General features: G+C 41.8%; 2 protein-coding genes across 2 annotated transcripts; one reads left to right on the top strand and one right to left on the bottom strand.

Moving 5' to 3' along the window:
* Positions 1–247: 247 nt before the first annotated feature.
* LOC115009189 (voltage-dependent T-type calcium channel subunit alpha-1I-like) lies at positions 248–48,284 on the top strand. Its single transcript, XM_029433021.1, has 35 exons — positions 248–406; positions 2,567–2,838; positions 10,219–10,312; positions 10,620–10,753; positions 11,142–11,239; positions 13,415–13,574; positions 16,332–16,644; positions 16,747–16,839; positions 17,672–18,251; positions 24,073–24,449; positions 25,863–26,014; positions 26,514–26,699; positions 26,973–27,090; positions 27,624–27,779; positions 28,637–28,724; positions 29,512–29,708; positions 30,955–31,242; positions 31,781–31,881; positions 32,218–32,341; positions 33,206–33,274; positions 33,470–33,654; positions 33,765–33,891; positions 35,917–36,042; positions 36,134–36,223; positions 36,640–36,832; positions 38,050–38,201; positions 38,331–38,440; positions 39,042–39,175; positions 39,510–39,580; positions 41,933–42,011; positions 42,347–42,468; positions 43,225–43,530; positions 43,634–43,784; positions 44,394–44,953; positions 45,778–48,284. Exons 1-35 carry the CDS (start codon positions 377–379, stop codon positions 46,444–46,446), a joined length of 6,705 nt encoding a protein of 2,234 aa, XP_029288881.1. The 5' UTR covers positions 248–376; the 3' UTR covers positions 46,447–48,284.
* A 1,290-nt stretch (positions 48,285–49,574) lies between these two features.
* Positions 49,575–55,375, bottom strand: LOC115010223 (synaptogyrin-3-like). Its single transcript, XM_029434758.1, is given in 5 exon segments — positions 49,575–50,632; positions 52,683–52,828; positions 53,593–53,827; positions 55,154–55,171; positions 55,173–55,375. Coding segments are annotated over 5 exon segments (660 nt in total). The 5' UTR covers positions 55,260–55,375; the 3' UTR covers positions 49,575–50,458.
* Between the last annotated feature and the right edge of the window lie 744 nt (positions 55,376–56,119).

The following is a 56,119-nucleotide window of genomic DNA, read 5'->3' as shown; positions in this document are numbered from 1 at the left end:
GCTTCCGGGACTAGACTGTCTTATTTTGAAGGTTAAATCCGAGTATCTCCGTTCTGCCTTTCTCCGGCTGGCTTGACGCGGCTCTCCCTCTCCCGGTGCGCCTGAACTCCGGTACCTGAACACCGCAGAGCGCGTCCAGCGGCTGAGGGGACGTAGACGCACGGGGAGTCGCCTGGTTAAATGTAACTTTACTTTTCCCGGTTATTAAAACTTCTGCGCCACATTCCTCTCTATTGTTCCCCTCTTTTTCACCCTCCCTACTGACGGACTGAGTTTGGATATCGGCAGGGGGGGAGGAGGCTGAGGACCAGCGGGCTGCTCTCTGATGGAGCACCAGGGCTCCGGGAGCTCAGGGCGCACGGCGGACCCGGAGTGAATGACGCTGGTGGATGGACGCTGCTCCCCGGTAAGGACTGCAGACAAAGTTTTTGGTTTTTGTGCTATAATATACTTTTCTTCTTTGCTCTCCTGTCCCGGGCACTGAGCTTGGTAATGTCCGTGGCACAATAGAAAATGTCCAGACCCTATGATGTCGCTCTTTGTCAATGGCGGTGTCTTCCACAAAAAGGGAAGACATTAAAATAATATTCTTATAGGCAGTTATAAAGTGTGACACTATATAAGTTAGTGACCTTATCATACTTTATAGCAGGCCTATATATTTACATCATGCAATATCACATAAAATGATGAGACTCATTTTGAGATGTTTGGTTTTATATCCTTCTACAGTGTAATACAGGATTAATTACACTCCTTTGAGTGCTCCGATCCAGAGTGAGGCTGGGAAACGCTTTATCCTCATAAATATTGTTGATATGATACTGGTTGGCCTTCAGGAGGATTATATCACTGTATAAAGCTAAGAGTAAAAGGAAAATGTTTGAAGTTCTGAATATTTGTTTTTTTGCTTTTTGTTTTATTTAGCATGACACTGTTCTGTGATGATTACACAGTAGGGATTTAACACTTAATGTGTTTCAGAGGTCTTATAAAGGTGTGAATATATTGTGTTATGGTGACTGAGATTCAGTAGGATGATTAAATTTCCACATGCATGGCCTGGCTGTTAGCAAGGGAGGCTCATAATGAGTTTTTAAAGTGTTTTGAAAGGACTCATCAGCAGGTTTTACAGAAGAATGCATTTTTCCATGATTGATTGATGTCTTCCCATCAGCTACTATTGAATCACAACAAAAAGCCTGAGCTGTGCAGCCCTGGACTCCTCATACAATCTAGGCGACCTGCCCATAATGAAAATACACAAGAAAGAAAGATGATAACTGATTCAATCTCATTATTTTCATCAAATGCACACACACAGAAACACTCCTCTCTATGCTGTGAACTTGCACGCCAGCTCTCCTCTTGTCCTGTCACACTGTAGGCAGAATATTTATATGCCTGCACAGACTCATGGTTGGCTCACACTTCTATTACCCTGATTCTTCTTTATGTTTGTTTTCCAAATAATCTAGCTCTTCCTTCAATTTAATAACAAATTGGTAGCTTTGGAATACATTTGCCAGCATCTCTGTGGATCAATAAGCAATGCAATGAGCACATGGTGGAGCGGTGGGGAGTGTTTGCTGTTCACCCGAGACAAAGTGGACTGTGTCATATGCTCCACCTCCCCTCCTGCCAAACTCCACTGCATACTGCCCAATACAGCAGAAGATGTGAAGAAATTAAAGAAAAAATAAATGCAAAGCCAAGGAATTAATTTGCTGTTTTGATCACGCTCTTAATTTCAGATTATCATTCAATTTGACATTTCTTACATGATAGTCCAATGCTCCGAGAAATTCCAGTCAGTGCTTGTAAAAATTAACCACAGGCTGCTTTAGCTCGGCAATGTCATGAGATTTTATGTGAAATCATTGCTCAGGGAAAAAAATGATAACTCAGAGAGCCATAAGTAACACTAATCATCATGAGTGGGAATTGATTGCAACAAAAAAAAAAAATACCCGACTCTTTAATTTCTTCAGAGCAATATGAAGCTACTTTCTGTATGTCCAGATTGCTTAAAGCCAGTCTGGATTAAAAGCATCAGCAGTAATGGCCTGTTGTCATCACTGAATTGTACAGCTGTAGGATTATAATGAAGGGGTCTAAGTGCTTCCTGTCGTCTGCACGGACTCTGTGTTTGCACCTTTGCCCACTCATTCATTCATTCTGTTTAGGTTTTTGTAGATTTATGTTTTCTGCGCAGGACTGCTTGCTGGCTGTGAGTCTTTTCCTGAAGGTCGCCTATTGTTTTAGAAAAAAAACAGAAAAGGACCTTTTTTTTCTATGCTGCTGCTTCGCTAGAGGGTAAAGGGTCTCATGGACAGGATGGCAGGCTTGACAGTGAGTGCAGTTTGGGATTATTTTGAGGAGCTGCATTGTCAGCCACAAGGCAAAACAGCAGAAACACACACACACACACACACACACACACACACACACACACACACACACACACGCACACACACACACACTCACACTCACACAGATACACATGATGCATTCATATGTTGCAGTGTCCTGAACAGTTTGCCGTTGCCCCTGCGCACTCTTTTAGGTTCAGGCTGTTCACAGCACGGCCATGACGGGCACCCAGGACCCAGACCTGCATGAGCAGCACAGAGGACCAACGCAGGAGGAAGGGGATGAGGAGGAGGAGGGGGAGAAGGTGCATGTGTCAGTTGAGGGAGAGGAGAGGGAGCAGGAAGAGGAGGAGGAGGAGGAGGAAAAAGAGGAGCTGCCGTACCCCACTCTAGCACCAGTGGTTCTTTTGGCTCTGACACAAACCAGCCCACCCCGCTCCTGGTGCCTTCGAGCTGTCTGCCACCCATATCCTTCACCTAAAGCGATGCGAACATGTGTGTGTTTCTGTCTGCTTATAACGTGAGAGAGACATTTTCTGTTTGTGTTTCGGCTCTGTACTTTCTCAAATCCCTTGTACCTACAAGGCACCTAGCGCTGAGATGTTTACTTTACGTTTAAACACAAGAGACACAGGAAGAAGGTCAGTATCGTGTATGTCCTCCGTGTGTGTGTGTGTGTGTGTGTGTGTGTGTGTGTGTGTGTGTGTGTGTGTTTGAAAGACCTCAGGTATTTCCTTGGAACCATTAGCTGTAGGAAAAGATGGGTAACATTTTTCTCCTGATTGGAGGTTTCCATAGTGACAAGCCCTAATGAATCTCCAGGGATACAGTCGCCTGTCAGTAGCATTGTTACCGGCCTCCATTTATACAGCAGGAGTCGCACAATAGTAAGAAGTCTCATCACCTCCAGAACCTCGCTTCCGTCTTCACCGTCTCACCTCCCATACCCCTCCCTGTCTCTCACTCTCACTCTCCGTTTTAACCTCTATCCACTTCTGCTGATGACGTGAAGGTGTGAGTGTGTGTAAGTGTGTTATCAGCTCTGTATTGGTGTGTGTGTGTGTGTGTGTGTGTGCGTGTGTGTGTGTGTGTGTGTGTGTGTGTGTGTGTGTGTGTGTCTGTTTGTGTGAGCAGCTATGAATACTCTGAAGCATGCTTAAACGTCAGCAACACCTCAGGGATTTGTCAAGGCTTTCCAAATTGAACATTTTCCACTGCTTATGACTCTATGTGTGTGTGTGTGTGTGTGTTCCTCTGCTTGTGCGTGCGTGTGTCGCTGTGCACTTGTTTAGTGTGCACGTCTGCGGGTATTTGCCAACGTCAGCACTCTGTGTACTCTATAAAATATAAATACATAATTGCTGAATAAATAAAATGTACTCCAAGAGAAAAAGAAAAAGAAAGAAAAACTACAAATGCCATAAACAAAACTCCTCTGTAGCCTGCTGGGCTGTCACCATGGACGCAACGTACGCTCACTGTGTCAGCACTAACTTACTGGACACACTTACAAACACACACATACATTATAGCACACACACACGGACACACACACACGGACAGACACACACAGACGCACACACACACGGACAGACACACACACACAAACACACAGGCGTGTAAATGCCCTCACACAAACGAGGGAATCTCCCATGGAGAGGCTCTTTAGAGGAATCACCTGGTTGCTTGGCAACAGCGTAGCTCTGCCCTGACGGCCCGGTTACTTCTGATTGTTTGTTTGTTTGTGTGTGTTTGCGTGTCTGTCAATCTGTCCGTGTCCATGCATGGCTACTGGCATGTGTCCCATATTATCTTTAATCGTATATGTTTCTATACTTTATACTTTGTGTGCGTGTGTGTGTGTGTTTGTGTGTTACTGTGAGTGATCTGCGGGGGAAGTAATGTGGGTGGACGTTGTTCGACAGGGACATTAATGTGAGCGCACTGGGAGGGGGGCAGTCCCCAAGAGCTGTAAGTCCCATTTTTCCTGAGGTGACCACTCCTTCCTCTCTGCCTTTTTTTTTTTTTGCACTCAGTACATATTACAAATTCATTTCCTATCTCCTGTCCTTCCATTTCCTCCTTTTTAGAAACATAATCATCCTCCTTTGTGCCATGTTTACAACATACTGTACATCTATCCACCCTACAGCACATCCAACAAATATATTTGGAACAAAAAAACAAGATTGGATTTTGCTATTATGTAACATTCTCTTGTATTCCTTCAAAGCTACATTGATTTGTGTAATTTCCTGTTTCTTCGGGAGGAGAATCAGAGAATCACTGTACGTGTGGAACAAGGTGCCTACTTTGTGAAGTGCTGAGCTTTTCCATGTAACATATGACACACATGGAAACATGTACACACATGTGGGGAGGTGCGTGGGCAAGTGCACACACACACACACACACGCACACACACAGGACATAACTTATTCAGCAGTGTATGAAACATTCAGAGAGTTTCCTTTTGTTTAAAGATGAGAAAAGCTGTATCTGTCTCTCCTACAAGTACCTTTCTCTGTCTGCCTTTCTTCTTCTGTGCTCCCTCTCTTTTCTTCTTTCTCTCATCCCTCTTTTCTCAATATCAATCCCCTGCCCTCCTATTTATCTCTCTCTTCTCCTTTTTCTAAACTTAATTGGGTTGAGGTGTGAGTGTGTGTGTGTGTGTGTGTGTGTGTGTGTGTGTGTGTGTGTGTGTGTGTGTGTGTGTGTAAAGGGGGGGCGGGGTGGGTGATAGGGAGACGATGGATAGGAGGAGGTCTTACTCAAAGTAGGGTGAGCTGTCAGAAGCATTTCATCCAATTAACATGATTCCTGCAAGTGTTTCCATGGTTACAAGATGTCACACTCTAAGGGGGTGGAGCCAGAGGACTTGACAACTTGACAGTAACTTGACTTGGACCACGTTCATATCACACACACACACACGCACACACACACACACACACACACACACACACACACTCACACACACACACACACACACACACACACACACACACACACACACACACACACTCACACACACACACACACACACACACACACACACACACACACACACACACCGCACATGACAGACTTTGAGCTTAACTAGGTTACGTTTAATCAAGTCTGTGTGTGTGGATATCAGAGTGCAAGCGGGGGTCCAGGCTGCAAAGGGCATGAGGAAACTAGTGAGCAGGTTGCTTATTCATACGCAGTAGTTCACATGTGAGTATTTCCATCCAAACCAAATGTTTTCTTAGAGCAATACCACTTTATAGTATGGCCACCCTTTACAGGGTTTATAAGTTGTCACTTTATTAATAGATGATAAATCATTTTAGAAGCGTTATAGGTTGTGAAAAATCCTTTGGCTGGTGTTGAGCTTCCTCAGCCATTTCGAATGTAGCTCAGAATACCATCCATCGTCTTATCCGGGGTCGGGTCGCGGGGGCAGCAGCTGGACCTGCTTAAAGGAATACTTCACCCACAAAACGATGATTTGTTTATCAATTACTCGCCCCAATGTTACTTTGTTTTTCTCACATGCCTCCACGGTGAATGAATATTAAAAAACAGAGAGAAAGTCATAATGAATTTAAGTGTTTAACAACAGCAACGCTATATCAAAACATCTTTTCATAAACTATCCAGTCGTACACTCACTGCTTCCCAAACACATGCATTTTTGCTAAAACCGTACAAATACTACTACACTTCTATTGTAACTGCACTTCAGTGTTGTATCGCTTTCTCAAGTCATGTCTGCAAATAAGACATACTAAGCACAATCAGAAAGAAATAATACGATTAATGATATGAAACAAGCAACAAGATACATTCAGAGCAAAGTTCTATCAAGTCTATGAATGAAACCCTCATATTTTATGAATCCTTTTTATTAGCTGAGAGTTGTTTCTTTTATACGCTTTTCAAAAACGCAGCGATACACAGTGATATATTTGCTATTAAATCAAAGTATTGGACAAATTAAAGTTTTGACCTGATGATGATGATGATGAGGAAATGTCAGGGGATTACGACAATGATAACATTTCATCCTGTGGGCGACATGTCTGTGTTTCTTGAAAGGTTGGTGGCCATGTTGCATGCGCCTCGACCATTTATCCAATAGTTTGTTGATAGTTTTCTCTCAAAACCACAGATGTGAACCTCGTGATGGCGGACGATCACCCAAATCTTTAGGATTCCTCCTCTGGGTGCCATGAATAAAATTGCGTGGTAATCCGTCCAATAGTTGTTGCACTATTTCAGTCCGGACCAAAGTTGTGAACCAATCAGCTGACCAACTGACTTAGCCATCCATAGAGCCATGCCACGTTGATAAATTAGCTGGTCTGCAATTATAAACATTAGTACGCAATTAGTGAATGGATTTTTACAACAATCCATCACGTTTGCAGTAAGTTAATGTTAATAAGCTGCTAATAAATTGGGCTTTGTCCTAATTCTCTGAAGAGCTTTTGCAAAAGGCGGCTGGAGAGGTCTTCCTAATTGATTTAGGGGTTGGTAAAAAAAGACAAAGCAAGTGTCATGCAGGAGTTCTTCTTAATGGTTTATACTTGATCCATGAAGCTGTAGAACGTACACTGTCTAACCTTTTGTAAAGGGTGCCTTGTGATGCAATAGTACACCATTAGAATATCCAAAACCTCGTCAAGCTTAAAGATATGGCCAAACATTCTGTATCCAAATGGCCCCCGTGTCCCTATGGACGATCCTTTTAAGTTAATGAACATTGCAGATGAAAATGTTCCCACACGCTGGCCTTAGCATGTTTATCCCCAGCCTAGGGTGGAGGATGATGCCAGGAAGATCAGGGTGATATGATCTGATTTGATTTATAATGTCTGCCTGACCTTTATTACCTGTGTTGGCACTCGAGCAGAGTACAAGAGGGGGGAGAGCACGAGAGACACGGAGGAGGTGGATGTTTCTTGGAGAGAGAGAAAGAACAAGAAGATGAGACAATTAGGGAGACAGGACAAAGCATTGAGGCCAAGTAACATTTTCAGTTGTTTACACTTTAAGCTCTAATATCCAGGGTCTTAACCTCTCTCATCACACTGTTCAACTGTGCTTTTTCTTTTTTTTACTTAGGCATGAAGCCATTTTTCTTCGCCTCATCTCTAATTTCCCTTGTCTCTTGCCCTCTGTTTCTTTCTCTCCCCCCTCTCGCCTGTCTCTCTGCCTCTCCATCTCTGATGATGTTAATTATTAAGTGCAGTTGTAGTTTATCTGTTGGCTGAGACTCAGGTTTCTAACAGAGAGACTATAAGCTTTACCCAAGGGCGGGCATATGTGGAGATGTGTAGAAACGGACGGGGAGGGCCGGCGATTTGCAGAGAAAGGGGAGTGTATGTGCACGGGAGAGGAGAGGGGCAAAAAAATAAATGATACAGAATGAAGATGGGAAATTATACCGCAATATATGAAGGAAGAGGGATGGACAGAAAGCAGGAGGAGCGGAGCAGAAAAAAGGGAAAATAATTGGGCCAAAGAGAGGGGGAAAAGGGCTGTAGAGGAAAATGAAAGATGATAGAGAGAAAGGTTGAGTGTGAGAGTAGATAAAGGAAGAGGAATGAAGAGAGTGAAACAGAGGGACAGCGGTGAGGACGTTTCTTCCGCGTTTCATCACTGATGTTGAATGATGGGCCAACTGTGGAAATACTCCCATCTCATCTATCACCCACACCTTGACCCTGCCCCTTGTTTTACTATGCATGTGTGTGTGAGTGTGTGCTTTGTGGACACTCAGGGTAACTTATACAGATGGAACAGGATTAAACGAGCCTCCTCCTGAAACTCAGAAGTCAGTTCCGGTGAGATGGGGGTTCCCATGGCAACACACAGCGAAGGGAGGACACTGGATTACCCTCTCTCTCTCTCTCTCTCTCTCTCCCTAGTCTCTCCGAGTAGAGCGAGCGCTCGTCGCTCGCTTCGAGAGATCGTCGCGCGAGACGTAGAGAGAGAGAGACTCGAGAAGAGAGAGCGAGAGAGAGAAAGAGAGGATACGAGAGAGAGAAGAGATAGAAGAGCGAGAAGACGAGAGGAGCAGAGCCTATAGACGCGAGCAGATTACTCTATCTACAGCGAGCTCCTCTAGTCACTATCTATAAGAGATCTCTCTCTAGAATAAATATCGCTATAAAACCTATCTCTCTCTATCTCTCTCTCTCTCTCTCTCTCTCTCTATCATCCATCTTGTTTGTCTCTGTCTCTCTCTCTCAAACTCTATCTTTCTTGTTCTCTTACTCTATCTGTGTATCTTCTGTTTCTCCTCACTCACTCTCTCTCTCTCATCTCTTCTTCTCTCTCTCACTCCCTTCACTCTCTCTCTCACTCTCTTTCTCCCTATTTGTCGGTCTCTCTCTCGCTCCTTCTCTCTCTATGGTCTCTCTCTCTCTCTCTATCTCTCTCTCTCTCTCTCTCTCTCTCTCTCTCTCTGTCTCTCTCTCTCTCTCTCTCTCTCTCTCTCTCTCTCTCTCTCTCTCTCTCTCTCTCTCTCTCTCTCTCTCTCTCTCTGTCTCAAGGGTGATAAAGGATTGTATTCTCATTAATTTTTTCGCCCTCTCGAGAGCAAAGTGTCCGGGAAAGGGACTCTATGTGCGAGCGCGTGTGTATTCTATGTGTATGTGTCCATGTGCATGCTCCAGGCTTTGTTATGAACGCGTCCTTGGCTCTTGAATACGTTGCTGTCATCCATTCAGCAATTTACACATATGTGAGTGTGTATGTGTGCGTCTCGAAAACACAATAATTCCTTCAACTTTCTACTTCAGTCTGTTTCCCCCTTTAAAACTCTCTGCTTTCCACTTCTGAGCCGTACTCCTTCTTCCAGTTTGACAGCTAGCGAGCATCACAGATGAATAAACACCCACCATATATGCAAGTTTACACTTAAACTGACTTCAAATGTCTTACCGAGTGTTTCATGGTTGCTGTCTTTCTTTTGTAGTTGCAAATATTAAACATGTCAAAATGTCCTGTCAGACGTTGGTGGTGCTTGTAAATTAAAGTAAGCTTATTATAGCAAGTTTCCACCCTTAAAAAAGTTGTTTTTTAGGTTACCACATTCAGTTCTGTTCTTGCAAATTAGATTTTACAAGCCGTGAGGCGCAAACATGGAGTTGTCTGTGCGTGCTCACAGATATTTTGTAAGATCAGTCTGGTATTCCTTTGTCTGCAAGAAAGACATGGCTGGACATTTAACGTCTACCAGTGATTGTCTTTAGGGTTTCCTCTGGGTTTCTACAGACATTACAATTGTCTAGATACAGCTGGGGGACAAATCAAAAGAAAAACCTGAATAAATGAAAGGAGAAACATTATGAATACAGATGATTCCATGCAGGGCACAAGGGGTCACTGAGTGGTTTGATGAGAATGAAGATTATATGAATCATATTCTATGGTCTTCACACTCGCAGATGTTAAAAGGATATTTCAGAGTGACACGTTAGACCGGGCTCTCCATCTTTTGGATGAGTGATGTGTATTACTCCAGTAGAGTTTCCGACACTTGTAGAATCTATGGCCCAACATCTTAACCAAAACACTTCATGTTGTTTTTCCTTTACGTTGTCACCCATCTGTAATGATGTTATCCCTCTAGCACTCTAGTCTAACGTTTTAGGGAAGGACACCCTGCTGTAACTGAGGTAAGATCAGCAAACTTTGTTTTTACTTTGTTGTAATTAGCTCACATTCCTGTCAATCAACCTAATGAGCAAAATGTACAAGCAAAGCTTTGTGAAATGGGCTATTATTGAATGTTGTTATTGCAATCGATGTTCAAACTCTTCTGTGGTGTTGACCCTTAACCTTGTGTCACATGGTTTGAGCGTGTGAGCATTTTGGCCATCCTGCTGAACTGTGTGACTCTCGGGATGTTCCAGCCCTGTGACCGCACACCCTTCCTACTGCAGGTAACACACACACACACACACACACACACACACACACACACACACACACACACACACACACACACACACACTCACACATTCACACACACACACTCTGAAATTACAAACTAATTATGTTCAGCTCTGAGACTTTATTATCAGGGGTCTGAAAAGTTTTTGCTTTAATTTTTTCCCCACTTAATCAGTTTACACTAATCCTCCGTGTGGGTGTTTGTGTGTGTGTGTGTGTGTGTGCCTGTGTGCGCGCGCGCGCGTGTGTGTGTGTGTGTGTGTGTGTGTGTGTGTGTATGTGTGTGTGTGTGTGCAGGCTCTGGATGATGGCATATTTGTGTTTTTTGCCGGGGAAATGGTGATGAAGATGGTGGCTCTTGGGATCATAGGTCAGAGTGGTTACCTCAGCGACACGTGGAACAGATTGGACTTCTTCATTGTTCTCGTGGGGTGAGTTGTTTGACGGACGCACACACCCACATGCACACAAATACACGCGCATCTGACATTAAATATGAGCCAAAATTGTGTGTGTGTGTGTGTGTGTGTGTGTTTTGTGTAAAGCTTAGACACTTGTTTAATGCCAGTTAAATGTCAAGCGTGTGTGTGTGCGCGTGCTTAGACGAACCGGCGGAAGTTTATGTGTGTGCGTGACCGCTCCGCAGAATGACAATGGCATCATTGGGTCCTGAGAGACAGAGACCTCAGTGATTGGTAGTTAAAAGGCTATGTATCCCAGAGACAGAGTTCTGCTGGATTCCCTGTAGACGTTCAGGGTTTGCCAAGGTCAGGTTTATCAGAATGCCATTGACACAGCGGTGGCTTTCCCTCTGCGCAGAATGCTGGAATATTCGCTTGATGGACATAACGTCAGCCTATCAGCTATCAGGACCGTCCGGGTTCTCCGCCCACTGCGAGCCATCAACAGAGTTCCCAGTGAGTTTTTCTCCTTTTTCTTCCAACACACATTGCACTCAGAAGTAAGGCTGGGAAATACATCGATATTAAATCGACATCGTGATATCAGACTAGATATCGTCTTGGATTCTGGATATTGTAATATGGCACAAGTGTTGTATTTTCCAGGTTTTAAAGTCTGCATTACAGTAAAGTGATGTAATTATCTGATTTACGAGACTGTTCTGTTACTCACATTTACCCACTCAGTCATTATATCCACTTTACTGATTCACCAAAAATCTCATAGAGTAAATATGTTGTGAAAGCATCAATGGTCAACCCTACAATGTTGTCGCACTATCGATATTGGGGTGTTTGGTCAAACTGATTTATTTAATCCATATCGCCCAGTTTTCATTGTCATCACTGTTTTGGCTCTGTGCTCAGGTACATTGGATTTTAAATGAAACCGCAACTGTGAGGTTAAAGTGCTGACTACAAACCTTTAAGAGTGTTCACATCCACATTGGGTGAACAGTATTGGACTTTAGAATAATGCAGCAGGTCGAAGACTGTAAAGAAAGAAGAGAGAAGGCAGTTAGGAGGTTTTTATGGTCAAACCGTAAACGTTCTTGATTGTACAAGTCACTGACCGGACTGCAATCCAAGATGAGTAGAAGGCAACACGCACATCCCTTGCTGTGTCTCCTCTCAATTCCCCCGAAGATCCAATTGCAAAGAAAAAAGTCAATTCCCGCACAAAGTTGTCATCTCCGCATTGATTTATTTAAAAAGAGTCAACGTGTTTGTCACAAGGACCTTTGGTCAAGATATATCAAACCATCATTAAGTGACACAGTGCTTAAATACGTCCCATAATTGCATGGTAGTTCAAAGGGCTCAAATCAAATTACTGACAGCAATCCAACTCAATGTATGTTTGACTTTCTGAAGGTTGGGGGTAAAAAGCCCCCGAAAAACAAGAAAGATGTGAAAATGACTGCAGTACAGGTCTGGCAGAACATCAGCAGGATGTGCAAGTGTCTCCTGACGTCTGTTGGTCATAGACTTCAAAGATCCGCTGACGTAATGTTAAATATGATGACTGTGGAAGAAAGAGTTCTTTCAGTTTCAATCCAATCAACTCCCTGTCCTTTATACCTGCTGGACCGTGCATTAAAAGGGTTGCAATTACTGCATTATTCATTTGACATGGAAACACCTTCAACTGAAAGTCAGCAATCACATACATAGCCAAGACAATAAAAAATGTGTCAGTGTCCTTGAACTCTCTGGCTGCAATGTAAATTCCACTTAATTGTATTGCTATTAACAGCTTAGGTTTTTCTTTTGATGGATGCATGTTTAAACAAATCAGGACACAGCGAACAAAGTCATGGAAATCATTGTGATTCTCACGTTGTTCTTAAAAGCTTGATGCAACAGGCAAGCCAACTACATTTTATTTATTTTTTTTGCTTAATTCTGTGACCTTGGCACAACTCAGGCTGAGTGTGTTTGAAGTAGCCAAGTCTAGAAGTAGTAAAGAGAAATAATTTGGATCTGTGCTCTTCAGCAGAGTGGAGTGGAGGCCAATTATCAGTGCTTGAACTCTAATTGTTTGCCATTCAATTACTTGCACTGCTCCATTTTTGTGTAGAATAGATGAACAGATTTCTCCTGTCTGGCTAACACTTCCTGTGAAAAAAGTTGTAAATGCAGATAGTTGCTAGTATGTGCCATGGATCTATTAAGAGAGCTGGATGCCGGAAGAGCGCCAGTCTTTGAAGCCAATTGTCATAGTGGCCAAATGTGGAATTACACTTTCTGGGTGAGTCATGTGATGCCATGAGGCCCAAAAAATACTTTTTCCAATAAACTTATATTGGGAATTAGACGTCTGTAAATCAGATGATAATTATTTTTTAAGGTAAATCAACCTACCATTACAAACACTGAACTAGCCCTTATTTAAATCATTAAGTCCTAAAATGCCTATGTAGCCTATGCTCTGTGGCTTGCTCTATGGGCCCCATGGATGCAGAAGATCCACGTAATTATATACTTAGAAGTGGATCTTTTTTGGCTTTATAGCAACTCTCATGAATGAACGGGGCCCCGCCTCCAAGGCTGTATCCAGTTCTCTTTATACATCCATAGTATGTGCGCAGTTGCCTATGGTGTTTGTGCTGTATGTGTGTGTGTTGGCAGGTATGCGTATCCTGGTGACCCTCCTCCTTGACACACTTCCCATGCTGGGCAACGTGCTGGCACTGTGCTTCTTCGTTTTCTTCATCTTCGGCATTGTTGGCGTGCAGCTGTGGGCGGGGCTACTGAGGAACCGCTGTTTCATGGGAGAGGATGTCAAGATGTGAGTTACCATAGTAACCAGCTGATGTCGCAACAAGCACTGGCCTCATTACTCTGAAACCTGTGTCAAAAGTTTGCTCACAACTGATTAGCTTCCTTCACTCAGCTATCATCAATACACCCGATAGTCTGATCTAGTTTGTTCTCTAATCAGCTCCGCCTGGGAAGAAGTAAATGTGTTTCATGCCGGCTCCTCCAGCATTAGAGATCACAAATCAAGGGATTAAGAGGGTTAAGTGAAATGTGTGTCGCTATTCAGGGACTCTCAGTGGCTGTTTCAACATGATCCCTTAGAGTTCACTGTCAGTCCACTTCTCTCCTACATGATCCTTCACGTCATGCTCGATTACTGTCTAACAGACGCCGTTACACCATCGCTCTCAGTCTCGCTCCCGCTCACATGTTCACAAACACGATCAAATAATATCACATAACATCACATAGCATCAGATAACATGATGTTCGCCACCTGACCTCACATCTGCTCAACCATCCCACTCAGATAATATTCCCTGACAGTGGTGTATGTAGAGGTGGGAGTGCATCGAAACAGCCTTTATACTGTCGTACTGTTTGGAGTAGTCAGCCACGATTAATCATTTATTTAACAATGAATGTATAGTTACTACTGTAACTGAATACCTACTAATAATGATAATAATAATACACTTTATTCAATTAGTAGAAAGAAGACACAAACAATATTACAATGTGATTCACAAGGAAAAACTGAATGGAAACTAGAAAAGTAAGTAAGTAAAACATTTTTTTTAATGTTTATTCACCACTACGACAAGAAATCCTTGTGCAAACAGTTATAAATGTAACCATTAAATATAAGAACAATTAATAAAATAAAACAAAATTTCCCAAATACAGTAAAATGAACAAATATAACCCATAAAACAGAATAAGTTTTCCGTATATAGACTCAAATCTACAACAAGAATCCCTCTCGGTCATCACTTATGACCCACGAGAAGTGTGTGGCAGTGTCTGTATCTGACCCTGCTGCCCTCTGCCTGTGCTTTCTTATTTTGCTTTGTTTGGGACATTTCTGTGCGTCAACCTCTATAAAAACGTAGCGACCATGTGCTAGATTATAAGCACGCATCCAATAGGAAGCTACGAAAATGATGATAACATACTTCAGTTTCAGGAAAGACGATATGACATTGTTATTGGCTCTTGCTTTAATTCATGTGGTCACATTAGCCTGCTGTAGATGTAGCCTATACATTTCTACCAAAAACTAATCCTTCTTTAGGTTTCATTTTCAGTTTTTCATTGTTGATTTGTTTCTGCTTCATGAACAACAAAATGACCTTTCTTAACAAGAAGTGAGGGAACACTGCTCCTCTGTGCCCCTTCTCTACACCGCACATGATTGATTGCTTATCTCTCCACTGCACCCATCCTCTCTCTTTTCTTCTTTCCCCTTCATCTGTAATTCTCTCTCCTCATTTCCTCCTCAAACACCCTTGTGTATTTTACAGTCTTTCTGATTTTCCAGAAAACAGACCTTTTGTACAAACAAAAGGTTGATAAAAACGATTTATCTTCCTAAACAATCGTTCAAACTTTACCTGAATATGTCCAGAAACTTATTGTTTCTATTCTAGGCCCCTTATTTGTTTAGCTTTTAAAGCATTAAACCACTATTCTATGGTGTCCTATTGGACAGTCTGATGGAGCTTAATCGGTGACAAGTTCCTTCATTTAAATGATCATGGTCACTTTAATCTAATTTGAGTCAATCCCATGTACACAGTCCTGTTGTTGTAAGTAGCTCACCAAATGTCTATTAGTCTATGGCTGAAAATACAATGTTTACTCCTGAATAAAGCGACAGTGTCCAGCTCTTAATGCAAAAATACAACTAGATTTACATGTCTGCGACCCATTTTTAAAGATTTATATCTCCCGAAGGTCCAATTGTGCTTGGGGCTTTGCACCACAGACAGGGAAAAGAAGTAAAAACGTTCTGGTAAACAGTATTTTTGGAGGATCTGTTGACAATAAGAGAGCATACAGTAGTGTTTGGTTCCTCTTTTAAATTTAAGTACTGAATATTACTGCCACAGCTGGCGTTTTCCCAAAGGTGGCAGAGAGTATAGGCTCTCTATCCTCTTCTGTTAAACCTACCCTCTGTAATCTAGGTGTTTCCATGGACCACACTTTGAGCCTTGACCAGCATTTTAATTGTTTTGGTTCGCTCCTGTCTCTGCCAGCTGAGGAACATTGCTAAATTCAGGCCCATTGTGTTCCCAGCTGAGTTGGAAATTATTATTCATGTGTTTATTTCCTCCCGTCTTGGCTACTTCAATTCTCTTTTCACCTGCCTTTGCAAGACTTCCCTAAATCGCCTACAAGCGATCCAAAATCCTGCTGCCAAGCTTTTGACCAGGTCTCATGTTACTCCCACGTTGATTCCTTCACACTGGATTCCCATCAAATTAAAATCAGACCCAGTTTAAGATTCTTGTGAACCCTACGTGGTCAGGCGCCTGCCTACATTAAAGATCTCATGCAGCCCTGCATCAGCATCAGGTCTCCGAGGTCTCTGATCAGGGTTTGTTGGTTGTTCCAAGACAAAAGGAGACTCTGCTTTTGAACTCTCTCCCATGGGACGAGTTTCATATGTTACCATTATCTGGTTAAGAAGGTTAAGAAGCAGACCAAGACCCATGTGTACAGACTGTTAATTATTATTAGTTATCAATAAAATAATATTCAATGTTTTTCCCCTCTTTTCCAGGAAATATAACATCTCCTTCCTGAGCGGCTACTATCGGCCAGATGGCACCGATGACCACCCGTTCATCTGCTCAATGGAAAGAGAGAACGGGATGCTTCGTTGCTCTGATGTTCCTCGCCGCCGTGTAGGCAGGACTTCCTGCCTTCTGGGTGCTGAGGAGGCCCAACAAGAGATGGGACTCAGAGGAGATGATACAGTGTCATGTGTAAACTGGTACCAGTATTACAATGAGTGTCTGACCGGGGAAGTTAACCCTCACAAAGGAGCTATTAACTTTGATAACATTGGATATGCATGGATCGCCATTTTTCAGGTAAATGTTTGAAGGATTTAAAAAAGAGGGATACATCTTTAATCAATGAATGTTGATGCACACGACACACCACGCTGTAATGACTCTGTGTGTTTCATACAGGTAATTACTCTAGAAGGTTGGGTGGACATCATGTACTACGTCATGGATGCACATTCTTTCTACAACTTCATCTACTTCATCTTCCTCATTATAGTAAGTGCACACACACACATGTTTATACATGTACATTTGTATTATTTAGGTTGTACCTATTGGTGTTGTTGTACTGGAGTGCATCATATTGAAATGTGTTCCTATTATTTTTCCCCTGGAGTGAGCAAAACATTAGAAACCTCCAGGGCTGAAGAATCAATGAGGAAGTGAGAGAACACACGCAGTTCCTCGAATGGCCACTTGAGGCTTGGTTAAAAAATTAAGTCAATCCCCAAAGACCCCCGATATTATAACTTTATAGCAGAAATAAACATGTCAACAGCCTGGTACAAAGAACAGTTTTGGTCTCTATTGCTGATTTTTTCAATTCATGACAAGTGTTTTTATATATCTTACCCGTTTATATTATATTAAGGTTTAAAGTTACGCATAATTAAGGCCATGGACGCTCTGAGTGACAGGTGGATGCCGTAACAGGTTACCCACCTCAGCTTCATAGACACGCCCTCTCTTCCATTTTTGGATCCATCACTGTCAACATGGCGACCCACATTGAGCTTCACAACAGCTCTTCAGGAAACCTATTGGTGACGTCACAGAGACTACGTCCATATGTTATAGAGTCTACGTTAGAGTAATCCTTTAGTGTAATGCAGTCCAGTTCAAGACCACTGTAAAGTTCAACCTAAGCAGTAACCACATAGTTGACCTCTCTGCAGTTTCAAACTGAACATTATGTTTGTACAGTTTATGGCTGAGCTGTTGTATTGGATTGCATTCGATTGTATTGAGTGTAGTTGAATAAAGTGGCCACTCAGTGCATACTGTACTGTGTTACAACGATGTTTATTGTTTGCCTTGTCATGACTAGGTGGGCTCCTTCTTCATGATCAACCTGTGCCTGGTCGTCATAGCAACCCAGTTTTCTGAAACGAAGCAGAGGGAACACGCCCTAATGAAATCGGAGCAGCACGCCCGGCAGCTCCACCAATCAGCTTCAACGCTGGCCAGCGACAGCCAACCGGGCAGCTGCTACGAAGAGATCATCCGCTACCTGGGGCACCTGGGCCGCAAGGCGTGGCGACGACTGTCCCGCGGCTTTGCTCAGACACGTACACACTTTCACTGCGTGGGCCAGAAAGACAGAGGAGGTGGAGCTGCCAGGGGGGGCGGAGCTGGGGAAATGAACGGACTTGCCCACCGGCACTCAGGCCACGTTCCTAACGACCTATCACACCTTCATCAGCTTTATCATCACCATCACCTGCATCATCACCAGCATCAACTGCCTCAGCCTGAGCCTGAGCCTGCCGTCAGTAACGGAGAGAATGGTTTAAATTATCCCTTCATATCACCCCTCCTCAGTCACCTGGATGCAAAGGCCCGGGACAAGGAGAGACTGGTTGCCAAGGAGACCGTCAACAGATTGCCGCAGCTGGTCATGGAGCATGGTGAGAACGAAGGGGTGTGTGTGTGTGTGTGTGTGTGTATGTTTGTGAATGTGTGAGTGTGAGTGCGAGCGCTATTGAGATCATAGATGCATAAATCTGGAGGTTCACTGTGTTCAAGCAACGTGTTGATTATTGTGATAAAAAGAGATGTAAACAAATATTTAAAGGGACAGTTCACCCCAGAATCAAAAATACATATTTTTTCTCTTACCTGTAGTGCTATTAATAATTTAGATTGTTTTGGTGTGAGTTGCCAAGTTTTGGAGATATTGGCAGTCGAAATATCCTTCACTCGAATATAATGGAACTTGATGGCACTCGGCTTGCGGTGTCTCTTTCCAGAAGTCATGACCTGGTTAATCAAGATAATCCACAGACCTTGTTGTGAGCACTTTGATGTAGTAAACATTGTATTGCTTTCGTGCTGTAGCTACCCCCAGGATTGCCATAGCACCCCCAAGACATTTCTGTGGTTTATTTTATAATATTTACATTTATTTACTCTGGTTTGCATTTTCCTCTCTCTTTCTCTCTCTCTTCACTTCCACGACAGCTCCGTTTTAGTACTGTTGAGAACGTGCCCCTCTATGCACCCCCCTTATTTAATAATAATAATAATAATAAGCTTTATTTGTATAGCGCCTTTCATACAAGAATTGCAGCCTAAAGTGCTTCACAGCAGAAACATAACAATTAGTACAAGATTAGACAGAATAAGAGCATTTACAGTACAATAATCACAGTGTTTATGTAAATGAGTCTGAAGTACCATTATAAAAATAACAGAATTAAAATAGCAGATAAAATAGCAGAATTAAAATAATATAAAATAACATTGGAAATCTTGCCTAGTTTCCCTATCTGTGCCGTACTTAACGACCCTACTGCCGGGAAATCACATTCATCACACCATTCTTGTAAATGTTTTAAACTGTCGGAGCCATATTTTGAAAGCATGAGATCAACAATGGGCCCCTGTGGCCTTTCAACTGCTTTACTCCCTTCGGATAAAGACAGTTTTTCTCCAACACACATTTATCAGAGAAACTTCCTCTTTTTCCCGTGGTAAAACCGTCTATTTGATCTCAGGTTTTTCAAAAATACACACTCTGAAATGTATCTCAGTTACCTTTACACATTCAATGTTAAACCAGGCATAGCAAAACATTATGAAATCATTTAAATTAGTTTAAAGTGGCACCATTAAAAGGCTAAAGTAAAGAGATATAAAATATCACCATTAAAATGCTAAAGTAAAGAGATATAAAATATCACCATTAAAATGCTAAAGTAAAGAGATATAAAATATCACCATTAAAAGGCTAAAGTAAAGAGATATAAAATATCACCATTAAAATGCTAAAGTAAAGAGATATAAAATATCACCATTAAAAGGCTAAAGTAAAGAGATATAAAATATCACCATTAAAATGCTAAAGTAAAGAGATATAAAATATCACTATTAAAAGGCTAAACAGGCCACCGACTCCTTCAAGAAGGGCCTAAAAACCTTTCTCTTCAAAAAGGCATTTCCGTAACCTCTTATGTCTGTTGTTGTTGTTGTTGTTGTTGTTGTTGTTTTTGTCCTGCATTTTAGCGCCTTGAGATTGCTTTTAGCTTTGAAAGGCGCTTTACAAATCCAATTTATTATTATTATTATTAGATATATTTTTAATTTACTTTTGAAGATATTGACCGAGCTTGTCTCCCTAATGTCTGCAGGTAAAGTGTTCCATAACTTTGGTGCATAATTGCAAAAGGCTGCATCCCCAATTTTCTTTTGGATGTTTCTGGGAACATTTAATAAACCAGTAGTGGATGATCGTAATTTTCTTGGGGGCACATAGTTTATTAGAGAGTTGGCAGTGTAACTTGGTGCGGTTCCGTTTAGGGCTTTGTATACAAGAAGGAGGACCTTAAAGTAAATTCTAGTATAATAATAATATCCTTTTACCCAATCACAGCACAGACACCCACTTGCTTATCTTTGGGGCTTACAGTTATGACATGCCAACATATTTAGACACCAAAAAGCATTGAACCACTGGCCACATACAGTGCATCTACTGTTAGCCTATGTGTGTGGCCGAATACAAAACACTCTTGATTCTTTAGTCGAGGTGTTGGTAACTGGCAGCACGAGTTTGTGATCTCAGGATCTGAAGCTGAAACCTGTCTGTTGCTTGCTGCTTGTGTGCAAGCCATGTCCGTGGTTTGTTGTTGTGGGAAACTGTGTGAAATGTAATATTCAGATGGATACTGCGTATGTCCGTGTGAGGAAAAGAAAATCTCTGGCACCGCCACTCTACGAGAGGCTTGTGCACACTTGTTGATGGGTGTAGTTCAGTCAGGATTTCTGGAAATGGACATTGCTGTTGAGTTTTTAAAATGTATTTTTGTTGGCGCTTTGAGCATCACAAATTGAGAGCCATCCATAGATTGTATATTAAAAGTAGACGTAATCACTGTGACGTCACTGGTTCGGCCTTTTGGCCGTTGCTATCTTGGTTTTTAGGTGTCACCATCTTGTTTGTTTTGTGACACGAGAGGGTAGAGAAAAGTACAACCGAACACTGAACAAAACACTTTTAGGTGATCAAATGTTACAATTAACTTTCACGAACTGAACACACACTGTGAAAGGGTTCAATTTGTAAAACAAAAACATGGACAACACCATGTGGTAGCAACCTGTCAATCATAAGGTAGCCACCCTTGAACAAATGAACATCATGCTGTATTGAATAAGACATGAAACTAGTGATTGAAGCCATAAACTCATTAGAGAAACATTTACTGAGATAACAAAACAATCGGACTTCTTTTTGCAACAAGTGGTGTTGTCACCTGCTGGCCATTAGAAAGAATGCAGGTTTAAGGCACTTTCACATTGGCTTCACTTTTACATTACAGGTAATTTAGCAGACGCTCTTATCCAGAGCATCTTACATTGAACTACGTACAGGGACAGTCTCCCTGCAGCAACTCAGGGTTAAGTACCTTGCTCAGGGGTACACTGGTGTACACTGGCCCTGGTATTCTGAAAACCTTCTAGTGATTTGTTTGGAAGGTGTACCACTAGACCACTAGGCCATCACCACCCACTTCACTTCGCTTTGTCGCTTGGTTCCATAATATTCCCCAGCAGATATCTCTATAAAAGATTCATAAACAGCGCTACAGGTGAGAGGAAAAATATGTATTTTTGATTTCGAGGAGAACTGTCCCTTTAATGTGCCTCTGTGTTTTGGGTAACTGCTTTATTTAATGTACTTCTTTCTTTAAAGAAATAACTTTTGAGGCTCAGTTCACCCAAATTACAACAGAGCATATTTTCCCACTCACCCTCAGCTGCATTCAGACATACAGCTCACAGACGTCTGCCACCTCTGACACAGTGGATGTGAATTTAATTTTGTTTTGGTGCTCAAAGCATAATGAAAAAAGGAGAAGAGCTTCTGCACGCCCTGCATCCTTTAAAAAAAAATTACTTTAACAAGCTTTTGGACCTTGATCAGGCCTACAAGGCAAACTGAACACTCTGGTGTGTTTATACATTCAGATAATTATCCCCAAGGAACCACATCTGTCTATCACTTACATAAGATCGCACTCGGGGTATTGCTGTCCCATAGGATTTGTGGACAGCAAATATGGTAAATAAGTGATATGATGTATGAAAGGGAACGTAAACACACGTTTACAGCAGTTACATACAGCATAAACAACAATGCTGTGGAAAGACTTCACGTCATACCTCTGTTATGTTGAGGGGAGACATAAGATGTGAGAGTTAGGATGTTTATATTCATGAAAATGATTTACAACAGGGATATTGAAGATACATGTGACCCTGATTGAACATCTTTCACCTACTTACACTAAATGTGTTATAAAATACATTTTAAATAATTAACCTTAGCAGAGACAATTCCAAGTTACTCTGGATACACCACACACCATCTTGACTTGAGAACGTGCCCTTGAAGATTTTCAGGCGCTGATGTCCCAGATGTGAAGGGTTTAAAGGGGTACTCCACAAAATTGGGTGACTCATTAGGAGAAACACAAAACTGAATGATCAAAATTAAAGCAGCAGAAGTTAAGATATCCTGAAATCCATCTTGCAAACTCCATACTCAGGCTTTCCATTAAACGTCTCCAAGTCGAAATAACCCTGATGACATCACAATGACATCATCCGGGGCTATTTTCTCAGACTTTTACAAAGTCGGGCTGAACAAATAGTTTGAAGCTTTGAAGTTGCATTCATTACGTTGACATTTGAGTTTTAAATCAACATTCAATTGTAAAAAAACGTTTGCATGTCTATTCATTCTGTTTAAACCCGGTATTTCTGCACAGTTGCAGATAAAGATTAAGCTACACTAATCAGTGTTTCCCCTGTTTACTGCCGCTGCAGAATTATAAGCGCCGATGCTAAAATTTAACTCGATCATTAATATCCTCTGCTCTTGGGGCTTAGTCTCTCCACACACACACGCACACACACACACACACACACACACACACACACACGCACACACACATGGAACGGAGCACAGGAGAGACAGGTGAGGTGAGGATAACGTTGTTGGTACCAGTTACAAACAGGCGCGGTAGTAATAGTATTGTACTACTTGTAGAATTAGATTCTAGTGGTGGTTGCGTAGGATTGTTTCCGACTCGTGCGATCCAAACATTTCCAAAAACTCCAGAAGTTTAGAAAGTTCAGAAGTCTAAATGTATTAAAATAAAGATGGATGACAGTTCCAAAATTCAATCCATATTTGTTGCCGTTTCAAAAACAACATTTTCAATGTAGTTAAAAAACTGTTTGCTCTCCAACTTGCAACACACAAAGGAAGGCGAGAATAACTAATTAATTCCCTGTATTTAAATTGGGGATTTTGTTTGAGGACTTTTCTTTTGTTTTAGGGCGATGGCGTCATCAAATAAGACAACTGTTATTTCATTTGAAAACCTCAATAGAAGCTATCGAATGTAAAAAGACATTCAGTACAACTCTATTCTCCAGTGTTAGGAGACATGCGACTCTACTCCCCATGATGTGTGACAAAAAGAAAATACATATCAAAATGTACTACAATTCAGTACAAATTGTAGCTGGCACACTTCCCATACACAAAAAAAGTGATTAGAAATGAATCAGTATGATCTTACATGCGCTGTGGGCTAAAACGCTGAACATCACGGCTCCATAAGTGGGGTTTTTGTAACGAAGAGACATTTTCAGCTAGTCGGCCTTCTGAAATGTTCCTCGCAGCCCCAATAGCTACAGTATATAGATGCACACCAAAGTACGACTAGATTGTGAAACATGAATTTATTGTAATTGTGACGACAAGTGAACTGCTCGTGCTAGATTAGTGTTTGCTGTTATGTCATTGGAGCATTCCTCCTGAGCTGCTTGCTAATGAATTCCGCTGAAATCTTACTCCCGCTTCACTCCACGCCCCTTCCCCCTAAAACACACACACACACACACACACACACACACACACACACACACACACACACACACACACACACACACACACACACACACACACACACACACACACACTGTTCTAATAAAAGATCTCCCCCTCTGCACAAAAGCATCCCAACTGCACAGTTGCTTCCATGTTATTGAATTTCTCCCAGAAATGAAGCGAAGGTGCTCTCCTTTACCGAGCAGATAATATATTGAATGGCAGCATATAGTCTGCAGGAGTGCAACATACAGAAGCAACAATTTACTGTTAACCTTGTGCATGTGTGATATTTTTTATTGTGACTCCTCCTTGTGTCTGTGCAGGTGGGTGCACTGGGCACCCTGGATTACCGTTGCCCGGCGAAGTCCCAGGAGAGTCCTCAGTATGCCCGTACTGCATCTACTACAACCAACTTAGTGATGGTGAAAATGTTAATGAGCAGCCTGAAGATCAGCATCGTGGCTACAGCAACTCATGCCATGGCAACAGCCCGTGTCATAGTAGCAGCCCATGCCACTGTAGCAGCCCCTGCCGCGTTGATGCACAGGTGTCTCAGCCAAAGAAAAGGCTGTGCGTGCGCTGCTGGGTGGGACTTCAAACTAAATTGGAACTCATCGTTGCAAGCAGATACTTCAGCAGAGGAATCATGATTGCCATCCTTATTAACACACTGTCAATGGGCATAGAGTACCACGAACAGGTATGTGTGTGTGTGTGTGTGTGTGAGTGTGTAAGAGGTATGTTTGTGTATACACATGCATAGTAATGTGCGTGCCTCTGGCAGATTGGATGTAGCTACAGATTGATTGAAAATGGATGTGCTAATCACTGTGTGTGGTGGAGTCAATAACCTTACCCTCCAATGAAAACGTACAGCACCAAGCATATGGGATCACAAAGTGTGTGTGTGTTTGTGTGTGAGTATGACTGTGTGTGGGTGTGAACACGCATTTACTGTATCAGGAGGTGGAGAAACTCATAAGACCTGAAGTGTTAATTAAAGCGTGACCCTGGGACAGGAGAGGGAGAGCGAGCGGTGTGGAGATGAGGCGGAGTGAGAAAAGCGAGCGAGAACGGATGAAGGAGTGAGGAGGAGGAGGAGGAGGACAGATCTGACATTGTGATTGGATGAAAGGCAGGGATAGACTGTGGGAGACGAAGGAAGATTGCATTTGGCCCATTTCCTGAACAATATGATAGATCTGGATGGCCTTGACTTCTTGAATAAGTAATGTTTAAGGATAAGGCCAGCTCTACTTTATCCCTTTATTTAAATGATCAAATTCTTTGAATAGACCAAAACCAACAATGAATGTGAACGAATGAATAAAGTGATGTATGAATAGCCTGAAATCGACTGTATTAAGCACAAATAAAGAGCCATATCATTTCTTTGGACTACCCTTCCTCATTTCACTGAATGTGAACGGCGCAGTTTAGACTGAAACACCTCAGAGATTTGTTTTTTAATCCCTGGAAAGTAGCTCAGTGTCAGGCAAATGTCACCGAGCATGCTCAGAGACACATCTACTTGTTTACACTGCTTTGTTTGTTTGACGAGCAGGGAGAAATAAACCACAATGTTTGTATTCAGTGTAATGAAGAAATGTCTCCTAATGCCACAGTACATGGTGTATTTAATCCCATAGTATTTATTTAACAAGATCTCTATGGCATGAAGGCATAACATTGCAAGACAGTGCAAGATTATTTTTAATATCATCTGTGTTTTGCAATCTTAATCGATCTGGATAGCCTTGCTAACGGCTTTTGTTCGACTTGAATCCGATTCACTTAATTTGAGACGTACTACTGCTTTAAGTAGTATCAATGACATAAATAATAAAAGGGTCTCTCTCCTCCAAATGACAGTGGGTAAAAACACACCTGCATTCACACCCTGGAGCAGCTTCTCTCTCCATATCTAAGACTCCATCATCCACATACATTTACACTGTAGCCTTGAGGAGCGTTTCAGAAACATGTTGACTCTCCTGCTCTCCTCACTGCCAGTCTGTCTGTCTCTGCTTCTTTGTAAATGTTCCTCTCTGTCTGTCTAATATGTACATCAATCTCTCCCGGTCTTCTCTCCACAAACACTGCGCCCCTTCAGCCGAAGGAGTTGACAGATATTTTGGAGATCAGTAACATGGTGTTCACCAGTCTGTTCAGTCTTGAGATGCTGCTGAAGCTTGCGGCTCTTGGGCTCTTTGGCTACATCAAGAACCCCTACAACGGCTTCGACAGCATCATTGTCATCATCAGGTGGGACTTTAAGTTTACCTGAAAATGGGAATTCTGTTAGTAGATATTTGTCTTGTCATTGAAAAATCCTCACAGCATTGCAGTTACATCTCCTAAGCTGTCACAGGGTCTCTGTCTCTGGGAGTGAAGCCGTTTGGTTGCACTCTTAAGTCCAAGGGACCTGTATTCACTCTATTATGTAGTACTACAAGCTAAATTATGTATCTGCGCTTGAAGGGCTTTGCTTGTTTACTGTGCCAGTGCACAAGGCCCTCACCTTCTTTATTGGCTGGTAAGCTGTAAACAGCATTGGCCCATTTCCTCTTTTCAGTTGCCACATTAGTCACAAGAAAAATGACTTAGCACTTCCCTCACCTGGGAGGGAGGCTTTTGTGGGTGATACTAATGCTGACTTGAAAAGAGTTACAGCTGAGGTTAAGAACATATTGATTCCTTTGGTTGCTTTAATGTGAATTTAACTTTGTGTTCATAATCTGCTTATGATCGTCGTGTGTTGCAGTGTGTGGGAGATTGTGGGTGAGGCAGAGGGAGGCTTGTCGGTGCTGCGTACCTTCCGACTGCTGAGAGTTTTGAAGCTGGTCCGCTTCCTTCCTGCCCTGAGGAGGCAGCTGGTGGTGCTGATGAAGACCATGGACAATGTGGCCACGTTCTGCATGTTGCTGATGCTCTTTATATTCATATTCAGGTATATTCTTCCTTTCTCTGAAGGCGATGCTGCAGGCTGAGACTCACAAGCCAAACTGTTTCCTCAGCTTTTTCTCCGCTTTTTAATTATACCTTTCAAAAATCATGATCATTATTTCTGACCTTTTTCTTACGCTGTTACAGAACATATTACCACATGCATCATCACCTTTTACACGTACATAATTATTCACACATGCAGCATTACATATCCATATTAAATGACCATGTAATGGAAGAAAGTTGTGTGTGTGTGTTTGTGTGTGTGTTGCAGTATCTTGGGGATGCATTTGTTCGGCTGCAAATTTGGTTTGCGACAAGACAGTGGAGACACCTTACCCGACAGAAAAAACTTTGACTCTCTGCTCTGGGCGACTGTCACTGTGTTTCAGGTCAGACAAACACACCGACATGCACTCTCTCTCTCTCTCACACAAATACAAACAGAAGTATATGAGCACACAAATAAATTGACAAAATATCGCATTTAGAGGTATTTCCTCATCGATGAATTACAGTTAAATGCAATAAATTGGGATGAAATTCAAACAGCTGTCACCAGTAGTTGCCCTGTCGATATTCTCCATTATTTCATTTGCTCCAATTTGGGATAGCTCACACTCGACTTTCCAAAAAATATACAAACTCTCCCAGTGGGCAGGTAAGATACGCTTCACAAGCAGAGTGGGAAGAATACAAGTACTCCACAGGAGCTCATTTAACACTGATGAGCATCATTACCGTTCAACTGACAATGAGATATTAAAGGAAGAATCCTCCTGTATTATTATTATCATTAAACTTACAACAGCTACTCGCAATGGAGGTTTCTGGTCCATTTTGTGCTTGACACTGAATGTCTTTTATCCCCACATATGATTGACTTCCACCACCTCTCTCTCTCCACATCTGTTCCCATCTGCAGATCCTCACCCAAGAGGACTGGAACGCGGTGCTCTATAACGGCATGGCCTCCACCACGCCGTTGGCTGCCCTCTACTTTGTTGCCCTCATGACCTTCGGCAACTACGTCCTCTTCAACTTGCTTGTAGCCATTTTGGTTGAGGGCTTTCAAGCCGAAGTAAGGGCAAAGATTTAGTTTTATTTGAGCTACTTAGAGAAAGAGGCAGAGAGAACGAGACTAATTGAGCTCTGTTGTGCTGATGATACCAAAGCTGCCTACAAGAGAATAATCTCCACCATCCTGCCTGTGTGGCTTCTCCCCTTTCTCTCTTTATCCGTCACTCTTTTTTCTTGTTCTTGCTCAGTTGTCCTCTCTTCCCCTATCTCTCTCTCTCTCTCTCTCTCTCTCTCTCTCTCTCTCTCTCTCTCTCTCTCTCTCTCTCTCTCTCTCTCTCTCTCTCTCTCTCTCTTTCTCTTTCTATCCCCTTGTCTCTCTTTCTTTCTTTCTCTCTATCTTTCTTTCTCACTGACACACACACACAGACAATTCTCTCCAGGGTAGGATGTGTTTGATATCGCCTGCCATTCACAGCTGGTGAGCTTTTGTTGTTTAGTTTTCATCTTTTATCTCCAGCATCAGAGAGCACTTGCTCCCTCTCTCTCACTCTATCATAAACTCTCTCTCACACACACGCACGCACGCACACGCACACACACACACATACAGATACCCTTTGCCAAAGCCGTCTGCCTCCATCTTTCTGGCGTGAATTTTAATTAAATTCAGTAAAGCTTTATTGGCGCGACTACAGGAGATCGCTGCCAAAGCCATGCACATAACTCAACTAGAGAACACTGGAGATCCCCTTCGCTCGTCTGCCTCCCGCTCTTTGTCTCCCAGTCTCTCCCTCTCAACTTGTTCATATTTTTCCCTTTAATATCAGTCAACAGACAGTGATAAAATGGAAGGTGATGATGATGAAGATTATGATGATAGTGGGGATCCCAGTAATGTATGTTTGTCTGTGTTTTTAGGGGGATGCCAACAGATCTGAGGCAGATGACGAAGGACAATCGCTCTGTTACGAGGATGAGGAGAAGTTGAGAGAGCTGTACGCTGCAGGTACTGACTCCTAGATCTGGGCATGGAAACATACACTCACCTACAATCAAACGCTCAAAGCATCACTTTGGTTTATTGCAACTTGGGTGCTATTGCTGTAGTTTTATTCACCTTTCTTATTGCTTATACAAACATTATAGTCACTTAGTTAATTGCTGAGAACGGGGAATGCAGCGACGTCTCTAAAAAGACGTCAGATAGGACAAGAAACACAAGCAGTCAGATGATCAAACAAAACTCCTGGTTAACCAAAGTTGTTGTGAAGAGAAACACAAATAGTAAAGTTATTACCCAAACTGTCTAAAGATTCAGTTTACAGACCAGCTTCCAGATTCAACTTTGACCTACGCTGTTTGATGTCCTGTTGTCGTATGCCACACAAGGCTTAGCAGCACTGTTCACCCTCAGATCATTTTTGAGGAACCAAAAAATAATAATAAATTGGCTATTCATTTAATAACTTTTCCTTGTTTTGTAATCTTTATTCATTAAAGAATAAATGTTCCTAGAGTTTCTCTCTGTGGAGATCTAAAAGATTATTATCTGTTCAGCCAGGGATGAATTCTCTCAGTTGTTAAACTCTATTTATTAATGTATTCTCTTTCTTTTTGTCTTCGCTTAAACATTTCCCATTTTTAACTAAAATGTCCACAAAATATTGGTGTCTACATTTTTTTATTTCCCTATGTGTATCCTTAAATTATAGAATGTAAACTACACTTCAGTCCCAAGTTGTAATACACTGGATTTACCCGTGTAATGTATGCATGTGGTTGTGTGTGCGCAGAGCTCAAGATCCAGGCCATGATGTTGAGCCCCAATGGTCTCCTGAACCCAAAAGCCTCCATGCCCCAGCACCACCCTCCTCCTCCACCTCTGCCGGTCATCACGCACACTGCAGCCACGCCCACCATAAACTACAGCCAGTCACGTCGGGCGAGTTGTGCTTCCATGGACATCCACAGCCTTGAGCAGAGGTCACCGGTGAGCCCTGGACACTTACTTCTGCTTATATTATCAGCACAATAAATATCAGCAATAAAGTTGATTCACAGAAGCACTCAAACAGAAAATTATGAAATATATTTAAAAGGAGGTAAATATGATTAGAAAGATGATAGTCCTAATTATAAAGATAGGGATGTGTGATTGTTTTGCACAAGTTAAAAAGCTACAATAAGAGATTTATAATGTAAATGAGAAAAAAATATCATCCTTATGACCTTCTATTAAAGGTGCCTTGTGGTGTCTTCCTCATAAAACATTTGCATGGCCAAATATCTTGCAAACAGCGTTTTTCAAACCGGTCTGTTCTATTCACTCATGTCTCGGGTCGGTGTGTTAATACGTCTAATACCCGAGTGGATCCAAGCAAAGTCACTATCAGCTCTGATCATGTGGTGTGTCAGAATCATCACAGGAGAGAATTGTGTTTTGCGAGGTGTAACAGAGAGTGTAACCTGTGCAGTGCAGAGAGAGATGACATGCATAGCTGCTCTTTTCGACCGTCGCTGCCTGTTAATTGGTGGCACGTCGCTGTCAGCGATGGTGTTCTCTCCAGCTATGGATGTGTGAGTGGTTCGGCGATGGGGATTTTCCACTGAAGTTTTACTCGCTTTCTTTGTGACATTTCAGGTGGTTGTACTAATTTACTCTTCCTTGCAACGTCACGTAGGTGCTTTCGACTGTCATCACCTTCTTTGAATCTGGTTTCACACAGTACCAGCAGCGGTGTTTTTGTCACCACTCAGGGTGAATAAATACATTTGTTTTGTGAATTATTTTTCTTTCATCACATTTTTCTCCTAATGTCTCTCCCACATTAGATTTATTGACATGAACGTCCTGCCCCCCTCTTTCCGTGCACAGCTTGTCATGTGGAGAGATTTATCATTTGTTGATCCGGTTTAGACAGAAATTAGGAGCTTTTGTTTTGATGCTACGGATTTCGCCGATAATACAAACACGGCGGAGTCATTGTCACATAAAAATCAGATCACATAGAGGCCTGAATAGAGATTATGATCAGACATTAATTATTAATCAGACATCCCTGATGTTTGTGCTCATGTGCAGGCTGGTATTTGTGTTAGTTTGTGTTCTTGAAGGAAACATTGTTTATCTTACAGGGAGTAATTATATACAAATGATCATTTTGTGTGTGAAGGAAATCCTCATTTCCACTTCAAATCAGTCAGAAATCCCAACAAGTTTTTCCTGTCGTTCCAAGCTGCCTTCACAGGATCCGTGGGAAAGCCGTCGCTCCAGCTGGACCAGCATCAGCCGAGCCCCCAGCCTCCACAGGAGGAGCCAGTCGGGGGAGATGGAGTCCCTGCTGTCCGACACACGCAATAGCTCCAACTTCAGCAGCAGGGAGCAGTCTCTGGACCAGCCAGACTACCTGCAGGTTCCCATGCTCCACCCGCCCGACTGCAACGGCACCACCTTTCACCTACCTGACGATGCTCCCCTGTCCACACACTGCCACGACAACCAGGAGGAGGAAGAGATTGAGGAGGTGCGACGTTCTGCGTTTGTGTTTGTGTTTTTTATTTGCTAGATGCAAAATATAAATGTAAGGCTGTTTAAATGAAGTTCCCCTTCTGTTATTTCCTGTTAAAACAAGTTAATAAAAGAACTTGTTTTGTTCAAAAGTTCAAAAACTGCTGCTAATTATCTCACGGTGGCATAAATTCCAACCTTAGTACCCTTAGACTCTTTGAAAATATTTAATTAGCTGCATTTCAATTATGAGCAGGAGAAGGATATACTGGGCACATTGTTTGAAATACTTAATCATTAGAATTGTTATGCACTGATACAACATAAGTCACAAAGCAATGTTTTCAACCAAGGAAAGTTCAATTTCATTTTAAATTATAAGATTAAGAACATCGCATGATTTTGGTCATTTAAAAAGTGTATATTATATTATATAAAAAGAACAATGACAAAAAGGTAATTGTCATGCAAATGTATGTGTGTGTGTGTGTGTGTGTGTGTGTGTGTGTGTGTGTGTGTGTGTGTGTGTGGGTGGGTGTCTGTGTTCCTTCCAGAGTTTATGTAAGAAGCTGAAGAACATTCTGGAGCCATATGAGCCTCAGTGGTGCCTGGAGCATGAAGAGTGGTCTCTCTATCTGTTCGCTCCACACAACCGGTAAATACACACCAACCTCACACAGACACACGCACACACACACACACACACACACACACACACACACACACACACACACACACACACACACACACACACACACACACTGCCTTTGATTTTTTTCCTGAGTGGCCTAGGTGGCTTAAGCCACAGCATGTGTGAAAATTCACAGTTGAAGTGTGAAGGTTACAGCCAAGGTTTACTAATACAATTTTCACTTTTATCAATTAAAGCTGCCAGAGTGAAAACAAACACATACTTTTGACATATTTAGTGATGTAGGTGACGTACAAATAGGAGTAACTCATTTATTTCCTTCTCTGTTTCTCTCTTCAGGCTCAGGTTGTGGTGTCAGAGGGTCATCGGTCACAAGTTGTTTGATCATGTCATCCTCCTCTTCATCTTCCTTAATTGCATCACCATTGCACTGGAGAGGCCCGACATACCGTCCAACAGCATGGTAGCACACACACACAAACACACACATGTTGTTTCTCTTTACTTGTGAGGTCCCTCATTGACATGATGCATTCTCTAGCACTGTTATAGCAACATGCGTAACGTTAAACGCTAAAGTTAATGGCTGTAATTTTGCACTGAAACTGTATTCCTTGTCTGGTATGTGTTAAAGGGACAGTTCACCTGGATATTAGGGTTGATGTTAGAATCAGATTAAGTTTAAGGGACGGTTCAGATCGATATGTTTCCTCTCCCTCTTGATGAGAGTTGCAGCGTGTTGGAGATATTGGACGTAGAGATGTCTGATGTATTAGATGGCACTCGGCTTGTGGTGCTCAAAGCACCAAATAAATACATTTGAACAGCTCTACAGCCATGTGTCTTTCCAAAAAACATGACCCGGTTACTCAACATAATCCACAGACCATGTTGAGAGCAGCTGTCACAAACACAAGCCACTCGTCCATGACTCCCACCAGAACAATATAAATGGATAAATAGCACTACAAGAGTAAGAGGTCAAATATGCATCTTTGATTTTGGGGTGAACTGTCCCTTAAACTAAAGTCGTTAGTCGTCCCTGCCTAAAACTCAAATCTGTCCTCACAAAGATAGAAGTACGTGATCACACACACACACACACACACACACACACACACACACACACACACACACTTGATTACAGAAGAGTTCATATGCTTGTTGCTGATGTAACAGCAGTTAGACAGTCATTATAAAAACACGTGCTGTTCTCAGTACAACTGGGACACGAAAAACCCCTTAAATTAATGAATGTGTTTCTCTGTGTGTGTCTGCGTGTGCGTGCGTGTGCGTGTGCGTGTGTGTGTGTGTGTGTGTGTGACAGGAGCGTGTGTTCCTCAGTGTGTCCAATTACATCTTCACTGTGATCTTCGTGGGTGAAATGATGATCAAGGTAACTATAACAAGACATGAACGAGCACTTCACTCCAAATTCATTTTCTCTTCTTACTTATAAAAGCACAATTTCCTTCCTGGTTGGGGACCAGAATTTAAATTCATTTTTACATCTCAAACATTTGATTATTTCAGTAATTTTGCTGGATCTGTGTGTGTGTGTGTGTGTGTGTGTGTGTGTGTATGTGTCAAGGTGGTAGCTCTGGGCCTGTACTTTGGAAACGGTGTTTACCTGCAGAGCAGCTGGAATATCTTAGACGGACTTCTGGTGTTTGTGTCGATGGTGGACATCCTGGTCTCCATCGCATCAGCAGGTGGTAATCGAATCTTAGGCATCCTGCGTGTGCTTCGTCTGCTCCGCACTTTGAGACCACTCAGGTAGGAGTGCGACTTTTACTCTTGTTTTTACTCCAATAATACTATCTGGTGTATTTGTGTAGCATGTGTGTGTGTGTGTGTGTATATGTGTGTGTGTGTGTGTGTCGCAGGGTGATAAGTCGGGCTCCTGGTCTCAAACTGGTGGTGGAGACTCTGATCACGTCTCTCAGACCCATTGGGAACATTGTCCTCATCTGCTGTGCTTTTTTCATCGTGTTTGGAATTCTGGGAGTCCAGGTAAATATTTAAACTGTGTGTCCCCGCTGGTTTGGGAAAAATCTCATAATTAGAAAAATATTTGTATTTTTTCTTAATTGAAAGATACTCAGTGTGAACTTATTTTGCCCACACATTCAAACGCTTGTGTTCTGTTCTGCTGCAAGAAAACACTGATAACTGTGGTTTAAAATTAACAAGTCACATCTAGAAAATGCTTCAGGTAATAAAAAGTGAAGAGAAAGATTGTGAGGAAATGCAAATGAGCTGCTGATTAGGCACCAGAGTCCCTGGAATTAATTAAACATACAATGGTTCAACTGCAGAGGCATTGTGCTGAAAAGTTGTTGTTTTTTAATTGGATTTCCCCTGGATTTCTATATTATTAATGTCATTATTAATTATTATAGGCACAACTTTAATACAAACATATCTCATTGTACAGGATATAAAAGGAAGGATCAATAAGATTATCTGGGGGCCAGGACCCTCTATGGCAGGGGTCGGGAACCTTTTTGGCTGGGAGAGCCATAAAAGTATTTTTTTTATGTATTTCCTTTTGAATGCAACTTCATGCGTGCATTTTTTAATATAACACGTCTCTGAATACTAATAGCGGTATCAGTGTTGCATTGAACACGTGCTCTTTTATTAAATAAACTAAACGCTTACGTTATTTATCTCATTTATGTGCACGTTTCAGTGTTTACTGCACGCGTGTCAAACTCAAGGCAATTATATCCGGCCGAGAGAAAATATCATATGGAAACTTTGATCACTACGTGTTTCCAAACACTGACAAACATCCCGACTGCATTCTGCTGATCAACTGAGAGCATTTGCCGACTTTGCAGCTCAGATACTTAAATTGAACTGCTCAGCAACCCGTCTGCAGTTGACTTAAATATGTTCCATATCTTTTTGCACTTTATGTGTACCCTGTTCAATAAATGTGGACCGTGTTCGGCCCTCGACGTAGTCCCAGTTTTTAATGTTGGCCATCTCTGTGAATGAGTTTGACCCCCCCGGTCTACGGCTTGCTTTGTGCAGTTTCTCCTCTGCTCGGTTTCACTAAGGGCGGGGCTCCGCCCCCTACACACACATGTGCGAACACACCTTCACCTACAGCCAGAGACAGAGCGGAGGAAAGGAGAGGGGAGAACTAAAAACAAATCCGCTGCTAAATGTTTTACTTTAAAATGACACAGTACAATTATTTATTACTTGTTAATCATGTTAAAAAATGTCAGCTCAAAATTGTCTGCTAGCCATATTGCGTTATCGAAAGAGCCATATATGGCTCGCGAGCCATATATGGCTCGCGAGCCATAGGTTCCCGACCCCTGCACTATGGGGTCCCAAATTCTTAAAGGTGTGAGAAAGAAAATGTTTCTGTAAAACAAAAAGATTGTATCGCTACCTTTGACGAGAAATTGCTTCTTTTTTTTGTAAAATACTAGATAGTTTCATCTCCTCCGGCCTCGAAATCCTTCAAAGGAAAAACTTTTTGAGGGGGAAAGAAATGCTCTTTGGTTGAACTGCTTGTAACTCACATCCATCTTGCTTAATTTTAAGTAGACATAAGCCCAAAGGGTTTCTTAAACATTAATTTCAATGGTATTTCTGTACTAAAAGTAACTCACTGGCCTTCTGTGAACTCTCCTCCTCTACAGTATTTGCTATTTTCCATTGTTGCAAATTCAAATGATATTCAAATTAAAGCTTGCACATGAAATTATGCTTGATGAATGCTGAAGCTAATATTAACACACAGGCATATATTTCTCAAAAACACACTTCCACTGAATCACCCTGTAATGAGAACACTCCATGCTGGAGTGTGTAATGACTGTGAAGCAGACTACACCAGATGGTACTTGGATGTCTTAGCTGCAACATACAGTAAGCCTGTAGGCGCTGGCTGGGTAATTCACTGTACAGTACTACATCAACTTTATCTGGCTGTGTGAAACTTTGTTCACCCTATACATTACAGTGTTCTCGTCTGTGTTTATCTTTTGTGCACACATCTGTCTGTCTGTGCAGCTGTTCAAAGGGAAGTTCTTCCACTGTGACGGGCTCGACGTGACAAACATCACCAACAAAACCCAGTGTCTGGGAGCAGGATACCGCTGGGTTCGACGGAAATACAACTTTGACAACCTGGGACAGGTTTGTCACACAGATGTGCACACACACAGACAAACAGCTCTTACAAATTGATTGACAGCGTGACACTTAGTTATGTGTCTCACTCTTCCAGGCGCTGATGTCGCTGTTTGTGCTGTCATGTAAAGACGGCTGGGTCAGCATCATGTATGACGGCCTGGATGCTGTCGCAGTGGACCAGCAGGTAAAAGAACAAACACTTAGAGAGGAAGAGAGAGGTTGTGGGACGTAACAACTGAATATCACATCAGACATACAACACATTCAGCCGGGGTATATTATATTTAACTGTGTTTTGGTTCTGTTTTGCGTCTCAGGCATGATCTTGTTTATTTCAAGCAGAAAGGGAAAAATATTTCAGGAGAGAAGGGAAGTGTAAGGGAAGAAAAAAGGCAGATGGATACATAGATGTGAGTTGACAGTGCAGTGCTGACTCAGGATTTACATAGTCCTCTTATTTATGCTGTCTCCTCTTCTACCTCGCCACCCCTCCTCACCGTCTTCGTCACTCTTTGGTCCTCTTGGATGCTACCTGTCCTCCTCCTCCTCCTCCTCCTTCTCCTCTCTTCCTCCATTTTCTCTCCCTGTGTCTCTCTGCAGCCTATAAGAAACAACAACCCTTGGATGCTGCTGTTTTTCATCTCTTTCCTCCTCATCGTCAGCTTCTTTGTGCTCAACATGTTTGTGGGCGTGGTGGTGGAAAACTTTCACAAGTGTCGCCAGCAGCAGGAGGAGGAGGAGGCGCGGCTCAGGGAGGAGAAACGACAGAAACGGTTGGAGAAGAGGAGGAGAAGTGAGACAACGGGAGGGGAAGGGGTGGAGAGGGAATGAGAGACATACAGTATATGGCCAAAAGTGTGTGGACACCTAAACATTAAAGCCATATGTGATCATTGAATATGTCATTTCAAAACGGTTAGCATTAATATGCTGCTCTAACAGCCTCTTCGAGGAAGGCTTCCCACAAGATTTTGTAACCTGGCTCCAGGTATTTGCTTCCATTCAGCCACAAGAACATTATTCCCAGTGTCCAATTTGTGTCTGTTCTGGCTACCGGAGGCGATCTGCTGCCAATCCAGCCGGTGTGTCAATGTCCACTGGATCCGTGACGAGGGCATCCCACTCACAGCTAGTGTGTGGAGCTATTATCTGCTCTGCTGTCTTCTCGTGTCAGCTCTTTTTTCGCTGTATAAAAAGTATAATGTTTATTTTGGGCTTTTCTTCCCACTAACTTGGAAAAACATTTATTTAAGGATCTTTCTTTGTGTGCCAGGACATTGTAATGAAACAGGAAAGGGACATTCACGAGCAGTCCCGAACAACTATCATTGTATGCCGTAGCATTTGCATTTCCCTGAGGGGGAACCCTAATTTAAACTAAGTGGCCTTGCCCAAATCATAACAACATGCCAAGACTACACAAGACAGGGGAGCCGTCAGACTCCTGGCCATAAATTGCAGCTGTACTATACACATACACACGATAAACCTCTCTTTTCCGCATACATACTGTATGAGTACATACATAATCTCTGCCCATTTTATGCTCAGATACACACTACTACTGCACACTCTTTCTCGCTCTACCTCACTTCTGTCTCCGTCCTCTCTCTGCAGTGTAATCTCTAGTAGTGCTTTCCTCTTAGTCAGTTAACTGTCTGGCAGCATACAGCGAGGGTTTCTGCCCAAAGACACCTTGAGGTGCCATGCGGTGTGTGTGTGTGTGTGTGTGTGTGTGTGTGTGTGTGTGTGTGTGTGTGCGTGATGGATAGTATCGAATTCCTGACGTGGCACTTTTAGTCTGTACACACACACACACACACATGCACAATCACACACATGGCAGTGCGCCACACACTTCATCAGTGACTTCATAACCCATAGTATATATTTTTTCAGAAGCATTTTAATGACCTGTGTGTGTGTGTGTGTGTGTGTGTGTGTGTGTGTGTGTGTGTGTGTGTGTGTGTGTGTGTGTGTGTGTGTGTGTGTGTGTGTTTGTATGTGCAGGGGCCCAGGCGAAGCCATATTTCGCTGACTACTCCCCGTTGCGTCGATCCATCCACACCCTGTGCACCAGCCACTACCTGGATCTCTTCATCACCATCATCATCTTCACAAACCTCATCACCATGAGCATGGAGCACTACAACCAGCCTAAGGTAACCATGGCAACACCTTCTGCTACCTGCCCTAGAACCATAGTAATGAAGCGGTATGCGGTGGTACAGTACAGCTAAAGCGGGTTTTTGAAGTGTGTTTCTGTGTGTGTGTGTGTGTGTGTCCCGCAGTACTTCGAGGAGATACTGAAGTACTGCAATTACGTCTTCACAGTGGTTTTTGTCATCGAGGCCATTCTCAAACTCTTTGCTTTTGGCCTCCGCCGCTTTTTCAAAGAGAGGTATTCAAGCTTTCACATCAATACAAAGACACGAACAAGCATAAGAACTTCTCCTTTTACATTTATATATTTTTACTTACAGCTCACACTGTTTCTATATATTTATACATTATGCATAAACATTTATATCACTCCTGTTTACATTCAGTTTGCAATTTCTATCTAGTTTATATTACCTAATGTTATATTTTATTCATGTTATATTTCAACTCTTATTTTAACTTGCACTATTTTACATGTAGTTTCTCATTTTGAGTTGTGTGGTCTTCTTTTAGGTTGTTAATCCATATTTAATTAGCATTGTTGGAAGGAGCCTGAGACTTAAGACTTTCATTGCCAACGGCTGCTTCTAATGTAATTGTAATTGTTGTGCATATGATAAATAACTTGAACTCGGGGAGCGCCTTGTTAGCCGAGCGGCTACAGCGCATGCCATATAAGTGCAATGTCCCAGATTTGATTCTAGCCCTGGGACCTTTGTTTCATGTCTCTTTCTCGCCCCCATTTCTACACTGTCGTCTGTCAAATAAAGGCAGAAGAACTTCAACAGAAACTGAAATTGTTTGTGTGTGTGTGTGTGTGTGTGTGTGTGTGTGTCAAGATGGAACCAGTTGGACCTCGCCATTGTGTTGATGTCCATCATGGGAATTACACTGGAGGAAATAGACCTGAATGCATCCCTCCCCATCAACCCCACTATCATACGCATCATGAGAGTCCTAAGGATAACAAGAGGTACACACACACACGGTGACACAACCACAAAAAAGAGATAAGATACGATAGGTTAAGCCTTTATTGATCCCAGAGGGGAAATTAAGGTGTTGCAGCAGCACAAAGACAGTAATAAGTAAGGATAAATAGAGGAATACAAAAAGGAATAAATGAGTCAAGCATATATGTAAACAGCAGATATATATTGTATAGTATATGATGTAGTAAGACAGTATAACATATTAACAAAATATAGTATGATACAGTACAGTATAGTATGAGATGTAAGTTGTGTAGAAACGCACTAACATGATGATCTGTGTCTGATAAGAGCTCACACATTATACTGTTTCAGTGTTGAAGCTGCTGAAGATGGCTACAGGAATGAGATCTCTGTTGGACACAGTAATGCAAGCCCTGCCTCAGGTAAGAGGCAGCAAAATAAGATATGTCTCTTTAACTGCGAGCCCGGTTCCCAGATCTGAAGAATTGCAGACAGCTTGTTTTATTCAGCGATGGCACTCACTGCTCCCCACATGATTTACGAACAGACTGTTCAGTGACACCAAATAACCACCAAACAAGCATGACGACATCCTCATGTTTTAGATAAAACATAATGGCTGATCCTTAAATGTTTCAGTGCGGCTGATAAATCACCGGTTCAATCATCACTTTATGGGACATAACTTCACAGCTGCTTTGGTGCGATTGTTTTTGCTCCTGGGTATCTGTAAGAAGATAAAATATATGAGCCAGAAAGTCCAGTCTGAGAGCTTATCGTCACAAAGACTCCACACAGCAATTTATTCTCCTTTGAGGCAGGATTGTAAAACTCTGTCAACTTGTCACAGCAGCAGTATTTACAGAGTCCCACCAATTTGACATTCACAAGCAAGGACTAATGCATAAACTGAGACGCCCACGTAAATACTTTGAACGTATTAGTGGCTCAGGGGTGGCAATGTTGGTTGGCCAGTCCAGGTTCTTTGGTCCACATTGTCCACAAATCTCCATTCTTTAATGATTGTTTTGAAGTTTTGTACAAATATTCTTGATCCTCAGAGGATGAAGCCTAATGACGTGATAACTTTTTATCTAGCGCCATCCTCAGGTCAAATTTAATTTTGTCCAATGCTTCGGTTTGTGACCAAATATTTGCAAAACGAATGACATTCTCATCAGCCTCTTTGTGTTAAATGCTAATAAGCAAAAGTTAGCATGCTAACAAAGTCAGTCTATGGTCAAACTAAGATGCTAAATAGAGATATAGGATTTTATAGCGGATTGCGATAAAAAACGCACACAATAAGTTGACCGTGGACAATTTCTATTATCAGGATAATGGTGAATATCTTCACGAGTGACTTGAACAAGCTGTTTAGCTTCTATCATGGTGACAAATAGAGCCTGAGGAATAAGTAAGAAAGAAAAGACTCACAATGTTGTGTCATTTTTCTTTATTGATCCTTTATTTATGCAGAGGGACTTTATGATTGTAGGATTACCATTTAAAGATTCTTTGATTGTTTGTTTTTTACTCAAAAGGATGTGTTACTAAAAAAAAGAAGTGTGTTCTCTCTCTGATGCAATATATTTGTTTCTTAACCAAATTCAAGGTAAAGTCCTTCCAATATGTTTTAGTGCCATTTTAAGAGTTTTAATGCATATTTTTATCGGGATAATATCGCGAATTGCAAATCTTTTGGCCAGGATAATTGTGATATGAAATTGTCATATTGACCCATGCCTAATGGTGAAAGTGGTAAACATTACTGCTAAGAATCAACATGTTCACAGCTTTTCTTTTACATTTGCATTTAACTCAGAGCACTGCTGTGCCAACAGCTGCTCGTGTGACTCTTAGACGTGTTTGAATATGAAATGTGTGAATAGTAATTGGTGAGATGGTGAACTTGGATGATGCGCTCTGGTGTGTGTGTGTGTGTGTGTGTGTGTGTGTGTGTGTGTGTGTGTGTGTGTGTGTGGGGGGGGGGAGGAGGCTTCAGGAAGAATCTACCACAGCCCCTGGGCTCAGTAGACCCTTAGGGGACCCTTGCAGAAATTAGAGAGTAGAGAGGAAGGTGGTGCACAATAAATGAGAACAGGTATGCAGGGCAAGTAGACATTTATAAACTGTTTGTTGTGTTTTCCTGCTCCTGAGATGCAGGTGAATTATATTTACATTTTTCTTTAAAATTTTAGTGGGTCATTCCAAAATCGTAGCACACCGAGCTTAACCCTATCGCTATTAGAGCGTTTGTCTACGCTTTGGTGCAGCAAAATACCCATGATCCTTCACTGCTTTCCCACCCTTGAATAATGCCGATTGTCTTTGAAGTGACAGATCATTGCGGGGGATCTAACCCAGGTCTTTGCCGTGGCGTCCGAGTTCCTTCATCAATTGGTTAATCCATCATCTATTCAGACACCTCCCACCATGGGGGAAGGCAAACCAAATCCCAGTGAATTGCTTTTTAATTAGAATAAACAGACAAGTGTGTGGTTGATGAGGGCGGGATCCAGGCTATGATCGTGCTCCTCTGTTTCTCAAACAAAATCTGAGATATGATTGAACTCCAGGTATTATGATGGCTCCTGAAATGTGTTTAAGATTGTGTAAACATCAATGCAATAAGTCTTAGCAGTCTCTGTCTTTGGCCTTCTTTCTATCTGTTTGCATGTTTCTGTCTCTCTCAATGTATACTGTACACGTCTTTTTTTTCTGTGTATCATACTTTGTATATATCTGTGTTTGTGTGTAATATGTCCGTCTAGGTGGGGAATCTGGGTCTGCTCTTCATGTTGCTGTTCTTCATCTATGCAGCTCTGGGAGTTGAGCTCTTTGGAAAACTGGGTTAGTGTGTGTGTGTGTGTGTGCGTGTACTTGCATGCATGTGCGTGTGTGAGTTCGAGCACGCGAGTGTGTGCATGCATATAAATCGATGAAATAGATGTGTGTGTGTGAGTGTGTGTGAGTGTGTGTGTGCCTCAGCTGACTCTGGTGAGATATCCTTAGATTACGTAACATGCATAAATTTTGTTCTTACATATATTAATTATGTCAATTTAGAATCAGTGTATTTAACGAGTGCTCTAATCTACACACAATTCTCTTTCTTCTCTCCCCTCGCCTTCCTCTCTCACACTCACTGCCTCTAACACTCTTTTCCTCTTTTCATCCTCCTTCAGAGTGTTCAGACGATAACCCGTGTGAGGGCCTGAGTCGCCACGCTACCTTTGACAACTTCGGCATGGCTTTTCTCACACTCTTCAGGGTGTCTACCGGGGACAACTGGAATGGGATTATGAAGGTTATTTCCACTTCCTCTCTTCTGCTGTGTGGGAGTTTTTAAGAAGAAGGATAGACGAGAAAGTCCATGTTTATGTCTGTGCATATGTGTGTGTGTCTCAAAGCGCCGGTTATAAGACAGGCATTGCATTAAGCAGAGAGAAGATCACTGTTTTTATGACAGACTAAGAGCTACTGACATTAGAGGGTTAGGAGAGTGTATTATTCTTCTGTGACAGGCTCAAGGTCTGTTCACACTCAGACCCACATCTCCCCCTGTTGGAGAAGAGAGGAAGTACAACAAAGTGCATTAAAGGGCACATATCATGAAAAACTCACTGTACATTTGGGTATCTGGAGTGCCTACCGACCCACACACTGTGAAATAAGATGACCTTTCTGTGTTTGTGGGCTGCTTAGTTTAGAAAACACGGGATTCAACAAGCCATTCAGATGTGGCTGTGGCTGTCAACCAACGGCTTGAGAACTACCTTTGCAATGTTTCTTGCAAGCCAGTCAGAGTAGACTGAGCTTTTACAGGAGGGGGACTTAAAGAGACAGGCGCTAAAACAGAGCGTTTCAGACAGAGAGCGAATACAGGTATATTCAGACAGACAGGAAGAGAACAATAATGTGTGTTTTGAACATTTAAACATGCTAACATGTTTTAGTAGTAACCCAAAATATAAGTATGAACCTGAAAATGAGCATGATATGTCCCCTTATATATCTGAATATCTCCCTACATAAATCCCCTTCTCTCACCCTCGCCGTCCAGGACACGTTGCGAGAGTGTCGCCCACAGGAACGGTACTGCTTCACCTACCTGCCCCTGATCTCCCCCGTTTACTTCGTCACATTCGTCCTAACGGCTCAGTTCGTGCTGGTCAATGTGGTCGTAGCCGTTCTGATGAAGCACCTGGAGGAGAGCAACAAGGAGGCACTGCTGGACGAGATGGAGGAGAGGAAGGAGAGGGAAGAGATGAAGGAGATGAAGGAGAGGGAGGAGAGGGAGGCCAGCCGACGCCTCAGTACGGCGTCTGCGGGTGGAGACTTGGTGCCAAATGTGGACACACCTGCCCAGGTAATGGACGGTTTTCCTATTTTTGCGTGTGTGTGTGTGTGTGTGTGTGTGTGTGGGTGGAGGTGACAATAACGATGACAGCGGTGATAATCTCATGTGGCAGGTGCAGGTTGAGGATGAGGATTGTTCCCATGGCAACCTGCTGAGCATAGGACGCATGCTGTCTCTCCCCAGCGACAGCTACGTTCAGCCACTCAGATGCTCCCCTTATCCTCCCATCTGCCACGAGGCGTACTCCAGCTACAGCTACTCAGGTAATTTGGTTGTTTATAGCCAATTAAATTAAGGAACCGTTCTCACTGTGCATTAACCACTAACTGTTTGCTGTAAAGGTTATTGCTTCCATGAACAAGAGGCACAAACCTTGAAGAAGAAAATGATTGTTTAATATTAGTGACAAATTGGTCACAAAGCAAATGGACATCACAAGCTTCATCACAATGTGGTATTATATTAATTATTTGGACAACAATACAATACAAATCGATTAAATTCAGGGGACCGCGGTCGTCGACATGAGACGTTATCATTTACATTTACTCACAAAAAGTAACTAAAATATTATTTGACAATTTTATTACTGGGATCTGTAGGAAGGAGGTGCGCTTGGACGTAAACGAAAACTTTCTGGGTTGTAAGAATGAATCTGTGCATTAGTTTGAAAATAAAACGTCAAATGACCTGGTAACCTTCCCTCTCGTATTGTATGTTGGATATATAGTATAGTATTATAGAATACACTTGGAAAACATCACTATCAATTGTAAGAAGTTGTTTTTAGTCCCTCTTTAGAAATACTGTATTCTGTTTTTTTCCCGTTTCATCCATGTGTCCCTGTGATCTTTGCCACATTATTTCTGCAGGCTCCATGTCATCTCTGGGCTCCAGTGGAGCCGGCTCACTGCTGCAGGTTCCTGGAGCTCTGCCGGCCATCAGCCACGCCTCACTGGGGATAGGTCGCAGCTCGAGGCCAAAGATCTGCATCAGCACCTCTCAGAGCATCGACAGACACTTCTCGCACAGACTCAGTGCCGCCAACAGCATAGAGGGATACAGGTCTAGTCCGGCTCACAGAATAAACAGACACAGACTCAGCTCAGCTCATAGTATAGATGAATACAAGTTCAGCCCGACCCATCGAATAAACAGACACAGACTCAGCTCCACTCGCAGTATGGACGGATACAGGCTCAATCCAGACAACAACGCAGACAGACCTAAACTCATGTCCAGCCACAGTATAGACAGACATTCCTCACTCAGACTGAGTCCCACCTACAGTGCCAGCAGACATCCTTCTCAGTGGCTCAGTCCTGATGACAGTTTAGACAGAAACAAGCTGAGTCCCTCGTACGTTCCAGATAGTTCAGTCCTGAAGAGACCAGCATCCTTCCGCGCTGCAAGCAAACCGCTACAGAGACAGGTGTGTTAATATCACCTTCTCTTCTCATCTCTTTTTGTCTTCTCTTCTTTTCTCTTCAACTCCTTTCACACTGTTTTTGCAAGTGGCAATACACAAGTTTTTTGCTTTAACTTTTTAAAAACGTTAATCAGTATGGAGTAAATGTTGATTGCACAATGTAACGGCTATAGAATAATGACACCATCTGTGTTTATATTTGTTCCCTGTAAGCCTCCCTTTCACTCTGCATTCTGTGTGCCACCTGGTACGATCTCACGGGAGGCTCAATTTACAACACAAAGCCGTGGAAAACAAAATGCAGCGTGTCCTGTGCAGTGTTGACAACGCTTTTCCAAGAAAGTAGCTAGCACTAGCGCCAGAATTCGCCATCATTGTCGTGATACGCTCTTTGCATAGTGGTTACGTCATTGCGCATTTATTTGCGTAAAGCTTAGTGGTTGTGTTGGCTACAGCGAGGGAGAGGCAGCCTGGGCCCGGTGCCAGAGGAGAGGGAGAGACCCCCTGCTGTTGGCAGAAGGCCCGTGGACTGTGATCACTCTGAGCAGTATTGGGAATGAATAACAATATGTTCAATATTAATTGTTTCTTCCCTGATGGTCTGAATAAGTCGCTATATTTGTCTAGCAGAAAGCTCTGAGGAAAACAGAAAACGTCTTTGCAACCACTTGAAATGCTAGGGGGGGGCGGGGGGGGGGGGTTGTCTATTGCCACTTTAACTATGAATTGTTCATCATTTTATATTTTTCTACACAACATTTAGAAAATGATTTTACTTGTACAACCCAACACGCCACCTTTGTGTGTTTGTGTTCATGTGTCTGCAGAAGGCCGTGCGCTGTGACTCTGTGGATCAGAGCGGTTCGGCTGACGATCTGGCAGAGCCTCCCCTCACTGTGACCGCCGTCTCTTCCACACCACCACGCCAGCGATCATCCAGCGTACACACACTGAAATATAAACACCCACAGAGGGTCATCTCATGCAGGAGCCACAGCCGGAGCCACAGTGAAACCGCTGGGCAAGAACATGAACCTGAGCAGGCCATCTGCAGCTCGCAGCCAGAAGCAGATGTCGACAAGAGACTGTCCAGTCTGAAGGTCCCCAGCGGTGAATCCACCTCATCCACGCCACTCTGTGGCTCCAGCCCCGGCGCTGACCCCGGCCTGCAGTTAGAAGACGCAGACGAGGAAGTCAGGCGCATTAACAGTTCTGTTCACACACACACACACACACAACTCCCTCCCAGCTCTTCACACAAAAGCAGACACCTTACCACTAGCCCCGTGGAGAACAGGAGCCGCCTCAGCCAATCAGTGTCTCCGGTGTCGGGCAGGAACAGGAAGCAGAGGATGAGCCCGCCACCAGGAGAGGAGCCGGTTACTATGGCAACCCAGCTGATGGACAGCAGTGTTGAGCTGAGGAGGCGGACTCTGTCGTTTGACGCCACAACCCTCTCTACTAATCAACCAGAGGGAAGTTCTGTGGACGACTAAACAAACTCACTGTTGGTTATTCTGTTAAAGTGGAGGCAGCCTGATGTGCTGCTGAAGCACACAAGAGGGGCGGGAGCGAAGGATACCTATTTCCTGTTTTGGACCCCGCCCCTCGTCCAATCACAAGATTTTCACAGGGTGTTTGAGCAGAAGTCTTTCTTTCGTGTGTATGAGTGTGTATGTGTTTAAAGATTCTTATCCGTTGTGCTATTTGCACACAAGATGCACATGAGAAGACGTTTCCTTTTCTTCTATCATTGTCCTAGCTTTAGTTCGGACATAGTAGTCACTCCCCTGCTATATTTACTCGAACATTAACCTTCCTCTTGCTTGCTCTCCTCCTTCTGCCCTCACTCTCATCCTTTCCATGCACCTCAAGCCTAGGTCAGAGTACAAGACAAATCTACCCGAAAGGTGCAGCACAGATTACTGACTGATCTTCCAATGTACACATAGACATGTTAACAAAGGATAGCACAGCAACTAACCTATTTTAATTAGTGATTAATCTGCAGGTTATTTTCTTGATGAGTATTTTATCTATAAAACATCAGAAAGATATTAAATTCACTGAAATGTTAGACGACGAAGAGCCACAAATACTCACATCTGAGAGGCTTGACTCGTTAAACCATGGAAATTGATTAATTATCTAAATAGTTACTGATTTTGTTAATTGACCAACCAATTTATCAAACTGTTTTGTCAGCTCCACACACAGCATCTCATTAAGACTTATAATAACTTTCTTATTTGCCAAAACTGTTTACTTTTAGTAAAATTCCCTAATTTTATGCTCTGTGGTGCAGAGATTACAGTTTATGTTTACAAAAAAAATTGATTTTTAAGTGATACACGAAACGATTTTATATGAAAATGCTTAATTTGTAATTGCACGCTCATGTAGATAATTTTATTTGAGAATAATTGCTCCAAAAATATCTAATTGTACAGCAGCTTGTTAAATCTTATATCTAACAGAGTGAAAGTTTTTGTTTTGAAATATGAATAATCTTCCTATTTTTCTTACCTCTTAACCTAAAGTAAACTGCCACTGGACTTTATCATTCTCAGATTGGTATTTTCTTGGTCAAATCAAACATGGTAATTTTGTGACGTTGAATCGATCCAGTCAGAAAAATCTATTTGCTCTTAGAGCCTCTTAGTTAGAAATAGCGTAGTGTGACCTCGGCTTTAGTAGTTTCTACCTCTCTTTTTTCCTGATCCCACACAAACGAATGTTCAGTCAGTTTAGTTTCTCACCCCTTCCACTTTCCTTTTCTCTGTTTTAGTATTCTCAGGGTAGAGGTAGTTCAGACGCAGGTGAGTATGAAGCATGTGATCACAGGTCTGCAGAGTTAGATTGCCCCCTGCTGTCTGAAACTGGAGCTGGCCCGTTTCGCCTGACGTTTCAAGAGATTATACTGTAAGAGGTGAAATTCAGACGGAAACAGAAGGGCTTCTTCAGGTGATATAACGGTGTGTAAAACTTTGTAGAAAAAAGGCTAAGATTATATTTTATTAACACAGCAGCGAAGATATGAGAACTACAAAGGTGTATTTCTACATTTTTGAATGTCAATTTATCTGCTGACGATGGTGGTGATGAGGATGATTGATGAATATGTCAGTTTATCAGGATGTGGATTATATTGATGATGATAGAAATGATGACTAGATGATGCAAATGTTCATAATATTGTATAATGTTCCAGCAGAATGAAAGCAGGGAATTATATACAGCAAGTTCACCTGCAGTAACATGATTGGACAGTGCTGGAATAAAACCACTTCCTGTCTGACTTTCATTTGACTTCATAACCTTGCTTAAACATATTTCCCGAATATAAACTTTTTTTCTTCTCTTTCTAATAACACACAGTAGGTGGGGTTGAACAGGGCTTTCTGCAGGGTCTTAAAACGTGTTAAAAGTTGATTAAAAAACAAAACAATTTAGCGACAATTGCCAACTGTTTCATGCTTCTGGAGATCCGTGCGGTCAGCGTGGTCAGTGCAGTGTGGATGACGACTGCTGCTCGATAACGTTACGTAAAGGTCGCTTTACGCTCGTTGGTTAAACTACATAGTTAAGGGGGAAAGGTAAGTTTTCAGACAAATGGTTAGAGGACAAGGAGTTTGAACCATGGCTGAACTTTTAAGGACATTTTTATGACATACTACACTATGACTTTTGTGTGCATTTCTTATGCCATATTATTTTTTTACTTTTTTAATGACTTCTTTATGCCATATTATACTATGACATATTATACTATGACATATTATACTATGACATTTAAAAAAAAAGATGTTATGACATACTATATATGAAATGTTTTATGACATTTTTAATGACGTACTATTCTCTTGATGTTTTTTCATGACATAAATGAAATATTTAGAAATAATATACTATGACATTTTTATGACATTTTTTATGACATCATAAAATTTAATATTTTATGAAATACTATACTCTGACAATTTTATGACATTTTTTATGACATATTATAATGTGATATTTGTGTGACATATTAGACAGACATTTTTTATGACATACTATACTATGACTTATTTATGACATGTTTTACAAAATAATATATAATTACATTTTTATGACATTTATACTTTGACATTTTATGACCTGCTATACCATGCCATTTATATGACTATTTTCTTCTTTTTTTACACAATATTGGTTTCATCTGTTTTCTTTTAAACATGATGATTTAGGACTTGTCTGTTTTTATTTTTGCTGTCTTTGTGAAGCACTTTGCAACTTTGCGATTTTGAAAAGTGCTCTATAAATAATGATTATTATTATTATTATTAAAAAAGATATTAAATTCAATCCTCAGGATTCCTGCATATACCCTGTTGGGGTCCTTCAACATGAGTCGATTATTCTAAAAATAAAGATATCATACAGCACAGCTGCTGCTAATGAATTCAACATAACTTCCCTTTCTAATTATGGTCCTCCAGCAGTTGCTGATTAATATATAATATAACACATCCTTGGATCTTGGTCTAAATACATAATTATATTAAAAAAGAGTCCCTCACATTTCAAGAAGCAAAGAGGAAATTATTTAAAGATTATTGGAACAAAGGCAGATTTACAGCTCTGATGGTGGTGTATAGATTTTATTTTTTCATATTTTATTTTACCACTTCAGCATATCACAATAAAATATTTAATCACATGAATATTTCACATTGAAACAGTATAGCATTCAGACTGCATTAAGCTGTCCTGGCTCATTTTCTTGCTAAGAAAATGTACCAATTTCTACCACCCATATCCTCTCAATCTATTGGTCAAGCTGCCTGTCTTTCTCAATTTCAGCCAATTGGAGGCTACAGGACTGCAGAGGCAGCTTCTGATTGGTCAGACTGACATAGGGCAAGCAGAAGCAGATAAACGGAGCTACACAGCTTCACTGTCCTCCATATATTCCTTCACTAAAGACCTTGTATCCCTTTATAAGGTAGATGAAGCATCACCACTGATCTACATCTACGTTAATCTGCACCTCACCATATGAACATGCAGTCAGGGTGTGTGTGTGTGTGTGTGTGTGTGTGTGTGTGTGTGTGTGTGTGTGTGTGTGTGCCTCCAGGTGTGTATAAATATGTGCTTCCAGGTGTAGGCTACATGTATATATCCAGGTGTGAGTGAGTACAGCTGTGTTTGCGTGCATCTATATCTGTGTGTGGGAGTGTGTGTGCATGAACAGAAGAAGAAGACAGTATTCTTGACACAGAGAGTTACGACTAACTAAACTGAGCCAGCCAGTTGCCATGGTGAAAATAGATCATACATCATCACATGACCCACAATCCCGCCAATCCCAGGAAAGGATGGAAAGCCATTTATCCGCGAGGCAGGAAGTTGTCCGTGCCCGCGTTGTACGCAGTGTCGTTCAACTCACACCTCTGTCTGTCTGACTGTCTCTAGAAGGCAGGAGCCACAGGTCTCTGCTGTGTGAGTTTCTGGGGGTCCAGGGTTTCAGTGAAAGGGCGGCGCTTGATAGGGGTTAGTGGTTACTATGGTAGCTCCGTTGGCGATGGGGTACGGTGTAGCTCGAGCGCTGCCGGCGGGAGGATCCAGGTGTTGCCATGTGAACAAGTTTGTGTTGCTGCCGGTTAAGAAGCGCCGCAGTGCGCTCAGCGTCAGTACAGCCTGTTAGTCACACACACACACACACACACACACACACACACACACACACACACACACACACACACACACACACACACACACACACACACACACACACACACACACATTAGCAGAAGCGAGAAATGCCCGGATGCCTTAGAGCAAGGGTGTCAAACTCATTTTAGTTCATGGGCCACATGCAGCCCAATTTGATTTCAAGTGGGCAGGATCAGTAAAATCAGAGCATAATAACCTGTAAATAACTCCAAATTATCCAAAGTACATTCTGAAAATGTTCACATTTAAAAAAAGGTGAAATTTCAACAATATTATGCCTCAGTTTATCATTTACACATGTGCAGTACAACTTACAGATCACAGTGTATCTACAAAGGATCTGGAACTGAACAATATAGTATTTTACTTTATGATCAAAACAACACATTTGTACACTTTGCAAAGTCATCCTTATGTTGTATATTTGACACCCCTGCCTTAGAGTCTACAGCCGTGCTAGCGGCCTATGAGGCTGTACTTAGGCACAAAGGTGCTTTGAGCTAAATGCTAACATGCTCACAATGACTGATGTTTAGTAGGTATAATGTTTACCATGTTCAACATCTTAGTTTAGCGTTTTAGCATGGGAACATTTGCTAATTAGCACTAAACCGAAAGTAGGGTGATGGTTGTTGTTTTTCATTAAAGTAGGCCTATTAGTTGACCTATTCAATACAAGATTCAGTAGTAGAATTGTGGTTACTGTTGTTGTGTTTGTTGTCCTTGTTATGTTTTCACAGGCAGTTTAACTCCTAATGACTAGTAAACCACTTAATGAGTAAAATCAGTAAACTTCCCTGTAAGAGTCAAAAGAGCATTGACTTAGCTTTCTGTCACATGCTATAAATCCTCTGCCGAAGAATATTGGAACAATTTACCAACTTTTTATTATACTATTGGGAAAAAAGGGGTCCTTTGTGACATACTGTACATCCCTGACACAATTACAGTTTAACATCCCCACATCCTCTGACAGTGATGAATGGCTGCTATTAGTTTGGTGGAAAAATAGTTTTACCAAGCTCCATTGAGTTGTCAATGGATAATAAATCAGTGGATCGGTCTGACCGGCAATGTTCAATGGCTTTGCAATTGTTTCTTTTTTTAAAGCTTTTATTTAAGTCTCGCTGAGAGCAGCTCTTTTACAGGAACACTCTGTCCCCACAGGGGCACACATTCACACCTGGAAACTGCCAGAGTCTGGCCTTCTGGCTACTGAGCAGCTTAAGGGCCATGCTCAAGGGCACCTTACTGGTCGTAATGAAGGACGTGGAAGAAGCACCGCTTTTACATTTTCCCCACAGACATTTATCCCGCTGGTCAGTGGATCAAACTCAAAACACTCTAACCTTTAGGCCACCACCACCCCACAAATTCACAAGCATGTCTTGATTATAGTAAAGACAGATTAACCACAAGGGATCTTTTTCACTTAAATTTTTCTAAAAATCTGTAGTGTAAATTATTCATTCTTAGCAATCCTTAATTGAAAACTAACAAAATGAGTTTTTGAAGTTTTAGTTTTACACATATAAAAGTGGATCACAGCTCGTTGCATTGAGCATCAATAGGATTTCCTTCAATGAGATGCATTGCATACATTTGCCATATAGGGATATAGAGCAATAGTGGAAAAAGATTGATATAATATTGGAAAAACCCTACTCAGAATCAGCCAATTCTACTACTCAACTACTATTACTTTGTCTGTGTGTGTGTGTGTGTGTGTGTGTGTGTGTGTGTGTGTGTGTGTGTGTGTGTGTGTGTCTATGTTTGTGTTAGACTAGAGAGAGGGTGGAAGGGCTCTTTGTCAGGAGCATCTGCTTGTCCTCCATGAAAGAAATGCTCTTAAATCTGTTCATTGCCGGCAGACACTGATAACCCTGAAATACACACACATACACACAAACATGATGATGATGATGAGGATGAGGATGAGGATGAACACATGCACACACATGTATGTACACACAGACAGAGGACACATTTTAGACACAGGTATAAATATACAGACCCAGGTCAGGACGGAGAAGAAGCAGAAAGCGATGGTGGCTCTGGCGGCGTCGGAGCCCTGGGATAATGGCAGCTCGTCTGGAGAGGTAGCCTGCCACTGATTGGCCAGAAAACAGAAGCCAACAAACCACAGGAAGCTGGCAAGACCTGGAGGCGGAACACAGAGGGGTCAGAAAAAAGGTAATATGCAAAACTATTAGCATCAAAATATACTCCAAGTACCAAAAGTAAGAGTACTCATTTCGTCGAGTGCCCCATTAGGAATAATGCATTTCATATTATTGATATTGAAACGATTCTCAAAGTGGGGTCCATGAAAAGTTTTCAGATTAATTAATTTAAATTATCATGATATATAGATATATTTTAATATTAATAGTAATAATAATTAATATATTAATAGTTAAACAAATAATATTTATATTTTAAATCTATAAATGTTAAATCAATTACATTTTAATCTAATCTAACAAATCTATAACTCTTAAAAATCTGCAAATATATTTAATACGTGTCTTATGTACTTCTAACACATTTCTCTTGTGTTGTTCAAATAACTAAAACTATAGAAGTGTAAAAAAATACGCAAAAAACTGTGAACCTCCCAACAGATAAACGAGGGTTTTGCTACATTACTTTATCTGTTGGGTAGCCGGGGAATTTTTCAAATGGGGATCAATAAAGTTTTACCTTAATCTATAATATTACATCCTAATTCTTGTTGTAGATGATATTTTGTATTAATAATCTAATCTGCAAAGTAACCAGTTGTCAAATAAATGTAGTGGAGTAAAAAGTACAATATTTGCCTCTATTATGGAGTAGAAGAAAATGAAAATACTTAAGTACTAGTATCTCAAACTGAGTAAAGGTGGTTACTTTCCACCACTATATTTGTGTGTGTATATTACCAGAGAAGACGAGGTCCAGCAGGACAGCCCGTCTTCTGTCCTTGACGCTGCTGATGGAGGGGAAGTAAATGTCCAGGATCAGGAAAAAGATGCTGCCGAGGAAACAGGCCACGCCCACAGTAACACCAAAGTTACAGGCATCAGCGTTGTTGTTGAAGACGCAGAGCAAACGCTCGCTGCCGATGTTGATGTAGCCCTCGTTCACGATGCAGCTGAACACCACCATGGAGAAAACCTGCAAGGGGAGACATGCGAGAGGGTTTATTATTGTAACAGGTAGAAGAGAATGGACTCACACTGCTGTATGAAGGCCTTTCATTCCTCATACATGCCACACATCTGACACACCACAGGCAAACACTGCTTCTCTTAAAGTGTGTGTGTGTGTGGATGTGAAACAAAGTTATGTTTCTCTTCTATAATTCATAGTTTTAAACGACTAGTTCACCCAAATAAATAAAAGCATTTCCCCACTTGCTCTTAATGGTATAAAGGCACACACACACACACACAGTTTGTTTTATTTGCAGAGATTTGGAGATATCCACCTCTGAGAAAGACTGAAGAGCAGTGTGTCTTTCCAGAAGCAGTTTTCTTTTACTGTTGATAATCCACATACCTCACTGTCTGCAGGTATTAGAAACAGTCTGTTGTATAGAAAGGTAGGATATGTGTATTATCCCAAGTAACTATGGACATTGAATTATTATAATAATCGATTCATCTTTTTAGCCATTTTTCAAGCAAAAAGCAAAACATTTCCTGGTTCCTGCCTCTCACTTGTGAGTTTTTCCTGCTTGTCTTTGTCTTGTGTGATAGTAACATTTATATTTTTGGGGTTTTGAGCTGTTGCTTTGACTAAATGAGCCGTTTGATGATCATCCATTTGGATTTAGGACATTTTAGCTAATTATTTTATAATTAAAAAAATCTTATACGAATGCTTCCTCTTGACTTGATTTTGTTTTTACAGCTGTATTTTATTTCACTGTTTGTTTTAAGGAGCACTGACAAATTGGTTATGACAAAACATGTTGAACTGAATTGAATTATGAGACACAAATACAGAAAGAAAGAGAAGGGTTATTATGTGCATCTGTTAACTTGCTATGTCTCCTTTAAAACAAAATTGTTCCTTCAGTGCACATTAAATGATGTATGGTGACTCATAGCTGCACATCACACCAGAGAATCTGACATAGAGAGGTGTTACATTCTGGTTAGGGGGTATTCAAATCCAAAGCGTTCACATCTAGACACAAAGAGGCTCCAGATAAACATATGGTAATCTGACGCTGGTCCTGGAGCTCCAGCCAGAAGCTGCATCACTGAAATATTTCTTATTTATTAGACAGAATTGCACAACAGAGATTTAACTTAAACATACTGAGAATTTTATAAATTATACTCGTTTATTTGAATAATAAACTGAGTGGATAAAAGACACAAAAGCACAGAGCGAGAGACAATGTGAATGAGAGAGAGGGAGGGGGGCGGGGGCAGGTAACGTTAGGCCTGTCCATTGATGTTAACCCACACATTGCAGAGAAAGCTTACATACCCAAGACATCAGTCTGAGGAATGGTCCGGGGATGCGTGAAGAATGCGACCGGATCGAAGGCGACGCTCCCGGCCTTCCTGGCGCCGTACGCGCCCGCTGGCTCCATCCCTCCGGCTTTGTGCAGCCTGACGCCCGCTGAGAGAACGAGAGGAGACGGTGAGAGCTGCGCGCAGCGGCGGCGTCCTCCTCCAGCCTCAGTGTGAAGTCACACCGCGTCATCGAGAGCAGATCACAGGCTGCACCGCAGAATGAACTGTCAATTATCATTATGTATTTTCGTTTTCAAAATTAAATCCAGTCTATTGCTTTGTTTCCTACCATGTTCATTTTTTTATTTGTCCTAAAATTAGATATAACATATAGGCATGCAAACCTAAATCCGCCCATACCAGGCTAATGTTATTAGCAGATATTTATGGATTATCATTCATCACTCTCAGTGGAACCATATTGTGAAGACACAATTATGTTATCGTTTTAGAAAATTACGTCATTCAAATTTAAGATTCTAAGCTAAATGTTTTTTTGTGATTTTTTTACTTTGTTTTGAGTAAAGAGTGTCGTCCAATGGTATAGCAGCAGGGCTGTAACCAGGATGTTATGTTGGGGCTAAATCCGAACCCCTCAGATAGTCTCTTTAGTATTAAAATTGGAATTTTTCATTATTTATTCAGTTAAATGTCCAATTATAATATCTTTAATTTTCTCTACATGAACATCTGAATGCTGTTTGAAAACACCGTCACACTGCTAGGGAAATAGTGAATATTATTCATTTAGCTGCTCTAAAAGTATTCAAATTCAAATATATAATATCAAAAAATGCTTGCTACACAGCACAAAACAAAAGTATACATTATAATTGAACATAAACGCATAACATTAACAGGGTATGAGCTGACAGCAGAACACGCCAAAGTGCAAAACAATATCCTGCAACATGGCTGCCAAAAGTAAAACTGCAAA

This window comes from Cottoperca gobio, chromosome 1 (assembly GCF_900634415.1).
Source record: "Cottoperca gobio chromosome 1, fCotGob3.1, whole genome shotgun sequence".
In the NCBI taxonomy this organism is placed as follows: domain Eukaryota; kingdom Metazoa; phylum Chordata; class Actinopteri; order Perciformes; family Bovichtidae; genus Cottoperca; species Cottoperca gobio.
This window is presented reverse-complemented; position numbering and strand designations above follow the sequence as displayed.

Coding starts and splice junctions, on each gene's coding strand:
- LOC115009189 (XM_029433021.1), top strand. CDS start 377: ATGACGCTGGTGGATGGACGCTGCTCCCCG. Junction 16,840..17,671: donor ACTTCATCTTCCTCATTATA/GTAAGTGCACAC, acceptor TGTCATGACTAG/GTGGGCTCCTTCTTCATGAT. Junction 36,043..36,133: donor ACTTTGACAACCTGGGACAG/GTTTGTCACACA, acceptor TCACTCTTCCAG/GCGCTGATGTCGCTGTTTGT.